Source organism: Microtus oregoni, unplaced genomic scaffold, assembly GCF_018167655.1.
Source record: "Microtus oregoni isolate MIOR12 unplaced genomic scaffold, Mior012 000020F_ref0000438, whole genome shotgun sequence".
NCBI lineage: Eukaryota > Metazoa > Chordata > Mammalia > Rodentia > Cricetidae > Microtus > Microtus oregoni.
Window position 1 is genome coordinate 14,988,194 of NW_024543079.1, and position 65,289 is coordinate 15,053,482.

Sequence of the window (65,289 nt, forward strand, 5' to 3'; positions counted from 1 at the left end):
TGGTTTTTCGAGACAGGGTTTCTCTGTGGCTTTGGAGCCTGTCCTGGAACTAGCTCTTGTAGACCAGGCTGGTCTCGAACTCCCAGAGATCCGCCTGCCTCTGCCTCCCGAGTGCTGGGATTAAAGGCGTGCGCCACCATCGCCCGGCTTTGAACTCACGTTAGTATGACCCCAAAATTAGCCGATAACATCTCTTTGCACTTCCTGAGGGTATGGGAGTGTCTGGATTGACACCACAGGTGAACTGCTCCCAGCCCCTCCCCCCCCCCATATTGAGAGTCAGCATGGAAGGGACCGGGCAGCTGACAGCTGGAAGGGGTGGTAGAAAGGCAAGGGTGGGCCAAGGTACCACCTTCAATGCATCTAATCAACTCTAACCAAATTGGTGTCGGCTTCGTTCTCAGCTGTAGTATTGATGCTTCTTGCTTTGGAGGCCAAATCAGCCCCTAATCAAATTGGATTCCTTATTTCTGGCCATAAAGAAACCCAGAGAGATCAATAAAAATAATAGCAGAGACATTCAGAGATGTGTATTGCCATTCCAGAAAAATAAAGGGAGTTTCTTCCAACACAGCTGGGAGTCCTCTAAGGGCACGCACATGAGCAAATGGAGACCACGGCTTTGCTTGTCCCCCAAACAGCCAGGGCTAGGGACAGGGAAAACCGGAGATGTACCAGATGTCTCCGTGGGGCCCGGCTTTCACCCAGGCCATCAAGCGTACGAAGCGATCACTAACGAGCTCTTGCAGAGAAATCTGAGGAAAACCAGGGCTTTGGGAGCTGGGAGGAGACCCTCGTGGACTTGAGGGAAATCCTGGAATCTTTGTCACCAATCCTTTGGTCATCTGTCTATGAGGTCTCTTCCCACAACTTCTTTTCTTTTAGTGGATTTAAGTTAGATCGGAAGTTGGGCACACACAGTGACAGTGTCCTTCCCAGGGACTGTTCCAGCACCCTCTCTAGGCACCAAGTGTTCCAAGTGTCCGACTCTTACATTGGATGAAATCCACCACTGACACAGGAAATGGCAAGTGAAGAGAAACTCGGGCAGAGCGTGCATCGGAAGTCAGCATCTCCGGTGAGAGCCAGGCGACCAGCTGCAGGCGGGATCTGACCTGCTCTGGACTGTAGGTGGACCCTCCAGAATGGATTTGAAAGTCAGAGCAGAGTGAGTTATGAGGCACCTGACCAGTCTCTGCCACTCGGGGCCCTGGGATCATGTTTTCTGTCCACCCTGCCTGCCAATCCACATCTTTCTGGGTTCCCCAATGTTTGTCCTCTGTCATAGACAGACCCATTTCCAGCCCCGTGGCCGTGATTGCCTAGTGCCTTAGCTAGTGCACCCCAATGCACCCTCCTGCGGTGTTCACCATTCTCCTTTCCCAGCTCTCATGGGCTCAGAGGAACAAATCTATCACTGCCAATTGCAGACGCCTAGAAGGGAGGACTCCACAACTCCACAAGGCTCCCTTCAAGATCCATTGTCCAGCAGCATTCAGCAGACTGTTCTACAGCTGGTTCAGATTCGGGCTTGGAATCAGATGGGCCCAGTTCTGAACCCTGATTCTGCTATCTTGGAGTAAAACAATAACTCTTACTACCTTGGTGTTTCCATGTCTAAAATGGGCATGTGACGTAGCTTACTTGTTCTATGAAGCCATATATTTTTAAATGTTTTACGTCACTTGTTTATTGGGGAGTTGAGTATCAGAGCAGGTATGTGGAGATAGCTTATACAGCTCATGCCTTCCTACCATGCGGACCCAGGGTCGATCAAACTCATATCCTCAGGTGTGCCTTTACTTTGCCCGCCAGGCCATCTCACTGACTCTGCCACACCACTTTTTTCTTTCTTGCTAGTAATAAAACGACGATGCCTATTGGTCTGTGGCAAGCCTGTTAAAATATGGCAATGGTATCTATACAGGAAGAAAAATAAGACTCAATAGCTAGGGCTAGTATCCCATCCACACCCTGCTGTGCAGGCTGGTCCCCGTGGGGGGTTGTTGTAATGGTGGTAGTGATGGTGTTTTGTTTGTTTTGTTTTTTGAGATAGGGTCTCTCTACATAGCCCTGGCTATCCTGGAGCTCACTATGTAGATTAGGCTGGCCTGAAACTCCCAGAGCCTCTTCCTGTGAAACGCCGCCACACTCAACAAGCCTATGGTATTTTGTAAAGATTAATTTCTTATTGTTTTAAGTTGCGTGTGTGTGTGTGTGTTTGTGTGTGTGTAAGAGCAGCTGCTCACAGAGGTCAGAGCATTGGATCTCCCTAGAAGCTACAGGTGGTTGTGAACTGTATGACATGGGTACTGGGACTGAACTGGGGTCCTCTGCAAGACTAGAATGTGCTCTTAGCTCTTCTTCACCCCGATTTATTATTTTATTTGTGTGTGTGTGCGTGCATGTGTGTGTGTGTGCTGGAGTAGGGTACCCACAGAAGTCAGAAGAGGGCATTGGATGTAGCAGGCTTTCTTTTGGGCCACCAAACACCTCCCAAATCATGACAATGGAGACTTCTTATATGAATGTTCAACCTTATCTTATGCTTGTGCCACTAGCTCTTAGAACTTAATCTGTTTCTCTTCATCTACATTTTGTATTGGATTTTTTTGTTTTTGTTTTTGTTTTTCGAGACAGGGTTTCTCTGTGGCTTTGGAGCCTGTCCTGGATGGATTTTTTTTTTTTAACCTTTCTTTTCTCTGTGTATCTTACTTCCACTGCTTCTTGTGTCTGTTCAACTGGTGCTACTTGGATTCTATCCCCAGGGGTGTCCCTCTCTTTCTCCCTCGTTCTCTCCTCCTCCTTTTCTTTTGAGCCTAGATTTCTCCTCCTACTTATTCTCTCTGCCCACCAGTCCTGCCTATCCCTCTCCTGTCTAGCTATTGGCTGTGCAGCTTTTCATTAGACCAATCAGGTGCCTTAGGCAGGCAAGGTGAAACAAATGCAACAGAAACAAATGTACACACCTTCACATAGTTAGATATTTCATAATTGGATCTCTTGGCGATGGAGTTTCAGCTGTGAACAGCCAGGTGTGGGTCTTGATAACTACAGAGGGTCGTGCTCCAGCCCTGGTGGCATGAACTTGAAAACCCAAGCTTAAAAGGCCAAAATGAAAAGATCCCTGGAACTCTCTGACCAGCCAGCCTGGCCAAATCAGCAAGTTATGGGCCAGTGAGAGACCCTGACTCAAAAAGCAAGATGAGTGTGTTATGGAGACGAAGACTTTTGGGGAAAGAACACAAGACTCGAGTCAGGTTATAATCAGCCAGATCTGTTAAAACTGCTAGCGGGCTGTTGGGCCGGCCACAGCCTCTAGCCCAGATCAGAGACGCGCCATGCAGAAGCAGTGCAGGAAGGACTTTAGTTCTTTTTTGTTTTTTTTGAGACAGGGTTTCTCTGTGTATCTTTGACTGTCCTGGAACTCACTCTATAGACCAGGCTAGCCTTAATGTCACAGAGATCCACCTGCCTCTGCCTCCCAAGTGCTGGGATGAAAGGCGTGCGCCACCACCGCCCGGCTACAGGAAAGGCTTTTAAAAGCAAAAACCATAAGAGTTGTCCTGCTCTGTCAGTATCAGAGGGTCAAGGTGACCTCTGACCTTGAAATAGTCCTTGAATGTCTGCATAAGCAGGTTACAAAATACCAAAATCAGCAACTAGTCATATCATAACAAACAGCAGCCACAGCTGTAGGTTCCTAGGTTGAGACCAAGGAGTCAGGGTTGCCAGGAACTTGAGTCAGAGACGGATGACTATCAGGTACCTAGATGGATGCCTAGCAGAAACTGGAGTTTCTTTAGCCATAACAAATGGTGTCTTGAGAAAGTACACCCATGGTTGACCTCTGACCTTCATATGTACAAACACCTACAAATATATTTAAAGAGTCGAGGCACCAAGATCTCAGCCCAGGTCTGTGTGAGGTCAGAGCCCACACTGTCTCTCACAATCTTGGAAAGCAAAAAGGACTCAGGGTTCTTTATGATCTGGGGCAAGCCAGTGCTTGCTGGCTGGTTCTGAGGGTCGGGGCCCGGCTGTGAAAATAGCATTGGAAAGGCGAAGCGACTTGTCTCCTTTCTCTGCTACTTCCTCAGTCTGCGAGCTGCGGGCCACAGCTCCAGCAGCAGGGCTGCCCAGAACTTCCCACTTAATTAAAAACTGGAATCAAGGAAAGGCAACTTTTTATTACACTCCCCTAATCGTGGAAAATAGTTTCGGCCATAAAAAAGGCATTCAGCTGGCTACTTCCCAGGCGTCGAAAATTAACAGCCACCACATTTTATTCTGAGGAATTAATGGAAAATTTTACATGGTGGTGTAAAACGCAGGGGACGCTATGAAGGACATGATTCTTCAATGTGGAGCTCAGCCTCTTGCTTGTGGCTGGGCTTGGTCTTAGGCTCCCAACTGCCAGGTGGGGTCGGGAGCCCGGAGGGAAGGACATCTTCCTTACACAGGTCTTACACTTTGGGAGCCCGGAGGGAAGGACATCTTCCTTACACAGGTCTTACACCTTTCCTCTAAGGAAGACGTCACTCTCAGCTTCGTGATGAGCCATGCGATACTGTACCAAATCCTTCGAGAGCCAGCGGAAGGCAAGAGACAGTTACCACCCCAGCCAGCCATCAGAGCCCCACTTTGAATCAATGCTAGAACCCCTCTGGGAAACAACACTGAACTACAGGGACCACGGGAGGCTTTGTAGCATATAGTATGGGGGCGGCGGGGCTGGATCGGCTGCTACATTCTTGTCCATGCTTTTCCCTCACAGACGTTGCTGAGCCAAAATTTTGAATGTTTAATTCTATTCTATTTTTTTATTTTCTATGTATTATTACTTGGGGGTCCGCAAATACCACAGCATGCACATGGAAGTCAGAGGACAACTCTGTGGTGTCATTTTCTCCTGCTGCCTTTGCCTGGATCCTGGAGAATTTGTGTCCCCACGTTTGCACAAGTATCCCCTGTGCCATCTCTCCAGCTCCAGATTCTCTGTATTTCCAAATAAGCATGGATAATTTTAACCAGGATGACCATGAACTTGTCAGAGGGCCTAAGCTGGACTGAAGTACCTATTCTTCCAGGGTTGCTGTCCACTGACAGCTCCTGTGTCCCCTTGCTCCACCTCTGCAGGGCTCCTGCCCCTGCTGCAGCCATGGTGCCTCCTCTCCAGACTGCCCGTGCGATTTCTGCAGCCCAGTCTTTCTCCAGACCACTGAGTCTGCAACTTCTAGACTGTTCCCTGATCCCTCTCCTCTCACTGGGCCTCCCACCAGCCACAGCTGCCCCTTCCCGCCCCCACCGGTCCATCGTTTTGTGAGGCAGTGTCCAGGCCTTTCTCCCTCTGGCACCTTGCTCAAGTGTGCCCCCTGCTGTCCAGGTCTGTCTTCTCCGCCTTATTTCTGCCGAGCTGTAACCCTCCGGGCCTATACTCAGTACTGAGATGCCACCTGAGGAAGACACCCCAGGTTGTCCTCTGCCTCCACACGCACATGGGCATCCACAAGAACACACACACACGTACACATACGCGCACACACGCACGTAATGAGCATCTAATTTGTGCTAGGGACTCACGGATAAGTTTGCACACCCTTATTGATGCCCCCTGATGCCTTATCCCAGTACGTGGTCCCGTCTTGACCACAACTCCCTGCTACCCACCCATATCTTCCTGTCCAGTCTCACAGGGCAGAGATCAGGCAAATGCCCCACATGGCACAAGAGACCTCCTTGCCCTCCTAGGCATCTCCATAAGCGGTCCCTCTGAAGATCACCCCGCATCCCCGAAAAGGGATGGATGGTAGATGGCTCCCTCCCAGGCTATCAAGATATGACTCAGTAATTCTCACTGTATCTTGCTGTTTTATGCTGATGGAGTCAAGGGAGGAAGTACAGCCGGGAGAGGGAGAGCAGGAGGTGTGGCTCTCTCTGCCTTCTGTAAGTTCTGCAGGGTCTGTCTGGCCCCAATTTAACTGTGCTCTTTAGAATCAGGATATGATGCATTTGCCTGGCCTCAGTCAGCGCTCCAGGCTTCGTCCCACTTTGTGACACACACACACACACATACACACACACTCACGTCAGACCAAAACGCTGGAAGCAGCTCTGGTGCCTAGCAGTGGGGAAAGTTTAGACCCCAAGGAGAGCAGGCGTGGTGACTCACATCTGTAATCCCAGCACTCGGGGAGTTAGAGGCAGGTGACCAGCCTGTTCTACATAGTGAGTCCCGGCCAGTCAGGGCTACATAGTAAAACCCTGTCCCCCTCCACCTCCACACACACAAAATGAACCTCACCCAAAAAAGAATTGGACCACATCTGACTGTTCAGTGTTATACCTCCAGTCCCTCAAGTGATGCCTACTGCATAATGGGTGCTCAGGAAACATTGTGGAAGGAAGGGTGGAGTGGGGGGCGGGAGTGAGGAGGGAGAGAGAAAAAAGAAAAAACTTTGAGTGGTTCTTCCAAAACAGCAGGAAGCAAACCAGTTTCCATTCAGCAGAGCTGGTGAAGATGCTCATGGTGGGGGAGGGGGGCAGGCTCATCCCCACACTTCCATCAAGTGACGTCAGAATTCAATTCCAGCCCGAGCGTTTCTCTTTTCTCATTTCTGTCCTCTGCCATCTTTTTAACACTCTCTGTTGAATTTCATGTTTTAGAGGCTGATTGAATTGTGGCTCCGGAGACTCGCGACAGTCACGTTAGGTACTTAAGGGTTCCAATCATACTGCCGCCACCCAACCTCCCGCCACCTGAGTGCTGATGAAACCATCTCTTATGAGAGCCGATTACAGCTTTACAGCCCAGAATGTCACAACTCGAAAACAGGAGGCTGTAAAAATCAGAATTCTCCACAACCAACCCAAGTCACAGGGAGAGCAGCCAAAGGCCTATTTAATAAGAGATGGCTGGTGAGAAAAATCCACATGCCGGTGAGGTTCCTAGCTGATATCACATGAGAGTCATGGGGTTGGTCCAAGGCTAGGGAAGGCGGTGAGGTCGCTCCAGCCTGAGGCAAACTGTCCAGTGTCTCAGACCAGCGAGCGCCGGGTCCTCCCTCCTCAGCAACCGAAGGGAGTGAGGTTCAAGGAGAAAGTGTGCACAGTGGTTAAGTGCCTTCTCCATGCCAGGCTTAATCTTACAAAATCTAGAAATAAGGTGTTTCCACCCTTTCTCAGGGTGAGTTTCCTTTGGGGCTTCAAAGGACGAAGAGGAGAAATGGGAACCGGAAAAGCCCGGAAAGATGTTATCTGAAAAGTGTCTGTAAAACCAAGAGACAATACAGAGAGTAAAGTAATTTGGCATCGCTGCAGCTTTAAATGCCAATGGGGATAGGGGATGATGAGGTTGGAGGTGACAGGACAGTCACAAAGAGTTTTAAGGACCTTTCACAAGCCAGAAGCCAGTGGGTACAAGAGTAAGCTGTCACAGAGTTCCCAGAGACAGACCACAGAGCCTGGAGAAAAATACTGCGAGCCAAGTAAACATGACTGGGTATCTGGCTAGTTCCCATGGAGGGAGAGAAGACGATGCTCAAAATCCAGTCTCCAGGGCTGATGGTGGGACCCATAGGAAGTGCAGCCATAAGACACCAGCCTAGCAAAGACTCCTAAAGTCTCAGACTTGAAAATCCGCCAAGACCGTGAGTGTGGGAGGCCGCAGTGGGTGGTCCCAGGACCCTCCCTACCACACACAGTTTGACCTGTACGAAAGCTTTGAGCTCTCTGGCTTGTCTTGGAAAGCACGGGCTGGAAAATCCCAGAGTAGCCGTCTCTGGCTGGTCACCTGGGGCAGGAGCCATGATCTGCACCTGTGCTCATCATCCCTGCAAGCAGAGGCTGCGAGTGAGGAGCCATGGCACATGCCAGGATTTCTATGGCTACACCTCAGTCGGCTTCTGGGAAACAAAGAGTGGCCTCAGAGAGACATGATCGCTTGCCTCACTCAAAACAGGACAGCATAGTTCTTTGCCAAGACAAGTCCTTGTAACAGGCAAAACAAGACCAAGACAGGATCCAAGTCAGGTCAGGCCCTTTTCTGACATTCAAGAGACCTGCTCCTGAGGACTCCTGGCCCAAACAAAGACAAGATGATGTCATAGTTTACTTTTGAATTGCTGAGACTGAACACCATGACCAAGGCAATTTATGAAAGGAATCATTTAATTTGGGGATCAAGGTATCAGAGGGTTAGAGTCCATGACTATCATGGTGGCGGGTGCGGGTGGGGCAGCAGGTATGCATAGTCCTAGAGCAGCTCGCATTGGCATGGAGCTGGAGAGTCACATGCTGATCCACAGTCACGAAGCAGAGAGAGCTAACTGGGAATGCCATAGGCTTTTCGAAGCTGCCCCCAGTGACAAACCTCCTCCAACAAGGCCACACATCCTAAGCCTTCCCAAATGGCTCTACCAACTGGGGACCAAACATTCCCATTCAACCCCTACAAACAAGGACACACAGGGAAGAGAGACGAAAGGACAATGACAGAGGAGATGATGGGGGTGTGTGAAGGAGCCCACTGCTGCTGGGAACTTAACTTGGGTAAGGTTGTTGGGGGTGTGACACGCAAACACACTCCATGCTGTACCTGAATCCACACAGAAGAGTCTACACATGTTACATGTACATCAACTAGGCATGCATGCAAGCCCTCATATGACTCTATTTATGCCCTTTCATACACAGAGGCACATGTACGCATAGACACAGGCATGTGACATGTACATAGACATATGTATGCACATATATACACATTAAAACATACATAAAGGCAAACATCCTATGTACACGTACTTTCATACACAGAGGTATGTGTGTACACTCAGAGGAAAAGAAATACGGGGGTGTGCAAACATACACAAACACACACAAGGACTTAGACATTAGGTACACATGACTGACAGATTGATACACACAGGTGCACACAGCCTATGGTCCCCACCTGCTGTGGGACAATGGTCTTTTATCCTGTCATTTGTATTAGCCAGGCAGGAAGTATAAGCGGGGCAGGGCGACCAGGTAGGAAGTAGAGACAAGGCAATAAGAATTCGGGGAAGAGGGAAGTTTTTATCCGCAGTCGTCACCCAGACACAGAGCAAGCAAGATGTGATTCCCTTGCCAAAAAAGGTACCAAGCCATGTAGCTAACAGAGACAAGAATAATGGGCTAATATAAGTTATAAGAGTTAATAAGGGGGGCTGGAGAGATGGCTCAGAGGTTAAGAGCACTGGCTGCTCTTCCAGAGGTCCTGAGTTCAATTCCCAGCAACCACGTGGTGGCTCACAACCATCTGTAATGATATCTGGTGCCCAATTCTGGCCTGCAGAGATACATGTTGACAGAACACTGCATACATAATAAATAAATAAATATTTTTAAAAAAGAGTTAAGAAGAAGCCTGAGCTACTAGGCCAATCAGTTTCTAGTTAATGCAGGCCTCTGTGTGCTTTTTCGGACTGCAGGACCCCGTGGGACAGAAACCTCTGTCAACACCCACTTCTAAGGATCCCTGCTCAGACCTCATGAAACCCTGCCAGTAACAATCCAACAACTTGTAACTAAATAAAAATGATAAATCGCCCCTCCAGATGGCTCCACACACACACACCCACTCCTTGTGCTAAAGGGATGGCACTCTCTGTGCCAATAAATCCTCCTGTTTGGAAACACTTGCCTTCTTAATTGGCCCGTTTAAGAGTAAAATATGTTTTGGGATAGAGCTTTGCCAGAGAGGGCACTGGGCGCAGGGCTGCTGCAGAACACATCCCTTCCTTACACATTCTCAAGGATCAGCAGAGAGGGTGTCACGATGCCACAGCAGCCCTCGAGGGGTCCTCTGAACCCACATTTGTAATAACCTTGGGTGGATGAAGGGTGCAACCCCAGAACAATGTCCCCACCAGACCCTGTGACTGTGACATTCCTGGATAAGGGTTCTCTGCAGGTGGATTTGAGGGTTTTAAGATGTCGTCATTCAGAATGTCACCTCTGATGTCAATGACAAGCATCTTTACAAGAGACAAGAGAAGAGAGTGTTGGCGCTGATGTCAGTACACAGCAGAGCTGGAAATAGGGCCAGGGAGGGCCAAGGGCTGCCCCACATCCCTAGGAAGGGCTCTCCCCACAACCTACGTCACCATCACCTCAACTTCAGACTACATAAGGCTTCTTGAACCACAAAGGAATTCATCTTTACGTTTAAAGCCAGGTTGAACTGCCCAGCACAGGCACCCCCAGGTGTACCCATGGGACTCGTCTGTTTCTACTGTCAGATGGACCCCAGATAGGAGTCACCTTCCCCTCACATACGCACCCCCACCAGGTAGATGGGCACTGGCATCTGTCCTCTGCTGACTTGGCTGGGAAGTAAGGTCAGGAAAGCTCTGGCTCGGGCCTGCCTGCATCTGCCCTGCTGCCCAGGAAAGACAGGGCTGCTCTCCACTGTAATACACACCAGGCCAGAGTGTCAGCTCGGGGACTGGTTCTGTTTCCACTATTGTGTGAGGGCTGCTCTGTGGCATGCCGCCCACCGTCCTCAGGGCAGGTGAGTGGGAAGTCTGGACCCCATACTGGAAATCTTGACCCGATCGTTCGTCCTCGCGACTCTCTTTCTTCATCTTAACGATGAAACATGATAACGGCCCCTAAGGGCCAAGTGAGAATGCCCTCCACATCACGCTGGGCACCCAGGTCGTGCCTAACACACGCTGGCTGCTGTGAAAGCGAGTTTAGAGGTGGATGAAGGGGGTTGCACAGGACAACCACAGCGTGACAGCAGGCTGACAGATGAAACTGAGTCCCGGACTCCCCACAGGACACCAAATCCTCTGCGTGACTCAGCCTGGCCACTGTCCCCAGAGCCCAGGGTGGCCAAGAGCGATCTGCACACAAGTACACGCATACACGGGGGTAAGGGAATAGCTACGAACACACCATCTGGATTTACAGTGTGGTAGCTGAAGTGAGAATCTTCCTTACAGGGACATAAACCAGATCATTAACACAGCCAGGAGTGGGGGCTAAGGTCAAATGTGTTGGTGACAGTAACATCACCCAGCCTTTCACAGCTCTAGAGGCACTGTGTGGAATCCAGAGACCGAGCTGCAGGCCCCTGCCTCTTCAGTGACTGCAGCAGGCTAAACAGATACTGTTTCAGGTCGTGGAGATGCTATTTGTCTAAATGACCCTGTCATCCAAACCTCCTGTCCAGCTCCAGCTGTCCTTGATAATTAGTTCTGTTCTGCAGTACAGGGTGCTCACAGAGCATGGGAGTATCGTGGCCCTTGCTCTCACAGAACTCGTGGTCTGGAGGGAGAAACAGGTATTGAAGAAGAAAATGTAAAGTTTCTACAGTGATGAGCAAGCCATGTCAGGACATAAAAGTGGAGAGTTCGCAAAATACGGAGTAGAAGAGTCAAGAGCGAAGTTGAAAGGCCAAGCCCTGGCTAGTGTGTGTGTGTGTGTGTGTGTGTGTGTGTGTGCCCACGCTCCTGTGTGAACACGTGTACATGTGTGTGGAGGTTAGAGGTCAACTTTGGGAGTTATCCTCAAGAGCCTTCCCTGGGGAATTTTTGTTTGTTTTTGTTTTTTGAGACAAGGTTTCTCAGAGTCACAGCTCTGGCTGTCCTGGAACTCACTCCGTAGACCAGGCTAGCCTTGAACTCACAGAGATCTGCCTCCTGATTGCTGGGATTAAAGGTGATCCCACCAGGCCTGAACTTCTGTCTCGATGCTTGCTAGGCAAGCACTTTACTAAATTACACCTCAGTCCTTCTCTGTGTGCATTTGTTGGGGACTGCAGGCCACAAGACCCTGAATTTCTTGTAAACAACTTGTTTTCCTCTGCTCTGAGCAGCCTGCAGCTGCTCTGAGCTCGAGACCCTGATGGCAGGGGAGTGGGTTCTGATGAGTCTGCAGCTGAAAGATCCCGAGAGCTGGGGCGTGGCCAGAGCCTATATAAGCTGCCCCCCCCCCCCCAGCACAATAAAGCGGGCCTTCTTGGCATTCTTGTCTCAAGGATGTCCCCGTGGCCCCTCCCGTCTGTCTCTGTCTGTGTCTTTAGGTTTTTAAAATTTTCAGCCTAGTTCCAGTAGTACCTAGCGTGTAGAGCGCAGAATTGAAACCGGTGTAATTTTATATGCATTTTTTCGGTGCTTTTTCTTTCCTTTTCCTGTTTGTTTGATTTGCTTCGTATTTTTGAGGCATCATCTCATGTAACCCAAGCTGGCCTCGAACTTGCTATGCATCCAAGGCTGATATTGAACTCCTGACCTTCCTGGCAAAGCATGAACCATCACCCAGCTCGTTCTGGCTTTTTAGGCAGCATCTCACACCGTTATGTAGCCCAAGTTGGCAGAACTTTTTAGGTAGCCCCAGCAGCCCCTCCCGTAGGCTTCCAAGGACCCCTGCAAAGTGGGCCAGGGAAAGTAAGTCCTGTGAGCACCATTGCTACTGTTGCAATGGCCTGCCCGTCCCTCTGAAGTTCTTACCCGCTAGCCTCTGGTAGGAGAGCACATGACATACCCTTCCCTCTACTGTTGGGGACATCTCTGAGACAGCAGGCAACGGTGAGGGTGTGAGGGTGAGATTAGAAAAGGGATGGCGAGGGGTGCAAGGAAGCCCTAGTGATACACACCCTCCTCCCACTGGCCCTCCCACCCAGTGATCTGTGGTCAGCGCGGTGGAGGTGTGTGTGTGTGTGTGTGGGTGGGTGGGGAGCCCAGTACTGCTTCACTGTCTGGGTGATGGCGCCACCTGCAGGCCGCCTGGAGCGCTGCTGCTGTCAAGTCCGACGCTCCTCGGAGTAGCTGGCTTCCCTGATGGTCCACGTGACACCGCTGTGTCCCAGCGACTCCCAAAAAGTCTGCAGAAACAATAGTTTGGAAATGTTCCTTGGAAGTGCTCAGTGCACATCTCCCCTCTCCCCAAGTATGACCGGAGTTAACCCTGAACAAAGCCTTGGGGAAGGAGGGAGTGTGAGTGTGTGTGTGTGTGTGTGTGTGTGTGTGTGTGTGTGTAGGGGGAGTGGGGAGGAAGATTTAGAGCTGTTTCCTGTGAGAAGCTACTCCTCTCTGGGGTCGCCTAAGACCATCAGAGAACACAGATATTTACAATTCATAACAGTAGCAAAATTACAGTTAGGAAGTAACAACGAAATAATTTTACAGGTGGGGGTCACCACAACATGAAGAACTGTATTAAAGGGTCTCAGCAATAGGAAGGTTGAGAACCAATGTTTTAGAAGGGCAGTGATGACAGTGGAGGGAGGTAGAAGGCAGAGGTTAGACCCAATCCTTTCACTCCTTTGGAGAATAGGAAGAAAGCGCTCCAAGTCTTTATTATGTATATTTCTTATGTGTCTGCTTTTAAAATCTTCAGGCGGTTACATGTATATTGCTATACAATCTAGCAGAGTGGTGTATATAGAATTTATAAATACAGAATATGGTATATATTCAAAAACAATCTTTTGATGCAGGTTCAGAGGCCAGATGAATTAAACCATACCTGGAACTTACTGAACACTGTAAAAAGTTGGGTGTGTAGCGTGTAGCTCAGTAGTAGAGTGATTTGCCTAGCATGGGCAAGACCATGGGTCCAGAGCCCAGGAAAACACACACACACACAGTCAGTAAGCTGCCATAGACTGTTTCTTAAAAAAGATCTTGGTGTCATTTTCTGCCCTCCGTCCTCCTGCAGAGCTAGCCATGTCCCTGTCAGAGATCACATCTAGTTCCTACCTCCTGGACCTGAGTGGGTTCACCAGCCAGCGTTTCCAAGGCTGGGTCACAGTGTGCTGCTCCCTCAGAGCCCACCAAGTCCCAGCTAGCACGGGCTACCACTCACAGCCTTAGACTGAAGGAGATGCAGCCTCTGCTGAGAGCTTCCCAAGGGAGATCCTGGCTACTGTGGATCAGGTAGATCACATCTGTCTGGCCCTGCTGCATTCTGATCCACATATTTTGAGTATAATAATGACTGTTTTCACAGCTAAAGTTTCAGGCTTGGTGGGTAAGTAAGCATGAAAACCTAGAGTTGAATCCCCAGAACCCACATGAAAAGGTCGGCTGGCTACTACAGCGAGATGGGAAGTAGAGACAGGAGAATCCCCTGAAGCTCATGAGTCAGCTAGCCTGGTGTATGCGACAGGGACCAACAAAGACTCTCTCTCAAACAGCAGGGGAGGCAAGGATCGACACACAAAGTCATCTTGATCTCCAAACATGAATCACGAACCACACAAACACACACACGCACACACATGCACACACACACATACACACACACATATGCACACACACACACACATACATGTACACACTTCAGGGTGACTTTTTCTGTGCGGCAATAAAGAAGCAAAACAGCGTCATTAAATACTTTGGTGGTTTGTTCACTCTTTCTATGAAGGAGCCAAGTGTCCCCAGAGGGCCATCTAAGCTGAAAAAGGAGAGGAAGAAACAAACATTAGTGTCTGGGGAGAAAAGAAAAAGGTCTCAGGTTCAGGGAGGGCCCAGCCCTAGAGTCCCAATGTTATCAGCCGCTAGGGAAGGCACTGGAGCCTAACTACTGCCTGGCTCTGATCCCGCTGCTCCATTTCATGTCTCTCTAGATGATTCTGGCTTCTCTTGCTTATAACGTTTTTGGCTCTCAGTAGCAAGCAGAAATGAGCAGCAGCCCTCATTTCTTGGTCTCTGAACACCAGGATTTGGTCACATTCATGGTTGGCACCTTCTGAGACAGTTATATGCCTTTGTCAAGTTGCCCCTGCCTCACCATAGTGACAGGGAAGGGCATTGCTGTGGGATAATGCTCTTGTACACTGTAAAGATTTGTCACTCATATTGGTTTAATAAAATGCTGATTGGCCTGTAGCCAGGCAGGAAGTATAGGTGGGGTGACCAGACTAGGAGAATTCTGGGAAGAGGAAAGGCAGAGACAGTTGTCAGCCAGATGCAAAGGAAACAAGATAAGAATGCCTTACTGAGAAGAGATACCAAAGCATGTGGCTAAACATAGACAAGAATTATGGGAGAATTTAAGTTGGTAAGAGCTAGTTAGTAATAAGCCTGAGCAATAGGCCAAAACAGTTTGTAACTAATATAAGCTTCTGTGTGTTTATTTGGGAATGAAGAGCTGTGGGACCAGGCAGCACAGAAACTTGCATCTACAGGGTATGAGGTTGGTTCTATGTTTCTTTGCTTGATGCCCTGTAACCTTAGGCAAATCTCCTTAACACTTCTGTGCCCGGGCTTGCCCATCTGTAAAACAGACAAATAGTTCTGATATGGTCCGTGGGGGTTGAATGAAATGAAGGCCCTGTGGAGCTGCTGTTTCTACTGAAAACTGAAGCCTTTGAGCCTGTGGTACTCTGAGCCAGAGAACGTACCTCTGAGAAAGGGACCAACAAGGCCAGGATGCAACTTGGCAGGAAGGAAGGAAGGAAGGAAGGAAGGAAGCTATTTTTGTTAGTTGGACCCAGAAGACATATTGAATGAGGCCTGGATGGGCATAAGGGTGCTGAGACCATGTCGTAGTGCTGGCTGAGGCTTGAAACACCCTGGTACCTCAGTTTCCTCATGTATAATTTTTTAAAAAATATTTATTTATTTATTATGTATACAATATTCTGTCTGTGTGTATGCCTGCAGGCCAGAAGAGGGCACCAGACCCCATTACAGATGGTTGTGAGCCACCATGTGGTTCCTGGGAATTGAACTCAGGACCTTTGGAAGAGCAGGCAATGCTCTTAACCTCTGAGCCATCTCTCCAGCCCCCCTCATGTATAATTAATTTAACAAATATTTACTGCAAGTTTATTGACTCTGTCATTGCTCAGAAGCAGGGCAACCCAGGCTTCTGCTAATATGCCAGGGTGGGGCTTCCTCTCTTCCCTTTCCCTGCCCACAAATCCTCCCCACTCCTCCACTCTGTCTGAAGGTGCTCCTTGGCACCAGTGCTCCTGAGGTGGGTGGGTTCTCTCAGTGTGTTCACTTGCAATGATCTTTCTCAACTTCCTAATATTAAGTTGGGGGGCATCATCCCAACCCTCTAACACCCCTGTATCCAAGAAGTCTGGGATGATTGGAAGCCCCTGGCCTGGGAGTTGCCTCGGTCTAGACTCCAACTCCCAGCCAGCCAAGTGCTGACACCTCCCCAGGGGAGGGTCAGGACCACTCCCACGGCTATTTCCGCTCACACTGGAAAAAGGAACACATGGTTTCCAGTTTGCATGTTTTTCTTCCTACCATGCTGTCTCGGTCCACCAGAGAGTGCTGCATTTATTAAACACAGGCATTTTAATTTGGTCAATTCTGGTTTGAGTGGAGTTCTTTGCACCAGCAGAGTGGCTTCTATTAAGATTAAACGAAACACCTAGCAAACCAGGTTTATAAGAGAATGCAGAGAGACATTCAACAAACATTTGTATGTGTGGTGGTGATGCACACCTTTGATCCCAGTACTTGAGACAGAGGCAGGAAGATCTCTGAGTTCAAGGCCAGCCTGGCCTACAGAGCAAGTTCCCAGAACAGCCAGGGCTACACAGAGAAACCTTGTCTCGAAAAAATAAAACAAAAATAACAACAAAAATGTATTTGTAGGGTTGGACTTGTAGTGGACAAAGTGCTGAGTTTTGATCTCAGCACAAACGCGCACCCACACACCCACACTCACACCCACACACCCACACTCACACACCCCCCAGAGGGAGGGGCAAGGGAGAGAAGAGGGCTGTGCCCAGGAGTGGGAGGCCAAGGCCAAGGGCATACTAGAACTCCCATTCCAGGAATTCTGGGTAACCGTGGCTAGGATCTCTGAACATGGAGCCAGGTCACGGAGTAGCCACAAATGCTTTTCTGAGGATTTAAGCCTGCTGACTCTAAGTGTAGGCCCCGAGAGTTACCAAAAACTTTGCTGAAGTGAAGTCTCAGATCCCCACCCTGTTCTGGGACTTTTTTGTTTTTGACAGGGTCTCACTCTGCAGCCCTGGCTGGTCTGGAACCCTGTAGACAAGGGTGGCCTGGCTTCCAACTGACATCCTCCACCTATGCCTCATAAGATTAAATGCTCAGCTATTCTGAGGCTTTTTAGGAAGAGAATCTGGAGGTGACTTTGGGATTTGTGAGTGTCTGATTCCATCTGCTTTTACAGGCTGGGAAGACAGTAGTGGCTGCAGACGACCCAGGTTTGATTCCCAGCACTCACCTGTAGCCCAAAACCTTCTGTAACTCCAGTTCCAGGGACTCTGACACCCTCCTTTGCCGTCTCAGGCACTTGGCACACATGATGTATAGACATACATGTAAGCAACACACACACACACACACACACACACACACACACACACACACACATATGTATGGACCTTTAAAACATTTTAAGTCCATACTAGCTGTGTGGCTGACTTTTGCTGTCTCCGTGGGAGACCCTGCTGCTACCACCTGCTTGGCAACCAGCCGCTTCTTCCTGGTAACAGAAGCCCAGTTTTGTCTACATAGACCAGGCAGGCTGGCTTTGAACTCAGAAATCCACCCGTCTCTGCCTTCCAGGGCTGAGATAAGACATGAGCCACTCCGCGTCAGCTTGTCTAGGTTTTGAAGGGGCAGACAGTAAGATACTTGGGGACCAGAAAGTCCATCTCCAGCCTTAGGGGGGAATCCTAGTGGTCTCTGTTGTATACATCACATCTCCCAGACTCCCTTGCAGTAGGAACCAGCCATGTAATAGGCATGACCCAGGAGTCATAGAAATAGTCTGTGTGTAATCTTATGGGATTTGATAACATAGGAAGACGTGAAAGCCAGGTCAGATGCTGATCCTCCATTGTTTGCCCTGTGAGTGGGGTGTGACCCGGGGCAGCTCATGGACCGGAGGTAGCAGTCTAAGGAAACAGCCCACGTACGTAGGCAGAGCAGGAGGCAAAGCATTTGTGTTGTTTCTTTTTAGACAGGGTCAGTCTCTCTATGCAGCCCTGCCTATCCTGGAACTACCTATATAGATCAGGCTGGCCTTGAACTCATAGAGATCCTTCATGCCTGTACTCTGAGTATACCACACCTGGCTGTTTTGGTTCTGAGACAGTCTCACTACCACATATAATAAGTTAGCCTTGAACTTGTGATCCTTCCAACTTCAGCCTCCCTGGTACTGGAATTAGCTGTGTATCATCACACCGCATAGAGCTTTGCTCTTGAGAATGTGGTTGAGCCTCAGCTTCAAACCCAGAACTCCAACACTTGCCACTGAGACTTCCCGTCCTGAGAGCAGCCCGCAAACACCTGTTGAGCATATACTCCTAGGGCCTGCACACAGTAAGTAGGTGCTCAAAAAATACTTGAATAAACTTAGAATAAGTGAGTGCCATGTCTGTATGTTGTAAGTCAAATGTTGCTTGTATCCAAAGAATTCAGCATGGTCATGTCTCACCAGGCCTGAGAACTTCCTAAGGACAGAAAAGTGTTTGGGCATTGGCGAGCCCTGTGCCCCACAGATCTAGGCACAAGATACATGTTTTGTAGAAATGAGCCGAGACACTGCCCAGGACTGGTCTCTGTGCCTGTCAGAGCTGAGGGGATCTGGAAGCTCTACTCAGTCCTAGGGAGAGAAGTCCAAGGCAGTTGGTAAGACTCAAGACAGGCCACGCTGGCATTCCCACACCAAAGGATGCCTAGGAGCCAACTACTGTTGGCAAACAGAGGGGCCCTGGCGGGCGCTACCATTAAGTCTTCATGAGGCACACATAACTTGTGACATTAGCCAAACCTAATCCCTCCCAATTCTTAACCCAGTCATCAAGTCCCAATTCTGAGTGTGGCAACCATGGGAGGGGGGCAACGGAGAACATGAGATCTAGGGAACTGTGGGATTTGATGAGAACAGCCCACGTCAGCTCATATGTTTGAATGCTTGGCCCCTAGTTGGTGGAACTGTCTGAGGAAAGCTTAGGGAGTGTGGCCTTGGAGGAGGTGAGCCATTGGGGGTGGGTCCTGAGGTTTTAAAAGCCCATGCCAGGCCCAGTCTCTCTCTGCCTCCAACTTGTGGATAAGATGTAAGCTCTCAGCTACTGCTCCAGCACAGTGCCTGCCTGCTGCCACGCTCCCCGCCATGATGGCCGTGGACGCACCCTATGAAACTGTAAGCAAGCCCCCAGTCAAATGGTTAAAAGTCGCCATGTGTGTCTTCACAGCAAATAGATTAGTGTGTAAGACAGGGACATAAGCAGCTTGTTCTGCGCACACTGGGGGCGTGACAATATCCCACTGTGGACTCGGATTGGTTTTCATCTCAGGGAGTTGAGAAGCTAGGGAAGTGGAGGTGACTTCAATCCTAGAGCACACGCAGGAGGGACAACTGTGGAGATCTGCTTGGCTGGAGGAGAGGGTCTCTAAAGAGGGTACAAGAATAAAGAAACGGGCAGAGTGGAAGGAGTACTTGTACCCTCAGTCACCACCCGATAGATACACTTCCCTACTATGGGAAGGCACCACCTGGCTGGGCACCATGGTTTCCACCAGGCAGAGGCTCCCACAGGCACTGCCCTAGGTGCTGGCAGGCAAAAAGGGAAGATTCTGGGGCTGCACAAGAACCAACTCACTGAGAGTGGACACAGAGGTCTCCAGGCTAACAGGGGCACCGCACAGCTCTCAGCGAGAGCTCAAGGTTTCTAGTAAGAAGAAAGCTGCTCTCTCTCTGCAAGCTCCTCATGCTTCCCGTGACCCCGGGGACCAGGGCTGGCGCGGGGAGGGGGGGGATTGACTGGACACGACAGCAAGTGTGAAAATTAAATCGAGATATTTAATAGACAGTGCAAACCATAATTTCATCTGAATATAAATGTATGCACATGTTTCCAATGAGTTATCTATCAATTATCACAAACAGCAATGAAGACCTTAGAGCTATGTTAGAAAACTGAATAGCTGGAATTTAATTCTGACAATCTTATTTGCTCAAGAGAGAATACATCCATTTCAGATCCGAGTCACAACTCCAAATGACCAGGGGATAGGAGTGACAAGGGCCAGGGTGGTAAACATGGGGGCCAGTACATGGGTGATACACAGAAACACAGCTCTTGGGGAAACCAAAACCAGATGTGCTATTACAGCTAAGGACAAGGAAAAGCCCATCTATGGCTTTAAAAACGACTTTTCTGCCAGTACCGTACACGTCTTACAGAGATGTGCGACAAGTCAGCTGACTTAAAGGACACGGGCTACATTTCCGGATCATTTCAACTGCAAGTGGCCGACCCTTTCCATGGAGGATTCAGCAGTGGAGTGTGGAGTTAGCGTAGTCCAGAAGCTCAATGTTGGATTTGCAAATACAGTTTATTTTACAGAAATTCAACAGCAGGCACCTCCCTCCCGCCCGCCCCTCCCCCCGCCCGCCCCTGGGCACAGACCATGCTATGCGAGAGTGAGCAGTGATGCGGCCTACTGCTTTGGGTGAGATCGAGCGATGGAGGTTGCCTGCACCGCGTCCTGCCTGCCCTTCGCACAGGCCACCAGAGTCTGTCTGGGCCCAGCCTATGCTGGACCAGTTACATGGATCCGGCCCAGTTCTCCAATTCCTTCATGTCGTCGTCTTCCTCCTCCTTCTTCTTGACTGTGTGGAGACAGAAAAGGTGGTTTCTGAAGGCTGACTGGGAGCTGGGGCTGTGCTCCACTGTGTAGGCACACAGCTCTGTCCTGCAGCTGGCTGAGGCCTACAGCATACTCCTCCTTCGTGCCCACAAGCTGCATCCAAATTCAGGAAACCAGGCACACCTTCTGCCCTAACTCCCCTCAGCCCTCGGCAGGGATAGCCACACCAGGAGGGGCTGTTTACATGAGGCTCCCCAGGGTTAGGGAGAGGGGCAAGATCATCCCTCCAAAGAGATTGCACTCCTGGTCAAATCGACTCCATTTGGAGTTGCTGGAGCCATGCTTTGCTAGGCTGCCTGATAGCCGCTGAGCTGACTAGCAGAGGAGCAGAGGGAGACAGTCACACCCTGTTCACACCCTGCTGGCAGGCCCTTGTCTCCACTCCAGGCAGGCAGTTTTGCCTTTCTAGGAGCTCTGTGTGGAGTACTCAGGAGAGTAAGAGGGAGAAAATGAAGGCAAGGAAATGATAGTTTACAAAGCAGGTCTCTAAACTAGCCAGAGCCGGTTCCTTCCTGAGAGTACATAGCACAGGGTCCTAGACGGAGCCAGACTTAAGTTCTCACGCCCCTCCCTGCACAGTGCCTAGAACTTTCCCTTATTTGGTGATAAGAAAAATCCCTCTAGAACAGAACAGAGGCTCTTAATTCCCACTCCCAACCCCACAAGGGACATGTAGCAATGTCTGGAGACATTGTAGTCATACAACTGTGTGCAGAGGAGAAGTCAGCGGTGCTAGCCTGGAACTCTCTGGCTACATAGCAGTGCTGAGGTTAGGAAATCCTGTTCCGCAAATGACACTGGCATCGTGGTCAGCACAACACATCCTCTCTGGCTTAGAACCCAAGCTGAAGTCAACTGACCATGAGATCATCCCCTTATGGTGCCGAGTGTGTCCCGACTGTGGGCATACTCACCGGGTTTGGATGGTAGGGCCACAGAGGGGACATTTGGTAGCGGGACTGTTTCGGGACCACTGATCTCCAGCAAATTCTTGTCTAGCTCCTCCTGTTCAAGTTTCTCCAACTCCTTCAAGAGTTCGTCCTGCAAAAGGAAGCATGGTGAGACCCTCTCTGCAGACATTCCTCCCCTTGATGCCCAGCGAACCTTCTGAAGAGGCCACTGGTGCAGGTATGCATCCGGAGTTTAGCCTCTCTCTCTCTCTCTCTTCTTTTTTTGCTTTTGTTTTTCGAGACAGGGTTTCTCTGTGGCTTTGGAGCCTGTACTGGAACTAGCTCTTGTAGACCAGGCTGGTCTCGAACTCACAGAGATCCGCCTACCTCTGCCTCCCAAGTGCTGGAATTGAAGGCGTGCGCCACCACTGTCCAGCTGCCTGTGGGCTTCTTGGGAGGAGGGACTGTATCCTTTCTTTCCTTTGCAGGGGGAAATAGGGAACCTGAACCCAAGACCATGCACATGCTAGGCAAGTGCTCTCCCACCGAGCTACATAACCAGACTTTTATCTTTTGAAATTTTGAGCCCCAAACTCCTGAGTTACTAGGTTACAAGTCTGCACCACCAACCCAGCACCATTCCTTTTTTGTTTTCTTTTGTTTTTGAGATTTACTTTAAGTGTATGGGTGTTTTCCCTGCATTTCTGTCTGTGTACCATGTGCACGCAGTGCCCCCAACAGAGAACATCAGGTCTCCTAGAACTGGAGTTATAGACAGTTGCTACCTACCAAGTGAGTGCACACAGCCTCTTCTGGCCTCCAGGGGAACAAGGCATGCAAGGGGTGCACAGATATACATGTAGGCAAAATACCCTTAAGCATAAAATCAAAATTATGTTTTCTTTTTCTTCTTTTTTGAGACAGGGTCTCACTGCCACTCTGGATGTCCTGGAACTCTCTACATAGACAGGTTAGCTTCTGCCTTTTAAGTTTTGGGATTAAAGGCATGTGCCACTATGCCAAGCATAAAAAAAAAAAAAAAAACCCAGGCGGTGGGAGCACATACCTTTAATCCCATCACTTGGGAGGCAGAGGCAGGCAGATCTCTATGAGTTCAAGGCCAACCTGGTCTAGAGAGTGAGTTCCAGGACAGCCAGGACTGTTACACTGAGAAATTCTGTCTCAAAAAAAAAAAAAACAACCACCCAAACAAACAAACAAAAAAACCCAGACTCCAGACTCTAAGGAGGTGCACACACCTGGCATTGACATACTATGTTGACATCTGAGCCTGAAGTTTGTCACCTGAGAGACTCATGTGATCTTCAAAAAACCACTTACCTCGTCAAACTCCTCCCCAAAGCCTACAGGTTTGGAAATAGCTGTGGAAATCTCCTCTGCAAGTTCCTGCTGGTCAGCAATGTCCTGCATCAACTCGTCCACCTCATCAATGTCCCTGAAATGAAACGACGGATTATCACATTAGCATAGACTGGTCTGAGCTTGCAACAGAAGCCCTGCTGCACAGCATCTGCTTCTCAGCACCCAGTGACCCTCCTCATGGCCTTCCTCCTCTTCCTCCATCCCAGCAAAGCTGAGAATCATAAGCTGGCGAGAACTCAGCCAGTTATGTGCGTGTTGTGCAAGGCTGGGGACTAGAGTTCTTGCCCCAGAACCCACATAAAGGTGGAAGGAAAGAACTGACTCCCCAAAAGTTATCTCTGACAATCACATCCACACAGGCGTGGGCACACACTCAGAATAAATGTGAAACTGGAAATCACAGAATCAAGCAGATGGAGTCCTCGACACCCCTTAGTCCAGCACGGAAGGAAAACAGGCTTAGCACCGGGTGAAGTATAGAACCCCCCACCCCAACCCCAGATATGTAAACAGATCTGAGAGCACAGGACTTTAACTCTTCTTCAAGCCCCAGAGCAAATCAAAGCAGGAGGAGGTAAAAATCACAGAGCACAAAACATAGTTTGGCTCTTCCCTACTCAAACATTTCTGAGGGCCCAAAGGAAAGCAAATGTGTGTGCTTTATACACTGCATGTCACATGGTTGTTCAGGATGGTCTGTGCACTACAGAACACACACTACCTACTATCTACCCACTGTGCTAACTGTCCAGGAGCACAGATGTAAAGGGAGACGGCCTTTGCCTCAACAGCACACCTCATGTATGTGAGGGCAATGCCCTACACCTCTTGTCTCTAGAGCAAACAGCAACAAACTTCTCCAGGCCACTAATAAACATTTTAATGTAGTTTATAGATTATTAAACACTCAACAGAACAGCTCCAGACAGTATGCAAATGAAGACCATGGCTGCTATATACAACGCAGGCCACAGGCAGCAAGCATTCTGCCAACCCAAGCTAGAACATGGAAAGGAATGACTGCTGATGGCAGCGCAGAGGGCAGCCATAGCCTGAGGGCAGGGAGAGGCAGAAAGGTCCCTCAAAGCCCTGGGAGGATGCAAATATGCTAGGGCCCAATCCCATGCCCACTCTGCACAGGCAACAGCCATCTCCTGGACAGTCTGATAAACGGTGGCAGCTGAGAAGACCTCCAAGGATTGTCCCAATTTGGAACTAAGCCTGTCACAACAACCTAGAACCAGGCAAAACAACAGCAATAAAACAGTTTCTCTTTCCATCCCTGAGCGCTTGTGGAAACAAAGACATCAAGACACAATTCACTCAGAATCCAAAGAGGGAGCCAACCACAATAAAGTCACAGCCTGAGTAGCACCCTCCCTCCAGATGTCCCTGCCCAGCAGTGGCACGCACATGTTGTTGTGGGCAGTCTTCATGGCCTTGGCAGCAAAGCTCATGTTCTTGAGCACCTCTGTGTTGGTGTTGGCATTCTCCAGGGCCTCCCGCTGGAACTCGATGGTGGACAGGGTGCCATCGATCTGTGTCAGCTGCTTCTCATACCTCTTCTTGCGCTTCAGAGCCTGCAGGGCCGCTGGAGGGAAGAAAGAAGCCTTGAGCGTGTCTGGCATGGCACGATGAGAGGACACTGAGCCCTTCTCCCAAATGCACTGCATGCACCCCAGCTGCTGCCTCCTCTGTAAGAGGGCTAACAGCATCCTCTCCCGGGAGCACATTCAGTTTTCTAAGAAAACACTAAAGTTTGCACACCTCACGATGCAGACAGGGAAGAAGCACGCGAACACAGTCTGGCAACCACATCTGCTGCGAAAATCAAAGTATGGACAGGCTCTCAGAGCAAGGATGCATTCTGGGGTCACACACAGACACAGGCTCGCAGACACAGGTGAGTGGCTCAGCTTCCCTGCTAGGTTCACTGCGAGGAGCAAATGGGCTAACAAACAGAGCAGCCTAGCACATTAGCAAAGCAGATAGCACACCGAAAAAAAACCCTGCTGGCTCTAATATTATAAAGCACCATTACGATACCATTTCACACCAACTAAATGACAAAAATAATAAATGACTGTAACAAGTACTAGACCAGTTTGGTTAAAACGCGATGTCACAAAAAGCCAACAGCTCTCAAACTGTTATGCTCTGAAACACAGTGGGAATGGAGCACAGCACAAAGATGCTTCTGGCTCTCTGAGCCAGGGATTTCTGTCTGGAAATTAACTGAATAAAACCAGAAAGAAAGCCCCATGCCTAGTGATGACTAGTGCAGCATTCTCTGTAACAGAAAACACATAAACACAACTGAAGACGGGGCTCCTGGCATGAACAAATTTGGAGCTTAACCATGTGGTCAAAATCAATGGCATTTGCTCTGTTAGCTTTCAGCCTGTGTGGAGAGAGATCATTTTGTCTGAAGGCCAATCAAGGCCAGCATTTCAAGAAGATGAATCTGTGGCAAAGCTAGGACCAAACTACATCTCCCTGCTCAAATGCAGGCTCCTTCCCCTTACAGTCTCAGAAAGGTAGAAGAGCAGCTGGGCTGGACTGGACTGGGCTGGTCAGGGAAGTGCACGCACGCTCCCTCATCCAGGAGGTGTGCATCAGTGCCATCCACGCAAGCCGCAGGTCACAATCACCACCTGGCTAAAACTAAAGTTATTATCCCCTACTGACATATTAGAACCACATTATCATTTTCTCTAATGAATTGTTCTGGTTAGCAGTAACCCCTTGTATGCCAAATCCTGAATTCCCTGATATCAACCTCTACTTCTGAAATCCCCCAAATCCCAGGCATGGTGGCCCACTACTTTAACCCCTTGCACTTGGGAGGCAGAGGCAGGCGGATCTCTACAAGTTCAAGGCCAGCCTGTTCCACAGAGAGTTCCAAACCAACTAGAGCGACACTATGAGGTCCTGTCTCAAAACCAATCAACCAAATAAATTCTAAATAATATATAAATATACTGGGTGATGATAGTGCATGCCTTTCAGAGGCAGACAGATCTCCAAGTTCAAGGCCAGCCAGGGCTATACAGAGTGACCCTGTCTCAAAAAACAAGAGAAAAGCCGGGCCGTGGTGGCGCACGCCTTTAATCCCAGCACTCGGGAGGCAGAGGCAGGCGGATCTCTGTGAGTTCGAGACCAGCCTGGAATACAGAGCTAGTTCCAGGTCAGGCTCCAAAACCACAGAGAAACCCTGTCTCGAAAAACCAAAAAAAAAAAAAAAAAAAAAAAAAAAAAGAGAGAGAAAAAAATGAATTACATATTTTGTTTTACATATATATACACACACATACATACACACAATATATATGTTAAAGTATATGTGTGTGTGTGTGTGTATGTACATAAACAAAAATAAAAGCCTCCAAGAACAAATGCCTTGGAAGTAAATGCCACTACACCAGGGAAGCAAGGACTCACGCTCCAGTAGACGAAAAGCCAGCTACTATCCATCGTGCAGACCAACACCTAACACATCGGACAGGTCTGCAGCCAGTTAACACATGCCAAGTTCATTCTCTGACTCCATGTGTCTTCATACACAAATGTTCCTGTCCTAGCAACTTAGGGCAGATATGTAAGGTATAGACGCATTTCTTATTTAATTACACTGTTCATTTACAATGAGCTTATCCGTGTAACTGAAGGAGCATATATTCTATGTAGGAGTCTTCAGATAAGGCACAGCTCTCCTTGCCTTTTTCTTGGTTCATACAATAGCATCTTTTGCAAGCCCCTCACTGTAAGGTAAGCATGCAGAAGCTAGGAGAAGGTCCCCAGAATATACCCTGTCTCCACAGTCACCCTCCTGCTGCTGGCTTATAAAGTTCATCCCAGAAAGCAGTGGATTTCCCAGGCTTGTGCCTGACAGGGACTACGAATTTTTTTTCCCCCTCCTACTTCATATCATATTTTTCTTTCTTTTTTTTATATTTATTTATTTATTTATTATGTATACAGTATTCTTTCTGCATGTATGCCTGAAGGCCAGAAGAGGGCACCAGATCTCATTTCAGATGGTTGTGAGCCACCATGTGGTTGCTGGGAATTGAACTCAGGACCTTTGGAAGAGCAGGCAATGCTCTTAACCACTGAGCCATCTCTCCAGCCCCATATTTTTCTTTTTTAATTTATTTTTATTTTATGTACATTGGTGTTTTGCCATTGGTGTCAGATTCCCTGGAACTGGAGTTATAGGCAGTTGTGAGCTGCCATGTGGGTGCTGGGAATTGAACCCAGGTCCTCTGAAAGAGCAGTCAGTGTTCCTAACCAATGACCAATCTCTTCAGTCCTGTAACCTGTATTATTCAACTACCTGACATATCCAAAAAGAAAGGGTACAGCTGGGGTGTGGGGAGAGGATGGCACACACCTTTAATCCCAGCATTTGGGGGGCAGAGGCAGGCAGACCTCTGTGTGTTTGAAGCCAGCCTGGTCTATAGAACAAGTTCCAGGACAGGCTTGAAAACTACACAGAGAAACCTTGTCTCAAAACAAAAAACAAACAAACAACAACAACAACAAAAATCAAAACACAACAAACAAAAAGAAGCAGTACACTCTGAGAAACCCCTAAAATCTGCTTCACAAGAACAGTAACCCTGAAAGTGCTGTTTGGTCAGCACCTGGCCTCCAGGAAGGTACGTGTACACAACTATCACAGCCCTTCACTTCCTGTACCTTACAAACGCGGGGCCCTGTGCTGGAGGATAACTTAGGGGAAGCAGGTGCTCCCACGGGCCAAGTGATACACTCCTTTCTGAACACTTCCAAGTAAAACTCCCTTTCTTCCCACCTGGATGTCCACTGGGGGTGGGGAGTTTGAGGCAAGGCCTTTCTTACACTATAGCTCAGGCTGGCTTGGAAATCACTGTATAAGCCAGGCTGGCCCTGAACTCTGAGCAATCACCCTGCCTCAGCCTCCCAGGTGCTAGGATTATAGGTATGAGCCACCATACCCAGCTCTAACCACACATCCCACCAGACTTGTTTTCCTAAGTGGCCAAAGTCCACAGAGCCCAAACCCAGTATTTACATAAATAAATGCAAACTGGCCTGTAAGGACTTGCCAACCGTCCCAAATTCAGGATGGTTATATTAAAGAAACAGCTTCGAGGCTAAGAACAGCTAGCTGTTCTTCAAAGAGGAAGAATCCAAAGAAACCCAGCTTCAGTCACAGAACTCTGTGTCATTTGTAAACACACTGGCTTGCACAGCAGAAATTTAACCCTGCTAACTGAAGTTTAAGAGGTTGTTTTTAGATGAGAAAAAGTCTGTGAAATCTCCATATTTAATTACGCCTTTGCCAGTTCCAAGAGAGTAATTACAGCAGCAATTACAGAATCTAATAACCAGCTTTATTGGCTCTGAAAGCTGAAGCAAAAGCAACTGCAACCATGTTGAAATAAACATTGGTCTCCAGACATTTGCTTCATTAGACCTCCTAACAGCTATTTAAAAGGCAGCATGCAGGAGACACCCCAAGAAGCAGAGCAGCTAGTAGGGAAGACGTTCACCCAGGACTGGAAACCCCTTCTGCATGGCCTCTGCAGTGACAGCAGTGTCAGTGAATTTGTCAGTTCAGGACAACGAGGGAGGGCTTCCTTTTCAGGACAAGGTCAACTAGATTCTCCTGGAAGAAGGGAGGTCTAAGTGCTGTGTGTGCCCCACATTCTGTACAGGTGGAAACAGCCCAAAGCATCTCAGCGGATTTGAAGAAAGCATGACTGCACACTCCCTGAGCACAGGGAGCCTCCGCATGGAAGAGGAGGTCTCAGGAAGCAGATCTCCCATAAGTGGATGACAGCGCCTGCAGTCCTTCCAAAAGCTACGCCACACCACTGAAAGCACCATCACAAGTGAGGACAGTCAGCATAAACCACACAGCAAGCACCAGCACACTCCAGAGGATATTTTCCCCCAAAAGACAACATATGCCTCCAACATTCATGAGTATGAAGAACCCTCGTGCTTGGGCAGGCACGACAGGAGCGCAGTAGGTGCTAACAGCCAGAAGAGGGTGCTGGATCCCTGGGAGCCAGGGTGAAGGTGGTCTGAGCCACCCATTCTAAGTTCTGGAACTGAGCTCTAGGTGCTCTGCAAGAGCAACACTCTCAGCTGTGGAACCATCGCTCCAGCCCCTGTCATTTCTTTCCTAAACTCTGCCTTTGCAAATCTTGTTTGAGATTTGTGCTGATCCATGGAAGAACTGAAAAATGACACAATTTGCTCTCCTAAATCCTCAGAAGAAAAAGAGGTGGCTCACATTTGTAATTCCAGGGCAACAGAATGAGACCCTGTCCTAAGAAAACAAAACAGAAGGGAAAAAAGGAGAGGGGGGGAGGGGGAGAGAGAGAGCGAGCGCACCACATCAAGGGTATTTTCTCTGAGTAGGTGCTGTGATCCTGCCTACAGAACCAGAAGGCTGGGGCAGGGTGGAGTTTCATTTTCCTGCCCTGTCTGAAGACAGCAGGACCAGCTTGGGCTTTAGAGTAAACACAAAATTCCTCAGAAACCAGGACCAATGAGTGAGACGGATCAGCAGGCAGGGGCACTTGCCAGCAAGCATGATGTTCTTCTAAGTTAAATCCCCAGGATCCACAGGGCAAAAGGATGATATCGTTTCTTACACACACACACACACACACACACACACACACACACACACACACAATCTAAAATAAATGTGATAACATTTTTTTTAAGTTCTCAGACACAAAAACGTACCTTTAAAGTCCAGACAGGTTGCTTTGTTTTAGGATCACCTGTAGACCAGCCAGCCTCATTCTGCAACAGCCTTGGAATGATACCCCAACATCACTGTGTTTTTTCCCACACAGCTGGGGAATTCAGGCCAGAAGCACAGACACATTTTTCCAAGCAGCCTCATTCTCGTGATGTATCTCCCTGCTCCCTAATTTGCTCTCTGTGGCCTGAAGCCAATGCACTCCATTTAGCAATGGTAAAATGAGTACTTGTGTATGACCAGGAAATGGGAGTCCGAAACCCTGCTGACTTCATCAGCAGACACACAGGGAGTACACAGGCCGTGCAGTACTCTCTGAAGAGGAAGATTCTAGAGAAAAAGAAGCCTCTTATCTTGTAACACAAAGAAGAAAGAAATATGCCCACAATAACAACCTCGCAGAATGCTGAGCCACCCAGAGGCACAGCGACAGCACATAGCGTGTTCTAGACACAACTGGGAGAGACACCTGCATGGTCCAGCAAACTTGGATCTGCTGGGCTACACGCTGTTAACAGCGGTTTAGGAAGTCTAGGGGCTAGCTACTAAGTCGAGCTCTACCGTTATCGCCCTGAGCCGATTTCCTAGTCTCACTAATCCACTGTGACAACAGCAATCTCAAGAGGTTCTTGTGCTGGTCAGAATGAGGCATGCATGTGATGGGCCAAGCAGAGTCTGACACAATAAATGCTCAGGAAATGTCTGTCACTGGAATGTGGCACTGCAAAACTTCCCAAGTCTATTTTCATAGGAAAATATAATCACCAGTGGCAAGATTAAAACACAAAACAAAATAGTGTACATGTATACACACGGATATATACAAGTCAACATCTGCAAAACACAGTGCAGGGCCAGGCAGTGGTGGTAAACGCCTTTGATCCTAGCACTTGGGAAGCAGAGGCAGGTGATCTCTGAGTTTGAGGCCAGCCTAGTCCTTTAGAGTGAGTTCCAGGACAGTCAGGACTAAATAGAGAATCCCTATCTAGCAAAAAAGAAAACAAAACAAAACAGCTTGGGAAAAACAAGCATTTTCTGATCCCGGGAACCACTTAAAAAGCCGGGTCGGTTATCTGTAATCCAGTACTAGGAAGTGAAGATAAGTGGGTGGGTCTCTGGGGCTAAGGCTAGCCAGAGGCATGAATCCAGTCTCAAGAAGGAAAACAGATTCATAAAAACAAATGCTAGTATAACAACACACTTGCAATCCCAGCTTTTGAAAGGTAGAGATAGGAGGACCAGAAGTTCAAGATCACCCTCAACTACACTGTAAGCTTAACACCAGCCTGGGTAATATGAGACCCTGTCTCAAAAAATAAAATTAAATTTAAAAACAAACAAAAGGTCTTGATAGGTAAACTTATATTTTATTTATATACTTTACCCCCAAGTCCACATCTGGGGCTTCCTCTGCAAATGCTGACTATCTGACAACACAGATCCCACTCCGCAGCCCGGCACCAACCTGCTGGAGCTAAGTAGCAGACATCATCCCTTTGACAGATCTACCTACCTATTTCTCTCTCATTGTCTTGAGAGGGAGCCTCACTACTGTGGCGCAGGCTGGCCTTGAGTTCTTGATCCTCCTCGCCTCGCAGCCTTATCCACACGGGGATTACACAGCTTTCGAGGAGGCAAGGTCACCACAGAGCCTACTACAGCCTGTCTGTTACGGACAGCGCTGGCATCCAGCTCACCTCTGGAGGAAGCCAAAAAGAATTATGGCAGGGGAGGCTACATCCAACTGAACAAGCTCAACACCTTGCTTGAAGTCACAGCATTAAAGACAACAGACAAGAACCTAGGTGTGGTGTTCTGAACGGGCAGCACTCTCTCCACTTTCTGAGAGACACTTGGGTCCTGACAGCACCTGCAATATACACCTTGTGGTTCTCTATATGAAATCTAGTTCCAACTAGATCATCATCAGATTATGTCACAAGTAAGACTCTCACATCTCACGGCCTCGGCCTCCCCAGGAAAAGCAAGGGAATAGGGAACAGGTATTTTCCCTTGAGTCTTCCTCCAACTTAAACAATATAGGAGCTCACAGAATTTTGAGATTTCCAATAACAGACTAAAAAACAAAGGTAAAACTCTCCTGATGGATGTGTATCTCCTGAAATGTAATTAACGCCCACACATGCCACTTCCCGAGTCTATCACATAATCACATTTATTCTGTGTATCTTATTAGCAGCCTCTCTCTTCTTGACTGGTTTCACAACCTGTGTCAGAAAGATCAGAGACTCTTGCTGGCCTCTGAACTCAACTATTCCAGCTGGGCAGAGGAAGTCAGCACCCAGAATTAATGCTGGCCACATATGTCACTCGGGAAGAAGTGAGGTCAGAACCCTCCTGCCATCTCCTTACACTTCCAATATTACCTCCCTCTAACCGCCGCTGCTCAAGGGTGCTAGAGCCCAGCTCCCCTGCCCCCCCCTGCCCCCATGCTGGTAACTGAACCTAATACCGATACAGAAATACAAGTTTAGCACCAGGCTATATCTCCAACCCCAGTCATTTCTTCTTAAGTTTAAGAGGTCCTCAAGTAGCCAATGACTGATTACCCTGAACTCCAAGTCCAGCCATACATACACCCACTGTGGGGATTTTTGTTTTGTTTTTGTTTTGTTTTTTTTGAGACTGGGTTTCTATGTGTAGCCCTGGCTGTCCTGGAACTAGCTTTGTAAACCAGGCTAGTCTCAAACTCACTTTGACAACTGAGTAATATCCCACAGCCCCAGCCAGGACACTAAGACAATTAGAACTATTACAAACTGGGAGTACCTGTAATCCTAGCACTTGGAAGGCTGAAACAGGAAAATTGTTTCAAGTTTAAGCAGATTGGGCTAGATCACAAGAACCAGGCCTGCAACCATGGTTACACAGCAAGACCCTGTCTCAACAACCAAAAAAAAAAAAACAAAACAAAAAAAACAACCAACCAAACAACAACAACAAAAAACAGGTTTAACTATGCTCTATTTCCAAAATATTATGGTGACAGGAGGTATTTTTAACCAAACTGAGCTATTAGAGATTTAAATTAGAGAGGACTCACTGAGGATTCATACTGCAGGGGAGAGACTGGCAAACATGAACACACAACAGCACAAATAAACCAAAAGAAACAAACCTGGTATTAGGTAAAAAACTTTTCAAAAATTAATCAACTAAGTACAATGAACCCCTAAGACAGATAGACACAGACACACACCTCTATCTCAGAATACAACCAAAGTGCTCAGAAGAGAGATAAAAAGAAAACCCTCAAAGCGGCTAGAAGGTTAACCAGAGATTCCTCACAGAGAACAATACTAACAAGCTGCCCACTCTATAACCTCAGCACTGGAGGCTGAGGCCAGCCTCAGCTACAGAGCGAGACCCTGACTCGGTAACCACACAGGGGCTGCTAAGCTGGTAAATGTGCTTGTCCAGTAAACACGAAACCCTGGGTGCTGTGGGACAATGGTCTTTTATCCTGTCACTTGTATTTTAATAAAACGCTGATTGGCCAGCAGCCAGGCAGGAAGTATAGGTGGGGCAACCAGAACAGGAGAATTCTGGGAAGAGGAAAGGCTGAGTCTACAATCATCAAGACACATTGGAAGCAAGATAAGACTGCCTCATTGATAAAAGGTACCAAGCCACGTGGGTAACACAGATAAGAATTATAAGTTATAGAAGTTAATAAGAAGCCTGATCTAATAGGGCAAACAGTTTATAACTAATGTAGATCTCTGTGTGTTTCTTTGGGACTGATCAGCAGTGGGACAGGGCAGGACAGAAACCTTGGCCAATGCCTGGGTCCAACCATTAGACATAAACTATGTACAGTGGCACACGCCTGTGATCCCAGCATTCAGGATGTGGAGGCAAAAGGACCAGACGTTCAAGGTCAGGGCTGAGAGATAGCTCAGTGGGATACGGGAACTTGCCACCAAGCCTGGTAACCTGAGTTTGATGGAGTACACAGAGAGTCTTCTTCTACAAGTTGTTCTCTGATTTCCATGGAATATCTGCACACAAAAAAATGCAGATTGGGGAGGGGGGCGTTTGGTTTTTTTGTTTTGTTTTGTTGAGACAGGGTTTCTCTGTAGCTTTGGAACCTGTCCTGGAACTCACTCTATAGACCAGGCTGACCTCAAACTCACAGAGATCCGCCTGCCACTGCCTCCTGAGTGCTGGGATTAAAGGCGTGTGCTGCCTGGCTTGTAATAAATTTTTTTTAAAGAAAGAAATTCAAGATAATCCTCAACTATGTATAGGAGTTCAAGACCAGCTTGGGCTACAAGACGCCCTGTCCTGAGAAGATGCCAGTGGGACAACGATTTCAGTTATTGTAGCGCTGGAGCTCTACCACTGGGCTCTACCCACAGTTCATCGGGAACCTACAATGACGAGAACAACGCCTGGAAAACGTCCTCTCCTCTCCACATGTGCACTGTACCACATGGGCACCAGCACTCACAAGCATACAGTACACACATGTACATTTGCACGAACACACACTCATAATAATTTTAATAAAAAAAAAAACGGAAGTACCAGAACCAGCTGTGCATTGTGGGGCATGATTGTAACCCAGGCCTTAGGAAGCTAAGGTAGGAGGGTTTCTATCTCAGGCCAAACTCTTAAAATAAAAAAATAAAAAAAGAAAGGAAAAAGTCCCACAGCAAAATTTCTCAAAAACAAGAGTAAAATAAAGAGTTCATCAAAAACAAAAAAACAAAAAAATTTCCTCGTTACACAAACCCTCTGAGTCAGCACATGAAAAGAGAAAGGTATACAATGAAAAGCATCACAAAGGACAAATGCATAGGTAATCATGCCTTTAGTTATTTAAATATTGATGAATAATACAACAAGATAATAGAGTTTAAAGCCTACCACGTAATCCCAGCACTCAGGAGGCAGAGAAAGGCAGATCTCTCTGAGTTCTTGGCCAGCTTGGTCTACATAATGAGTTCCATGACAGCCAGGGCTGTATGAGAGACCTATCTCAAAAAAGCAACACATACCCCCACAAAGGTACATGGGAGAGATATGGTAGTGTGTAGTGGTGTCTACTGCCGCTCAACACCCCGGGGCCCACACCGGGAAAAGAAGGAACTGAGCCACAAGTTGTCCTCTGACCCCACACACACAATAGATAAAGAGAATGCATTGGGGGGGGGGGGTGGTTTCGAGTAAGGGTTTCCCTGTAGCTTTGGTGCCTGTCCTGGAACTAGCTCTGTAGACCAGGCTGGCCTCAAACTCACAGAGATCCACCTGCCTCTGCCTCCCAAATACTGGGATTAAAGGTGTAAGCCACCACCGCTCAGCTAGAATGCAATTTTTTTTTTTTTTTGGTTTTTTCGAGACAGGGTTTCTCTGTAGCTTTGGAGCCTGTCCTGGAACTCCCTATGTAGACCAGGCTGGCCTCGAACTCACAGAGATCCACCTGCCTCTGCCTCCCAAGTGCTGGGATTAAAGGCGTGCGCCACCACCGCCCGGCTAGAATGCAACTTTTAAAAAAAATTAAATTGAAACTGGGTGGTGGTGGTGCACACCTTTAATCCCAGTACTGAGGAGGCAGAGGCAGACAGATCTCTGTGAGTCTGAGGCCAGCCTGGTCTACAGAGCAAGTCTGTCAAAGAGCTGCTGGGGAACTTTATCCAGGGTTAATGGGAAGCTACCGAAAGATTCAAAACAGGACAGCAATGGAAACAGATTACAGGGCAGAGGGACTCAATGGGGAGGGGCTGGAGAGAAGGGATGGCTTAAACCTGAGACACACACGGAGGATGACTCCATGGGCCTGTATCTGAACACACAGCAGGGAGGAAAGGGGAGGGAACCTGGGGGCTAGATGGGGAGCCAGGGGAGTAGATGACTAACATTTCTCAGACCAGTGACTCAGAGAAGACAAGACAGGTCTTGAAGGGAAAAGCATCAGATCTTTCTGTAGGACTGTGGGCTTCTAAATATCAAAACAACACCTAACATTTAAATTCATATTTTCTAAATCCATTTAATGAAGATGTGACCCAGGTAGTTGTGGTAATTTTTTGTTTAGTTTAGTTCTGTTTGAACATAGCCTTACTATGAAGGCCAGGCTGGGCTGGGATTTGTGATCATCCTGCCCTCTGACCAGTAGGACTACAACACATAAACAAATAAACAAAACTAAGAGCACAGGATCTAAAGGTAACCATTCCTAACAGTTACCATTTCTGGGTATGTGTATCACAATGCACAGGCTTGTCGGTATCTCAGAGCCCTCCTCTAGGTCTATACCTGGGAATCTCGGGGGAAACAAAGAGTGGGTAGACATGCAAGATACTTCCCAAGTTGTTACCATTTATACAACTTTCTCAACAGAAAAAAATACAAGCAAAAAAGTGACAGCCAATGTCTTCCAGAGGGAATGGCAGTGCGCTGAGGGCTGCAACCTCTGCTCTGTGCTGTGTGGCCGGTCCTGACCAGAGAAGAAAGCATGATGCTCTCCTCCCCTACCAGTCAGGCCCTGGGCTAGACGCCCTTAGCCTGGGTGACCAGCCTAGGCTGAGACAGAAAGAAACTGCCTGCGCTTGATTTCCATTCCCAGGCTGGGATGCAGTTTCTTTTCCAACTGGCTTTTCTTCTTCTGCTTCCAATTGAATCCATGCCAACAAAAGCCCCCTTCTGCCTGAGCAAGCATGAGTGCCCTGGCAACTGAGGTGACAACAGAGAGCTGGGGGCTGGGGATATTTATGTGGAAGTGAGGAAAGAGGAATGTCAGCAGAAAACGCTCCCAGTGTGTGCAACTGTCAGAAGTGGAGCACGAGACCAAAGCAGACCGGCCTTCCCGAGTCAGTCGGCCACAGGTAGAGGGCTGCAAAGCCGTATCATTCCCCTGTCCAAACGGGAGCAGGGAAACAGGGCAAAGAGCCTCAGAGTCCCGGAACCCTGATGCATGTCTCCCTTTGCTCTGCATGCAGCTTAACTAGAATGCATCCCAATTTCTCAGGATCCCTGGGACACAGCAAGAGATCGGAGACAAACATTCTTGCACAGGAAGTTCAAGCCCTGGGCAGGGTACTTAGCAGATCCTGATAGGTAGCAGATGAACAAGTGGGCCTTGGGAGCAGAAGCCAGGGTCTGCTGCCTCCCCTGCAAGCCCTGCTCGGGCTGGGAAAGAACACCTGAACAGGGCAATAGGCCAGATTGGGAAACAGAAGAGATGAGATGGACAACTGTTTTTCTAAGGACGGTCCCTTTATGCCCAAGCCTTGGCAAACAGACTGCTTCCCTATCACAAGGTGAGGCAGGCTTGTTATCCAGACTTGACACGCTCTGGTTTGTAGTGATTGGCTTCTTGTGAACACATGACCCCAGGAGCCAATCAAAATCCTCTTGAGTGAGTTTTCTAACTCCGATGGGAGAGAAAACGAGGTAGGAGAAATTTCTCTTCCAGGAAGAAAACTATAAACCATACTGGCCAGCTGCCATGACTACGCTTGGAGGAGGGGGCCAAGAGAATGGAGGTGACTGGCAGAACGAGTCCAGACCCACCCTGCCCTTTCCCACAGGCCTGTGAGCCAATAAAGCCCTTTGCTGCAGCATAACTAATGCCAGCACCTCTAACTAAAGCACAGCAGGCCTGCTGCTCTGCTCCCAATCCCAGTTCTCCGGAGATGAAGCAAGAGACTCTCCTGATCAAGGCCACCCTCAGGGAGTTCCAAGTCTGCCTGATGTACTCAGCCCCCGTCTCAAAAGAAAATCAAAACAATTGCATGCAGCAAGTTATGAAGCCTAATTCCAGCTCAGTTCCTCTGACTCCAGACCCCTTCACTATCTGGTCCGTTTTGAGAAACAGCTCATCTTAATGGCAGGAAGGAACCAAAAATAAGAACAGGTTTACTAAGAGTAAACACAGGGGCTGGAGAGATAATAGCACTGACTGCTCTTCCAGAGGATCCAGGTTCAATCCCCGGCACCCACAAGACAGCTCACAGCTGTCTGTAACTTCAGTTCTAGAGGATCTGACACCCTCACACAAATATACATGCAGGCAAAATGCCAGTGCACATAAAAAAAATTAAAAGGAGTAAACACAGAGTAGTTTAACAGTGTAAGTGTACTTAATATCACAAGGCTGTACATTTACTAATCATTAAAACGGTAATTTTTGTGTTATATACATTTTACCACAATTAAAACACAGAACAGGACACTGGTGATGCAGCTCAGGTGACAGAGTATTTGCCCAGCATTTGCAAAGCCCTGGGTTCCATTCCCAGCATTGCAAAACTCAGTCATGGTGGCACACGTTTATAATCCTAGTCTAGAGGCAAGAGGATAAGAAGTTCACGTTGTTAGCTATATTCCAAGGCTGAGGCTGGAAAGCACCTGGCCAGCATCTGCAAAGCCCTGAGGTCAACCTCCAGCACCGAACCCAACAACAGGCTGGTCATGAGCCTATCGCCCATCTTCCCTTCACAGCAGACAAGATACGCCATGCACATGAGAGTAACAAAACTGGAGGACAAACTCCAAACTGCACGGAATTATGAGAAATTGAAATACTGGATGAAAATAATCTCTGCTCCCTTCAGCAAGACACAGCAGTGCTTGGTCATAGACTGGAAGCATAATAAGAACGCAGAGCAGAAAGCGGTCAGGAAGGGTTCCTGACTGAGAACAATCTTAGCAGCAGGAGGAGGCAAAGATGGGCGGGTCACCAGGGGTTCTAGGTCAGCCTGAGCTAGGTAAGACAAGAAAAGAGTGTGAGGATATAGTTCAGATGACAGAATGCTCGTTTAACACACATGGTGTACTGGGTTCTAGCTTCTGAATCCCATACATTAGGTGTTGTAACGCACATCTGTAATCCCAGCAATATGGGTACAATCTCAGAAAGTACAGAGGTGGGACAATCACAAGTTCAAGGACATCCCCAATTATATAGTAAATTCAAGTCAGCCTGAGTTGTTAAACATTGTCTCAAAAGCAAGAGGGAGGAGATGAGATAGCTCAGTAAATGAAGACTAATGACCTGAGTTCCATCTACAGGACCTCCTCAAAAGAAGACAGAACTGACTCCTAAGCTGTCTTCTGACCTTTACATTGTACTACTATGGCATGTGCCTGTGTACATATGTATACACATACATAAAATAAATATAATTGTAAAAGATTAAAGGCCAGGCAGTGGTGGCACACGCCTTTAATCCCAGCACTTGGGAGGCAGAGGCAGGCGGATCTCTGTGAGCTCCAGAACAGCCAGGACTATTACAGAGAAACTCTGTCTCAAACAAAGAACAAAACAAAAACAAAAGATTTAAAGGACAGACTAGAGATATTAAAAGGAGAGCGAGGTATTGGGGTAATTGCAGAGGGTGAAGCACTTGACACAGCATGAAGACAGGAGATCTGCACTCCTGTAAAAAGGCAGGTGAGGGTGCCAGTACACTCGTGGTCCCAGAGGAAAGTGGAAAAGGAACTCCCACAGCAAACTGACCAGCCAGGATTAGCCAAATGGTGTTTCCAGCTTCAGCGAAGACGTGCTGCCTCAAAATATAAGCTGGGAAGTGATCCAGGAGACAGTCGGTGTCAACCACAGACTTCCACATGGCCACGATGAAAACATGAACTCCACATACACGCACGTGCACACCAAAAAAGAAAAAAAAAAAAAAAGAAAGCAGGCTGCCTGCAAAAGAAAAACACCCCATCTCCCAAGATCAAAGTAGCCAATCAGAAGTAAAAAACGAGTGCTATGGGCTGATGTGTCTCCCCACTCACAGGCTGAAGCCCTAACCTCTGATGTGCCAGTATTTGGAGATGGGGCCTTTAAGAGGTAATTAGGGAGGCTGGAGAATTGGCTAGCTGTCAAGACTTCCCCTCCCCATGCCACTCCAGCTCTCCCTCGCCCCGCCCCACCACCACACACACACCAGGTATGGGCAATGGCCAAGGAAAGGCCATGTGAGGACAGAGAGGCCATTGACAGCCAAGAAGAAGACCATTGCCCAGAACCCTCATCCTGGACTTCTAATCTCAGAACTGTGGGAAAGCTACTTTTCTGCTAAGCTACCTGGTATACAGTATTCTGCTAAGGCAGTCAGAACTAATACTAGAAGGTGAACCATGAAAATCCTCCAGCCACTCACAATTTTTAATCTGGCATGGTATATCCATGGCTCCCTGGGCCTGCCCCTCAGATAACTTACAGTTAGTACCTTCCTTGCCTGCCCTACCTCCTAAACCCTTGGCTATTCCTGGTTCCAAACTCTGGGAGTAGAGGGGTACTCCTACCATACCATCCACCCCCCTTCTCGCTACCACCCTCTTCCATCCATGACTCAACATCCGGTTCTGGCCACAAGTGTTCATTCTCTTATCTGTAAAATGGGGATAAACTCAGATAACCCCTGGTCGTTTTTATTTCTAAGAGACAGGGACTTGTTAGAATCTATCTGAGCAATATTCAGCCAGACTGAGTCATGGCCTGTCTTCTTCCCTATCTACCGTCTACACGAGTGCATGATAAGGCTGCAGCATTCAGACATCCCAGGGTACTGAGACATCCCAGGGTGTTGCCTCTCCACACCGACTCCACCTTAGGAACCTTCATAAAAGTGGGTCACTAGGAACCTAATTTGGACATGCTCTTCCACATACCTTCCAGCAGTTAAAACTTCCACTGTACTTCAAGATGGAACGGAAAACTTGCTCTTGGGTCTGTTTTCACTTAAGAAAAAGAAAGTCTCATGTTTTAAACTATCCAACGGAAGAAAGCAGAGGTATTCAAGCCAAAACCATCTCAGATGTGTAGTCGTTCACCCTGCAGACTCAGAGAAGTCAGCTTTTGGGAGTCTGGGGCCAAAGAGGAAGAGGGACTGCTTGCTTCTGTGACTGTCTACCTCCCAGGGAGGAAGGCACAGCTGAGGCAGAACCTGCACCTCTCCATAGAGCATGAGAGTACAAAGAACCAGCCGGGAAGATGAAGAAATGGCTCAGCACTGACTCCTCCTGTGAATCCAAAGCACTACATGCACTTGGCACACTGTGTGTGTGTGTGTGTGTGTGTGTGTGTGTGTGTCACACACTTTAGACAGCTTAAAGAGAGAAGGGAGTTTACACAATTATATATTGGTAAAGACTAATTAAGCTATACTCTTCAGACTCATCTGTTTTACATACATTTCAAGTAGCACACACACACACACACAGAGTCAGAGCTGGAGAGATGGCTCAGCTGTTAAGAGCACTGGCTGATCTTCCAGAGGACCTGGGTTCAATTCCCAGCACCCACATGGCAGCTCACAACTGTCTGTAACTCCAGTTCCAGGGGAAGTGGACCTGGGACCCTCATACAGACATCCATGCAGGCAAAATACCAATGTACATGAAATAAAAATAAGCAAATCGTTTTAAAAAATTAAAGAAAGAACCCGTATACACTGCTATGCCAACTTTTCCTGAGGTCTCTAAATCCTCCCAAATCCTACGTGGGTTGAAAGGGGGAATTAGTGCGACCCTTACAGGAGGAACTGCTCAGAGTGAAAGCCAATGTCTTCTTAGTCTTGTCACCAGCAGAAATGCAGCAGTAGCAGCCCTGAGTTTGTCATCTCCACCCAGGCTGTGCCAGCAGGCCAAACCACCTACAGCCACTTAGAACTCCAAAGAAAACAAACCCCAGAATAGCAACTGTTCATTCCATCTCTTCCATGCTGGCTTTCTACATGGCAACGGTATTTTCGAAACCATCCTGGCGGGATTGGCAACACTGAGCCACGGTGCTAGTCTGTCTGTCAAAAAGCATCATGACAGAACTCATTGGAACAAGCACCACGAACGGACTCCATTCTTGTTTTGTCTGCAGTGAGTTGGGTCACTGTTTACAAGTCACCTAGCCTCTTTGGGCCTGGGACACCTCCTATGTGACAAAAATGAGCCCCTGAGTTCTCTGGCTTCCTAAAGTTTCTTAGGAGACAACAATGTACTGTGCAAGTCAATAAAAAGGAGCCACTAGGAGGGCACTACTGGGACTTGAGGTTTTAAAGGTTCTAATTTAGAAGCAGACGGTAAATGTTTTCCATATTAAGAGAGGCTTACACTGAACACTTGAGGCCTTTGGAGAAGTCTGTTGCTTTTCCTGATACCCCCAGCATCCCAGAAGAGATAGGGTGGGTCTCAAGCACCACCTGACAGTAGAGTATATTTAATTAAAAACACTCAAGGTAGGGCAACTCGTTATTAACAACTGGTCCCTTTCTCCATTATTCTTACATAGGAGACAAGTCCTCTATGCCTGACAACTTCACAGGTAGGTCACCAGAAAGTAAAATCCTGCCAAGGGATGTATCCCTAGGGTTTAATTGGTCACTGTTAAGTTTTTTGTTCAGTAAAACCTGAGGCTGCTCGAACAAAAAGAAATCTGTGTTTGATTCACCAAATGGCTAGCCTGTTATGGATCCCAAGAAAGCTTGGGAGTCAGGAGAAACGCCCTCCTGAATTTGTGCTGTTGCCGATTCAGGCTCAGGGGAGCAGCTGAAAGGCATTAGCCAGCCCCAGCCTCTCAACTAGGGAATCAAAACGGAAAAACCTCAGCACCTTCTACAAAACAGCCTGTGGCTGCCCGAGACTTTATAATGAGCAGGGTTATGCTGACCAAGCTGTCAGCCAACAGAATGAAGGCTGACATACTTCATCTTTTTACACAGCCAAACTGCTTGGAGCCACACGCGGCTCTCTGGAGGCCACAGTAATGTGGCCCTTGTTGACTCTGAGAATGGGAACGCTGTCTGTCTTCCTTCTACTGCTGAGAAAGCAAAGACCTAAAGTGAGAAGGTGCTTGCCCTAAAATACACAGTATTACAACTAGAACCTGAGTGCTCTGACCTCTGTGGGCGATGCAGGGATCACTCAGGCAGGAAAGCTAGGTGGCTAGGCACCCAGATATTTTGTTAGTGAGATAAAAGTCTGGCTTAATTGGAAATGTATGGTTGTAGAAACAGAGGTCATTGTCATCCAAGAGAACTAATTGCCTCTGCCTTGGATTAAAAAAAAAAAGGATACAAGGAAGATTAAATAATTTTTACAGGGCTAGAAAGATGACTTAATGGCTAAGAGCACTTGCTGTTCCGGCAGAGGACTCAGATTCAACTCCAGTACCCACAAAGCAACCCACAACCACCTGGAACACCAATTCCAAGAGATCCAACACTCTCTTCTGGCCTCTATGAGCACCAGGTATACACATAGTGCACATAGTTACATATATACAGACAGGCAAAAACACATATGCAAAATAAAATGTATAATTTTAAAAAGCATTTTTAAAGCCGGGTGGTGGTGGCGCACGCCTTTAATCCCAGCACTCAGGAGGCAGAGGCAGGCGGATCTCTGTGAGTTCGAGACCAGCCTGGTCTACAAGAGATAGTTCCAGGACAAGCTCCAAAACCACAGAGAAACCCTGTCTCGAAAAACCAAAAAAAAAAAAAAAAAAAAAGCATTTTTAATGATTTATTTATTTAATGTGCATTTGTGTTTTGCCTGCACGCATACATCTGTAGGAGAGTGTCATATTCCCTGGAACTGGAATTACAGATGGTTGTGAGCTGCCATATGCGCACTGGGAATTGAAACCAAGTCCTCTGAAGAGCAGCCAGTGCTCTTAACTGCTGAGGCATCTCTCCAGCAAATACCCCCCCCTTTGTTTGTTTGTTTGTTTTTGAGACTGGGTTTCTCTGTGTAGCCCTGGCTGTCCTGGAATTCACTCTGGAGACAAGACTAACCTTGAACTAAGAAATCCCTCTGCCTCTGCCTTCCAAGGGCTGGGATTAAAGGCATGCTCCACCACACACAGCTCCCCCACCCCACTTTGATACAGGGTCTCTCTATGTACCCTGACTGCCCTGGAACTTGCTATGTAGACCAGACTGGCATTGAATTCACAGAGATCTGCCTGCCTCTCTTTCCCAAGTGCTGGGATTAAAGGCACACACCTGGCTTATTTTTACTGTTTTTAATTGTGTGTACATGTACATTGGTAAAGCGCCAGAGGTTTTAGATTCCCCTGTAGGTGGAGTTACAGGAGGTTGTGAACTTCCAAAGTGGGTGTTGGGAACTGGCCTTGGATGATATTGAACAGCAAGTGCTCTCTCTAACCCTAGATATGAAATAATTCTAAAAATCAAAAGTTAATCAGGTGAACCAGCCAGGCAATCAGTGAGCCTGCCAGTTAAACGAGGGTGGGTCAAGGCGGTTTATACAGCGAGGACTGGCCTGCTAACTTCGGCGTGCTCAGAGTGTGTGCAAGGGGCTGGGGTGGGGAGTGCTATCCTTCCTCTGTTCAGCACAAGGAAAATCAGGGCAAAGTAACAAGAGCAAGAGTGGTGACAGCTAGGACTTCCCTTAAAGACAGCAAGCAGCTCCTCTACCCACCCTGTCCCAAAGCCCTTCAGAGTGCTGCAGTTTAGGTAGAAAGTCCTCCGTCTGAACCAACACAACTCAAGCTCTCTGACTCAGCTCCTAGGGCTTTCTGAGGCAGCCTGCAGCCTAACTCTCCTCACCCTCCCATCTTCCACAAAACACACGGCACATGCTAATCTCGGCACAGGCCTTCCACAATCTCTACCTGGAATGGTCCTACTCTTTAGTTTCTTCCGCACCCCACTCATCTACCAAGACCCAGCTCAGAAATACCCCCACACATGTGCACTCCTGCCACTGCCTGACTCTCCCAGTCTGAAGTCTTCCGTCTCTTGCCACAGTGACTGAATACCACTTGTTTGAGAGCTAGCTGGATGCCTCTATAGACTAACAACTGTGTCCCAGATGGCCCTCGCAGACAGCTTCACAGTGTGCTCAAAATGTTTGCAGAACTGGGTGGAACGTAGAAATAAACAGCCCACCCTGGGATGGCACCCAGGAGCCCCAACTCCTAGCTCTGGGGTGATTTGTGTGGCCCCAGTGGTTCATGTAACCCAAGCTTCAGCTTCTCATCTCTAAAATGGGAGGCACCGCCGGGCGGTGGTGGCGCACGCCTTTAATCCCAACACTCAGGAGGCAGAGACAGGCGGTTCTCTGTGAGTTCGAGGCCAGCCTGGTCTACAAGAGCTAGTTCCAGGACAGGAACCAAAAAAGCTATGAAGAAACCCTGTCTCGAAAAATTAAAAAAAAAAAAAAAAAAGGGAGACACCATTCAATGCATGGGGTTACTGAAAAGACTGAAAAAGTGACCAAATCTGTAAAGTATATGGCATTTTCCCTAGGAGCAACAAGCTGAACAGTAGGCAGACTGATAGCAATTGACTCCTAAGACATGAATGTCCAGACCATCTAACTCCAGAATTGTCAAGCAATAGTGACAATGAGCTACCTATCTGCAAATTCTAATGGGGAAAATGCTCCAGAGAGTCTAAAGCAATGGGTCCACGAGAGAAAAAAATTAAGAAATTAGCAATTTGAAATTGCTCACTCAGAGGCAGCAACAGGCGGTTCTCTGAGTTCAATGCAAGCCTGCTCTACAGAGCCAAGTTCCAAGTCAGCCAGGGCTACAAAAAGAAACCTTGTCTCAAAAAAGCAAACAAACAAAAAAGGAAGGAAAAAAAGGAAGAGAGAGAGTGTGTGATTAGTAATCATATTGATTTTAAAAGTTAGCCCTGGGTCTGGAGAGCTCCATGGCTAAGAGCACTTTCTTCTCTACCAGAGGACCCCAGTTCAGCTCCCAGCACCCATTTCAGATCACAGGTGCCTGTAACTCCTGCTCCAGGGCATCTGACTCCTCCCTCTCCTGGCCTCCAGAGGCACCCACACCTGTGGCAGGCAGGCAGCCAGCCAGACGCACACAGAGAAAACAACTTCTTTTTTAAATGTCAGCCATTCCAGTCATCATATCTAAGTCCTATGATCAGGCAGCCTATCTAAAGAGACGCTCCTCTATAGGCTGATCAGGAAGAGCAGCAGGGCCACAGAGAAACAGATCCTGTTTTCATGTTTGTAACTATTGGATCTCATTAGGATTACAAAGAATTCACATTTCTAGCTTATGAAGATAATCAAGAATCCATTCCTAGGGTTTTTTGTTCCTACTTCCTTTTACAGGAAGCAAAACAACTTATTAATTGATCTAATTGAACCAATGAAGCAAATTAATAATCAGAACAAACAATGCCTTAAAACAGATCCCAGTGTTAATTATTTTATTACTAAACAGAGATAAACATCAATCCATTCTTACATCCCCTCCAACACTGGTGCTCCTGATTCAGATAGCTTTTAAAAAGCACAGCACATAAACTGAGCAGTGGTGGAGCACACCTTTAATCCATGACAGCCAGAGCTGCATACACACACACACACACACACACACACACACCAAAGCACAGCATACACTTCCATGTTTTTCTTTCTAAAAACTTTTTTTTTTACTGGGGCTGGAGAGATGACTCAGTAATTGAGTGCACCTGTTGCAGAGGACCTGGGTTCAGCTCTCATACAATGGCTCACAATCATTGAAACTCCAGTTTTAGAGGATTTAATTCCCTCTTAGAGTTTCCATGAGCACTGCACAGACATACATGCAGGCAAAACACCCATACATATAAAAATAAGCCTTTAGTGTATGGATGTATGGATGTGTGTATGTATATATATATATATATACATATATATGTATATATATGTATATTTGTATAGGTATGTATATATATATATATAAATCTATTAATTCCAAGTAAATTCAAACACTTCAATGTTTCTTTCTGCCTAAAATTCTATCCGTCTCCATAATAACTATCCAATAAAACATAAATGTCAAGGATTCTCCCCTCACCTCTATTCTAGCTCCTGCCAATGCATTACCAAGTACTTCTGCTTTTTGGGGGGGGGGGTTGTTTGGGTTTTTTATTTTGTTTTTTTGAGACAGGATTTCTTTGTGTACCAGCTCTGCTCTGGCTGTCCTTGAACTAAGAGAACTGCCTGCTCCTGCCTCTCAAGTGCTGGACTAAAGGCATATGCCATCACGCACAGTGCCAAGTGTTTCTGAAGATGTTTCTAGAACAGATTTATCATTCTATACCCTGACTATCTGTTTATCACTTCAAGTAGATTGCAAACTCCTCCGGAGCAATGGCCTGACCACTGCCTGCAATCTGCCTAGCAACTACGACAGTATCAGCATACTTCTCCCACTAAAGCATGCTTCCTCATCACCACAAGAATGTAGCCAGTTCCCAGTGCCTTCTCTTTAAGATCATCACTTGAGCAGAACCTAGTGGTACAGATCTGTAATCCCAGGCCTTCTGGAGCTTGGGGCCACAACTTCAAGGTCAATCTAGACAGAAATAGTGAAACTCTCTTTGGGAAGAACTGATAAGGCTGGGGTTACAGTTTAGAGGGCTCTCCTAGCATGTGAGACCCTGAGTTTTAATACCTAGAACTGAAGAGGGGGAGAAAGAAAGAAAAAAAAAATACCTTCTGGGCTAGGCATGTACTCAGTTGGTGAACTGTTTCGTAGTGCACAAGCCCCAGGTTTACTCCGCATCACCCATAAATCAGGTGGATGTCATCCCAGCACCCCAGAAGCAGAGGCAGAAGGACCAGGAGTCCAAAAACAAACAAACAAACAGGTATTGTGGAATATTTGTTTAACTATGCAAAGATGCACTGCATTTGTTTAATTCTGTAAAGATGTGTTGTATTTGTTTATGTTGTGAATTTTTTTTTTTTTTTTTTGCTTTTTTGAGACAGGGTTTCTCTGTGGTTTTGGAGCCTGTCCTGGAACTAGCTCTTGTAGACCAGGTTGGTCTCGATCTCACAGAGATCCCCCTGCCTCTGCCTCCCAAGTGCGCCACCACCGCCCGGCTGAAATATTTTTTTTTAAAAGACTTATTTATTTATTATATATACAGTATTCTGCCTACATATATCCTATAGGCCAGTAGAGGGTATTAGATCTTATTACAGATGGTTGTGAGCCACCATGTGGTTGCTGGGAATTGAACTCAGGAACTCTGGAAGAGCAGTCAGTGCTCTTAACCTCTGAGCCACCTCTCCAGCCCCTGAAATATTTTTTAACTATATAAAGATGTGTTGTATTTGTTCATGTAGGGGAATATTTAACTATGTAAAGATGTATTGCATTTGGCCAACAGTGACAGAGTGATGGGGAATCTTTGCCAACCAATTATCTTTATTCACACCAATAATAATAGTGGGTATTAGAGTAAATACTTGTAAGCTATTATTTATGAATAATTTACATTAATTTTTTTGTATACTGATACAAGTTCAAATTATATTTGTTATTTCTGTTTACAATATTTGTACACCTATGTAAAGTTATTCTGTCAGATTGTATACATGCATGTTTCTACCTCTGTTTAGGACATTTTGTATACTGATACAACTTTTAGGATATATTTCATATTGCATTATATATTATTCTTACCTCTGATCAAGATACTTATACATTGTTTATATTTTGAGGTCACTGTCCTCATTTGCTGCACATTTGTTTACAGATTATTTAATAGTCTGACATGAAGTCTTAGTTTTAAGTTATACAAGTATTAAATATTATAGATCAATAGTTGTTCATGTTTGTTATACATACAGTCAGATTAATTAGGTCCTTTAGATACACAGAGATTGTATTTTGCCTAGATAGGTAATCTTCAACCACTTTAAGGATCTGTAGAACATGGCATTTAAATAACTTAGGGTTCTGTTAACATGAGACATGATTGCTCCTGACAGCACCAATCTACTCCCGAGACAATGTTGAGCACCGAAGACATTCTACTCAGAGTTTGTTTTCTTCTTGGCATAATTGGCCTTTGGGCAAGGAACTGCCCATACCTCGACTACTGACAAAGTATCTGGACTGGATAAGCAGGACACAAGAAAAACGACTGCCAAACTTCGCCAAAACAGGGTAAAACAGTTCTAAAAAATTTCCTGCCTCTGAAAACGGTCTGTCAGTTACGCTAGACCTTAGCCAAAGTTGTTTGCTTCAACATTGTAAATGAGACTTTGGGTGATTTCTCAGGTAGCCAACTGTCTCCGTCATATACTCCTCACTTTGGAAGCTGCTTGACTGCACTTCCTGCCTACTAAAGTAATATTGTTTCCCTTCTCAGGCCCTCGATGGGGTTGAAGATTAGATAGTTGTAGTTACCTTCCTCTCATGATTTAGCCAAGCCTATTTCCAATGCAGGACTTAGAGTCTTTGGAATAGAATGTCTATTAAAACATTTATCGAGCTGGAGAGATGGCTCAGTGGTTAAGAGCATTGCCTGCTCTTCCAAAGGTCCTGAGTTCAATTCCCGGCAACCACATGGTGGCTCACAACCATCTGGAATGAGGTCTGGTGCCCTCTTCTGGCCTGCAGACATACACACAGACAGAATATTATATACATAATAAATAAATAAATAAATAAATAAAAAAACATTTATCATGTGTTCCTTGATTAATATTGTTTATGTTGGTTGTAATTATATACATGATATCTGTTCCTATTGTATATAGTTTTGTATTGGTTTTAGATTGCTCTTGTTTAGACAAAAGGGGGAAGTGATGGGGAATCTTTGCCAACCAATTATCTTTAAGAGGTGGGACCAAGTTAGGGTGTGGCTTTACAGCTCACGACCCTGATGCCCCCTCTCTGTGTGATTCCCTCACAGCACAGCTGAGCTTGGACCTCATTCCTGTTTCATGAGTTTTCCCTTTATAATAAATAAAAATACAATTGTTTTATCTTTCAGCTAGCCTGGTTATTTCCCAAGTCAAACTAACTTCTACAAGGGAGGAGGTATAGGCAGGAATTCTGGGCAGGGAGAGTAAGTAGGAAGAGGAATTTAAGCTTAAGAAGAAAAAAAAAAAGATGCCAGGGAGATGCCTGGTGGGCCAGCCACCCAGAAGTGGAGAAAGCAAGGAACTAGGAATATAGAATAAAAGAAGAGTAAAAGCCCCGAGGCAAACTGTAGATGAGTAAAAATAGGTTAAATTAAGTTAAAAGAGCTACTGGGACAAGTCTGAGCTAAAGTCAAGCATTCATAATTAATAATAAGTCTCTGTGTCTTTATTTGGGATCTGGTGGGCAGCCCAAAGAAAAACCCAACTATCACAGGGATAAGAGTGTGGCTCAGTAGTGGGGTCCTTGGCTAACATAAGTTATGAGGTTTGGTCCTTCAGTACTTAAAAATAGACAGTCCTTGAAATTAAACACATGTCTACCTAAGAAGTAATTAGACCAAAAGACTTGGAGTGTCACTGGGCCATGGTGGTACATGCCTGTCACCCCCAATATTTGGGAGATGGAGGCAAAGTTCAAGGCCAGCTGAGTTACAAGAGTGCAGTCACAAATCTCCCCCAAGGTTATATTCTATCCAAACTGGCTTTAAAATCCCTCAAACTTTTCGGACACGGTGGTACAAATCAGAAATCCCAGCACTTAGATGGCTAAAACAGAAGAATCACCAATTTAAGGTCAGCCTATGCTACAAAGTATGACCCTGTCTCAAAAACAACAACAAAAAACTCCACAAGGCCAGCTAGATAGTTCATGGGTAAAGATGTTTGCCATGCAAGAACAGCTACTTCAGTTCTAATCCCTAGAACTCACAAAAAAAAAAAAAAAAAGCCAGATGTGGTAGCAAACATCTGTAATCCTGGACCACCCAGAGACAACACAGTAAGCAGAAGCTCACAAGCCTGCCACCCTGCAGTATGCAAGCACCCAGGGCAGCACAGAACAAGGGAGATCGAGCCTCAATGCAGAAGGAAAAATGACTCCCAAAAGTTGTCCTCTGACCTCTACACAAGCATCGTGGTAGATGTACGTGTGTGTGTACACCCGCACACATGCACATGCCTCAAACTTCAAGGAACATACAAATTACATAGGAATTCCATAACAGTTCTGCTTTAGGTAGTCAAGATGTGGCCTCTATGTCTGCAATTTTTTTTCTTTTTCAAGACAGGGTTTCTCTGTACAACAGTCCTAGCTGTCCTGGAACTCACTCTGTAGACCAGGCTGGCCTCAACTCACAGTGATCTGCCTGCCTCTGTCTCCTAAATGCTGGGATTAAATGCATGCACCTCCACCACCCTGTTGTGTATTCATTTCTAACAATCCCCCCAGATGTTATCACAGGTCATACCAAACACCAAGAATGTATAGCAAATACTGTACTCCATAAAAATAGGGAAACTTGGGCAAGATTCCAGAGTATCAAACCGGTTGGTGGTGGCACACACCTTTAATCTCAGCATTCGGGAGGCAGAGGCAGGCGGATCTCGTGTTCAAGACCAGCCTGGTCTATAAGAGCTAGTTCCAGGACAGGCTCCAAAGCTACAGAGAAACCCTGTCTCAAAAACCCATAAATAAATAAATGAATGAATGAATGAATGAATGAATAAATAAATAAAGATTCCAGAGTGCCAAGAGGCAGGGGCAAACTGTGAACTTAGGTCTTTTTGTTTTGTTTTATATATTTTATTTATTATGTATACAATATTTTGTCTGCGTGTATGCTTGCAGGCTAGAAGAGGGCACCAGACCTCATTACAGATGGTTGTGAGCCACCATGTGGTTGCTGGGAATTGACTCAGGACCTTTGGAAGAGTAGGCAATGCTCTTAACCACTGAGCCATCTCTCCAGCCCCCGAACTTAGGTCTTTTGACCGCAAACCTAGCACCTTTTCCACTAACTCATATCACTAATCTTTTGATCTAAACATCACAACCAACCAGATGTACAGCTTTCCTTTGCCCTATAAGGAAGAGGGAGGAGGTAAATCTGGAAATACCAGCTATGGGAGAATCAAGCCATTCAGGTACTCGTGTTAATTTCAATCATTTAACCTTCAGCTAAGACTCCTTAAAGGGCTGAAAGGGAGTTAGGGATTTAGTTCAATGATACAACATATGCTCAGCGTGCGCGCGAGCTGGCACACACACACGCGGGCGGGCACACACACACACAAATACAATTGTTTTTTGAGGAGAAGAAGATCTGGCTTGGTGATAGGGGAATTACCTGGCCCAAGAGCTTGTACTAAATCCCTAAGCAAATGGCAGGACCCTGAACGTTCTGAGCTATGTTGTTCAGACCCATGCTGGAATATTCTGAGTATTCAGCAGCACCCACCATTGAATGGTGAACATCCACAAAGGATAACAGAAGAAATAGAAACATCTGTCTGTATTAGAGAAGTGCAGACTTGGCGAGTTCACATCTGTCCTCTGCAGCAGGACGATGCCAAACCTGTCCGGTTTCCAGTCCACAGTTGTCTGGTATCAGATCCCAAGCTCTGACTTCAGCCCAGGCGGCTTCCCCACAGGGGACCATCCTAACTGATCCAACTTAAGAGACAGCTCTTAGCCTAGGTAGGAAAGTAATCTCACAGGCAGAGCTGTCTAGGACAGACTAAGCTATAACACAGGCCAGAGGTCCTAATGCAAATCCTGTCAGCTGGGGGCTGGGGCAGGTCAATGGGGGTTAATGGCTCTTGCAAAGGGAACCTGGGCCCAGGATAAAATGAAGCAGTTATGTCCAGGAAAGAGTCATCATCTCTCTGACGCTTCATCACTGTCACTTGTGTGCACTGTCCTTGCCGAGTTAGGAATACCCACAGGAGGGAGAAGGCAGAGTCCTTACCGAAGACTGAAGGGCTCATGACTGTGAGTGGAAAACCAAGGAAGGAAACATACCCCTCCATGTGCTAGCCCTGCTCAGTACTACATATGTGCTGGCTTGTCTCCTGCAGAGCCTGTAAAGGAAGTCACAGCATTCCTCTCACAAAGGGAGATGGGATTCAGGGTGAGTAAGCTTCTAGGCGCTGACGACAGGAAGGAAAGCTGCATGGAAACGGAACTGTCCACCTGTACCACTGCGTGGACCTCCTCCTAGAAGGAGCACAATAAAGGCCTGCTGACTTGAGCCCATTGCCTTAGATGCTGGCCAGCGCCATATCCAGTTAAGACTGCTTCTTGCTGTGCTCAGATTTTCCTTCCAAATATAATCATCCATCCATCCTCAATGACTAACGTATATGATCATCCACCCTCAATGACTAAACCTAAAGCACCTGTTGGTTTAGTCCAGGCTGGCCAGGAACTGGCTCTGTAGTCCAGACTGGCTTCAAACTCATGGAAATCCTGTTTCAGTCTGAGTGTGGGGATCAAAGACCTGCATGCACACACGGCACTAAAGTTGTTTTTGAACATTCTGTCTCGGTTCTACTCTTTTTTTTTTTTCGAGACAGGGTTTCTCTGTGGCTTTGGAGACTGTCCTGGAACTAGCTCTGTAGACCAGGTTGGTCTCGAACTCACTGAGATCCGCCTGCCTCTGCCTCCCGAGTGCTGGGATTAAAGGCGTGCGCCACCACCGCCCGGCCTACTTTAAAAAAAAAAAAAAAAAAAAGCAGAGTCTCACCAGGTGATGGTGGCTCATGCCAGGAAGGTGGATGGATCTCTGTGAGTTCGAGGCCAGCCTGGTCTACAGAGTGAGTTCCAGGACAGGACTCGGAGCTACAGAGAAACCCTGTTTGTAAGAAAAACAAAACAAATAAGTCTCACTCCACCCAAGTGCTGGGATCACAGGTGGAGACCATTATAGTTCTCTTTCTCTTGTAAAACAATCCCTGGTGGCACACACTTCTAGTACCAGCACTCAGGAGGCAGAGATAGACAAGGATGCCCCCCCACTCATATCTCTCTCTCTCTCTCTCTCTCTCTCTCTCTCTCTCTCTCTCACACACACACACACACACACTCTCTCTCTCTCTCTCTCTCTCTCTCACACACACACACACACACACACACACACACACACACTGGGGAAAATCACGCAGCCAGGGGAAGCTGGGAAGGGTGAAGTCTATCTGTAACTCCATCACTGCAGAAGTAGAAAGAGAAGAATCCTTGAGGCTGACAGGCCAGCCAGGCCAGGTCCAAGTGGAAGACCCAGTCTCATAAAACAAGACAGATAACTCCCGAGGAATGACACTCAAGGTTGACCTCTGGCCTCCACATATACAAATATTCACACACAAACATGCACACATGAGCATGTAATCTTCTTACAAAAAAAAGATATTTTCATTTGAATCAAAGACAGCAGTATGTTTGAACAGTCAAACACATAGGGCCTCTCTGATACTCCATCTGTCTTAAAAAATAAATAGGCCGGGTGATGGTGGCGCATGCCTTTAATCCCAGCACTCGGGAGGCAGAGGCAGGCGGATCTCTGTGAGTTCGAGACCAGCCTGGTCTACAGAGCTAGTTCCAGGACAGGCTCCAAAGCCACAGAGAAACCCTGTCTCGAAAAACCAAAATAAATAAATAAATAAGTAAGTAAATAAATAAATAAATAAATTGTAGTAATAAGGGTGGCGGGGCTGCGTCTCCAGCACCCCGGCTGCCTGGCTAGCTTATGCCCGAAATAACAGCACACAAACTGTATTCATTTAATCACTGCTTGGCCCATTTCTATCTAGGCTCTTCTAGGCTAATTCTCACATATTAATTTAGCCCATTTCTAATCATCTGTGTAGCGCCTGTAGGTGCGCTTACCGGGAAGATTCTAGCCTATGTCCATCCTGGGTCAGAGCTTCATTGCGTGCGTCTGCCTGGGAGCTGGAAGCATGGTGTCTCTCTGAGGCGTCTGCTCCCGAGAGGAGAGCTGTGGAGTCTGAGCTCACTTCCTCTTCCTCCCAGCGTTCTGTTCTGTTTACTCCTCCCACCTATCTTCTAACCAATGAGGGCCAAGCAGTTTCTTTTTATTTAACCAATGACCTTCCTCCATCAATAAATAAATAAATAAATAAAACTATGTCCTAAAACAAGAAGCTAAAATGTCATCAAGGGAAATTCCCACTGCTTAGTTCCTGGGTGAGTTTCAAGTTTTCCATCCAAGGGTCTCTGGGATAAGACAGACAGTTCAGCTGGCACACACTATTAAGATACTATGGTTTTCAGATGATATCAAGAACCAAAAGGCCACATTCACTATCCATGTAATTTAGTAAGACACCTTTCCATATGCTAATGAATTAGTGACTTTATTAAACATGAGGATGCTACCCTGATGTCAGCAATGAGCAGAACTTAATGAAGATGTGTTTCCCGTAAGATCCTGGCCTTTACATTGGTCCAACATTCTCAGCGGAACCTAACAGTCTATGGATTGACTTGCTTCCATGTATCTATACAAATGTACCAACACAGGATGTGACCACCATAATCTTACACAACTGTGTGACTAAAATAGGTCCTTCCGACAAGCTCCTTTCGTCTTGATTAAAATAAGGAGAGAAGATCTGAACTACCTAAGTAGATATGTCCTTAATTAGCCGCCATGCCAGAGAAAGATAGGAAACTGGGGCAATAAGTCGGCTCAACAGGTAAAAGGGCACTGGCCTAGAAACATGACTACCTGAGTTTACCCCAACCCCTACCCACATGGTGGAAGGAGAGAACCAACTCCATCAAACTGTCCTACACAAAGAGACACTAAAAAAATAAAGATGCGATGATACACACCTGTAACTCAGAATCCCTGCACTCAGGAGGCTGAGGCAAAGAGTCACAAGTTCAAGGGTAGCCTGGGCTATACACAGCAAGTCCCACCCCCTCATTGCCCACACTCCACTTAAAAAAATATTAAAACAAGGAGCTGGCAAGATGGCTCAGATGGTGCTAGCTATACAAGTCTGATGGCTGAGTTTGAACCACAAAAGTAGAGTCAGAGAACCAGTTCCTGAAGGTTGTCTGCTAACCACTCACGTCTGCTGTGCCCTGAGTACCCCCACATAATAATAATAGGATGATCATGGCAACAATAACAGTTTCATTCTAAAGTAAAGGGGCTGGAGAGAGAACTCATTATTTGCACTGCATCCCAGGCAGTGGCTCCACAGATAAGAACAAAATTTGGGTCACATGTTTTTTCCAATTCCTTTTCCCTTCCTTTGGTCATATATTCATTCTCATGTTCTCTGGTCCTAGTTCCCCTGCTCAGTGCTAAGAATACAGACCTGACCAGGACACAGACCCTGCCATCCAGGAGACCTAAATTTATCTTCACTTGTGAAATATTCCTACCTGGCTGAGGTGAGTATCACCTAAGATGTATGAAAGAACAGGATAGAAGGCACTTATCTGACAGTTACCACTGATCAGATTTATATGGTTTATAACAGAAACCAGCCTCAAGTTGAGGCCTACCAACAAGAATCTCCCAAACTTCCTGGACACCTGCATAGGTAGTACTTTGTTAGTTCCCCAAGAAAGATGATCATATGCCTCAGTCTCTCCTCTTGTTCCTTCCTGTTCTTCCCTTCTTTTACCAACACCCCCCTTTTGGTTTTTGTTATTGTGTTTATTTTTTTTTTCCAAGACAGGGTTTCTCTGTGTAGCCCTAGTTGTCCTGGAACTAGCTATGTACACCAGACTGGCTTCAAACTCACAGAGACCACCCTGCCTCTGCCTCCTAATCTTATACCTTACTCCTGCCTCAGTTCCTCCCTGGTCAGTTTACATACCTCTGTTTATGCTGCTGCTCAGAATGTCCTTTCAAAACCCAAATGGATAAGATCTTCTACTATAAAGAAGCACCAATGGCTTCTCTACATATCCAGGGCAAGGTCCAAAGGCTAGAAGCCACTCTCCAAGATTACATACAACGTATCCTGCAGTGACATTTTGTTTGTAACCTAACAAATAAAACTTGCCTGGAGATGAGAGTGCAGAGGTGAGCCACTAGTTAACCACAGAGGCCAGGAAGCAGTAGCACACACCTTTAATCCCAGTACTCAAGAGACAGAAGAAGACGATCAATCCAAGAGAAACAGAGCCAGGCGGTGGTGGCTCACACCTTTAATCCCAGCACCTGGGAGTCACACACCTTTTATCCCAGCACAAGGGAGGTGAAGACAGAAAGGGATATGGCTGGGCAGAGAGAGGAATATAAAGCAGGAGGAGACAGGAGCTCAGTGCGGTCTGAGGAGTCATAAAGACAGGATCGTCCCTTTGGTCTGAGCATTGGTAGAGGTAGGAACTAGTGGCTGGCCACTCTGCTTCTCTGATCTTTCAGCATCAACCCCTATATGTGACTCTGGGTTTTTATTATTAAGAACAATTCGAATTCATGCTACAGTGTCCTGTCTCAGACTCCTACTGGGAGGCATTCTTGCTGCTCCTCAACACACTAAACCCTTGGTGACCCACTTCATTCTCCTTCCTCCACAGAGCCTCCTCCCTTCGCTCCAGACAAGAAGCTCCCCCACCTCTCGTAACCTCAATCCTTTAAACATACTTCACCACTGACTTCTAGAATTACTCCTGGCCCTGCCCAGCCCCACATTTCCAATCCTGAATTCTCCCAGGAAGACAGGCTGTGTTTTCTCAGCTCTGCTGCTCAGAGTCCAAACGCAGTCCTGATTCAGTAAATAAATGGTACATATGTGGTGGTGGTAAAACCCACAGCAGCATCTGAGGAAGTGGGTTAGGTCCTAGGACAAGAACACACAACTATGAGACCTTAGGACAATAAAAAGAAGAGAAGCCTGTACCCTCACAGGCAAACTCAAAGAGACAGACACCACTTTGAAGAAAGTTATTTCGGCTGAGGTTGCTTTCTCTCTACAAGCATCTTGAGAGCCCATTCAGTCACCTCTACAACTGCAGAAACTAAGCTAGCCCTCAACCAGGAGCTCTGAGCTATTGATCTCTTACCATATGGCAGCTGCTGTGCTCTGCATCCTATGGGATGGGGAGGATGTACACGGACACTCTCCTCCACTCCACTGTACAGAGGCCAGCTTTCAAACATGCAGACTGGCAAAAACCAGGACTAATTACCGCCGGGGAAAGAGGACCCTGATTAAGGGAGAGTTGTCAGAGAAAAGAGCTGATTAAGGAGCACAGCCCTACTCTCCGTCTCCACAGCTACAACTGGTGTCCGGCCCACAGATGGACTGCACCCCCCCCCCCCAAGAGAGCAGCCAGATGCTTAACACTCTTACTAATGATTAGTACTTGCTTCAGAATAACACCCTTCAAAAGCTTTCCATCCACTCAGAATACAAACTCTGTCAGCCATTCAAGACCCACACCCTCCTTTTATTTACTCCAGTCTCCCCTCAATCACTACGTTCCAGAGACAGAGATCTTTCAATTTCTTAAATCTTGCCAACTTTCCAGCCATCCCTGTGCTGTCCTCCCAGCAGGGAAAAAGTCCCCCAAAGGTGGTTCCTTCAAAAAAACTCGGTTCCGCCGGGCGGTGGTGGTGCATGCCTTTAATCCCAGCACTTGGGAGGCAGAGGCAGGCGGATCTCTGGGAGTTCGAGACCAGCCTGGTCTACAAGAGCTAGTTCCAGGACAGGCTCCAAAACCACAGAGAAACCCTGTCTCGGAAAAAAACAAAACAAAACAAAACAAAAAACAAAAAACCAAACCTCAGTTCCAACTATAACCTTCTAAAGACCATCCTACCCAAACAGCACCCTTCCTGCTCACTGTGAACCAACTTTTTCTCGCTGAATGCTCACCACTGACATCTCCAAAAGGGTCACTTTCTTCCCTTAGTGTCTTGCCCAACCTAGCTATCTCTTTTAGAGACAGGGTCTCTCTGGGCAGCCAGGTTGGTCCTCTAACTGCTCCATAAACAAGGACGACCTTGACCCTCCTGCCTCTGCCTCCCAGGTGCTGGGTTACAGGCCTACAGGGACGGGCACAACCAGTCTCTCTCTCTAAAGTGGAGGCTCTTTGGTTTCCCTCTATGAATCTGACTGGATGCACTGGGTGCTCAGAAGTTCCAGAATGGTTGCTATCAGTGAGGAGCATCCTCAGGACAGACCATCAATCATATCATGAGAAAATATCAAGCAGATGTTCACAACGTTAGTTAAGACCCTGCCATGTGCTAGGTATTAGATATCCTTCCGGAAGGACAAACCCACTAGTTCCCAATCCCAGAACAAACTTCCCTGAGAACTTTTTAGGTTAAACACTTGCTGTATGACTCCTAAACCCCCTCTCACCTTTGGCCCACCTTCAAAGGAAGAACTGCCACGCTATGATTCATGCTCACACTGCTGTGACCAAAAAAAAAACAAGAGCATCTGCCTGGCGGTGGTGACGCATGCCTTTCTTTAACCAGTGCAGGTGGACCTCAGGGAGTTCGAGACTAGCCTGATCCACAAAGCGAGTGCTGTTACGCAGAGAAACCCTATCTTAAAACACACCCTCATACACACCCCAAGAAAAAAGCGGAATGTTTTGACATTCTTTATCGTCACTAAAGCGTTCTCACATTCATTTCCGTGAGAGAACCACAAGGCACTTTTCTAGACAGACTCACAACAGGAAGTAAATAGCAATCACAACAGGGCTGAACTGGGCCAATTGAGGCAGAGTTCGCCTTCTTTCTAATTCAGGAAGGGCAAGAAAGTAGTGGTGAGTCACAGAGGTCAGGCTTACAATACGGAAGCTCCGAAAAGGCAGGGGTGTGAGGAAAGCAAAAGAGAACCACTGGGATAGTGACATCTTGGGCCTCACAGAGGCCAGATCCTACCTAGTGGGTGCGGAAAATGAGGTCTCAAACTTGTCCAGTTTCACTCAACAAGTGAACAGAGTGGGTACCAGAGGGTCTCCTCACTCCCCAATCCTCTTTTCTCTCCATAAAGTCTCCAGACCAGACTCCAGGGCTCGGAGGAGGGCAGAGGTGTACCGAGACACATAAATGATAGGGTGCGGAAACGAAATAAGCCAGGGTGGGAGTGGACGCAGTGGCTGGTAAGGTGGGTGAGGCCGGAGAGAGAAGAACACAGTTAAGACAGTGGAACAGACTGAGCACGGAGTTAACGTGCTGTGAGATCTGGGTCAGGAAAGGCCTGATACGGTAGGGAAGAGTTTGAAAGGAGCCCGATGGAGGAAGAGAGCCGGCTCAAGGAGACACAGGAGTCTGGTGGAAAGGGGTCCCTGGCCGGGAGAGGTACCATAAGCAGTCTAGCCGAAGAGTTCCAGGGTTGAAGGAGACCCCCCCACCCCGAAACGAGTCAGACAAAGTGGAGTCCGGGCCTGGGGAGCCTTAGGAGAGGAAGTGGAGAGTCTGATGGGGTCGGGGCAGCCTCACCGCGCTTGTTTTTGGTGCCGTGCTTCTTGGCAGCCGTCAGCTCCTGTTCGATCTTCTTCTCTAGGAACTCCTGTTTCTTGCTAAGCATCTCCTCCGTGTCCCGAAGCCGCTGGATGGCCTCCTGGGGGGACGGGCCGCCCTTGCTCCCCCTACCCCCTCCAGCCCCGAACAGCTTCCCCAAGACCGACATGGTTGCTGCTCGCCGCGCCGGCCTCCGGCGCCTGCTCCGGCTCGACTCAGCTCCGGCGCCCGCTCCCGGCCCCGCCGCTCCCCGCAGCCGCAGGCCTCGCCTTCACCTCCGCCCCGCAGCTGGGCCCGGCCGCGCAACCTCCCACAAGCCCCCACGCCCGGGCCGGGCCGGCCGTCAGGGCAACGCGCCGCTGACTACAGCTCCCAGAACATCACGCGCCCGCAGCCCCTCGAGTCTAAGGGAGCACCGTGCGCTGCATGCCGGGAGTCCGAGTCTTCCGGCTCGTGGCGTACGACGGCGCACCTTTTTAGTCTCGCCGAGGTCAAAGGGCAAGGTGGCATGCTGGGAAACGTAGTCTTCTTGGCATGTGTTCCGTAGAGGCGGAAGAACAGGGAGAGAAACAGCTTTTTTTTTGTTTGTTTGTTTTTTGTTTTTCGAGACAGGGTTTCTCTGTGGTTTTGGAGCCTGTGCTGGAACTAGCTCTTGTAGACCAGGCTGGTCTCGAACTCCCAGAGATCCGCCTGCCTCTGCCTCCCGAGTGCTGGGATTAAAGGCTTGCGCCACCACCGCCTGGCTGAGAAACAGCTATTACAAAGAGAGAGTTTCGTAGTGTTGCGCCGTGGTAGAGGCCTGGGCTTCATTCCCAGCCCCCAAAGCACATGATCACATCTGATTCTCATAAGCAGTTTATGGCAAATAATGCTGTTGCTCTTTTGGAGTCAGGTTTTCATACGTAGCCTAAGCTGGCCTTGAACTCCTAACGTAGCAGAAGCTAGCCTTGAATCTTGATCTTGTCTCTACTCTTGGAGTTCTGGAATTAAAGGTCTGTGCCTGCTATTCCTATTTTATAGGTAAGTGAATGAAGATCTGGAAACTGACAACTAACTTACTTTACCAGCCCAGTTAGTTCTTTATTTGGGTGGGCGGTCTTTCTACCCTTCATTCACCTCACAGGCTTTCCAAAACCTATGACCCTAGCCACCTTGGCAGTGGATTCAACTCCAAAACTTCAAGTCAGCCTTGAATACTCGCTTGGAGCAGGTACTTCTTCCTTTCCACAACTGTAAATATGAAATTGTCACAGGTGTTATGGGAATAGTAAACCGGCGCTGTTCCCCGGGGCAGCCAGATCCAGCCCAGAGTCCATCAGAAGAGGCTGGTGAGTGAAGAAAGAAACCTCAGAGAATGTGGGAGCGTCTTTTTCTTAACTGTCTCAGATAGAAAGGTCTTAGCTTCGCCAGTGGCATGGCTTCCCTCTGAACCCTGAGCTGCCTAGCGGCTGGTCCCAGGGCTGCCATAGAAACTCTGTCTCAGAAAACTATAGCAAAATAGAACAAACAAATGTTAAAACGAGCCAGGCGGTGGTAGCGGCGCACATCCTTAATCCTAGCACTCGGGAAGCAGAGGCAAACAGATCTCTATGAGTTCCAGGACAGCCAGGGCTACACAGAAAAATCCCTGTCTTAAAACAAAAACAAAAAAGTGTTGAAGCTACGTGGAAACAAAAAGCACAACATGTGTTACCTTGAATGAAAGAAGCTAGGCCCCAAACTCTCTCAAGTGCTGGAATTAGAGACACGAAACACCATGCCATGTGGAATATCTTTTTTTCCCCCTTTTCCAGTGCTAGGGATTGAGCCCAGGGCCTTTCCTGTGCTGAGAAAGAACTTTCCCACTGATCTAAATCCTCCGTTCCTACAAATCTTTTTCTTTTATACCTAAAATAATGCTGCTTACATCTTCAATCCCTGCACTCGGGAGGCAGAGACAGGTGGATCTCTGTGAGTTTGAGGCCAGCCTGGTCTACATACCCAGTTCTAGGTCATATGGGGCTAAATAGTGAAATCTGTGCAGATTCAGCAATGGGGATAAGACAGACCCAAGCTGAGGGGAGTGAGGAGATGTGAGCTGGAGGGGGCCACTTCTTGAGACAGTGGTGGGTTCAGCGAGTCTGTGTAAGCCAAGTGACAACACAAGGGACTATAGAGCTCACCTCACCGTAGTGTATCCTTCAAGGTCACAGGGACTATAGGCCCTACCACCTGGAAGCAGTTACCAAAGATGACAGCTCCTGCCCTTCAGCCTCTGGTAACAGTTTGATACTCTCTGGATCGTGTGTCTCAGGGAGGAGCCATGCAGGAAGAAGGCCACAAAGGAATGATTGTGAAGTACAGTAACTCAGCTCTAGAGTCCAACAACCAAGAAAGGCCAGCACTTGGACTTTGGGGACCATCTTGAGGTTATAGAAACTCTTCCAGCAAACATAGGAAATCATTCCCTATAATTACTAGAAGATTGGTCTGCCCTTTTAATAAACTCTCCCTTTTTAATGAAGACCTATGGATTCAAACAGAGTTCTTAAGCAGCCTGCTTGAGTCCACTCCGGTCCTGTGGATGTATTCTATGCTGTCATTCTCAAGTTCAATAAATGTATATATACTCTCAGAAAAAAAAAGTTCTTTGAGAGGAAGAGAATATTCTGGATTATCCAGTTGGACATGGTGTAATTACATGAAGAAGGACCGGAATACAAGATGCTCCTCCTGGCTTTGAAAGTAAGGAAAGGTGTCTCAAAAAATAAAAGTAAAAATAAACAAAATAGAGTTAAAATAAAGCCACACAAAGATGGAAAATAAACAGAATTTTGATACTGTGTGCTATTATGCTCTCTTTGAATTGTTTTGTTGGACTCTAGCGTCCAAACACCGAGAAGCAGTCGCCCCCAGAGACCACCTCACACACCACAGCCGATGAAAAAGCATGAGGATTTTATTTATTCTGTCATGACAGGGTCCCCCAGCATTCGGGAAGCCGAGGGACCTCGAATAGCTGGTACAGTCTATTTTTAAAGGGGCCACAGAAGCAAGGGGGGGTTGTTCTTTGACTATTCTGATTGGCTTATTCGAAAGGGCTATTACCAATAATTGACTGGACACCTGTTGCCAGATCAGGGGACCGAACCAAAACATACGTATATGGGTAATTGTTCAGGAACTGAGTATGTGCGAGTGTAGCTGTTAGGTCCTTGGTTCCCAGGGGAGGAGGGGAAGCACTATGGCAGAGGCTGAGAGGATTCAGAATTGTCAAAAATGGTTTCAGGATTGTCTTAAAGTCTTACATTCCCTCCTCTTATTTGGTCAAATATCTCAATCTTGAGATATTAGTAAATTTGAAGGACCAATTGGATCTGTATACAGAAATTAACAAACCAGTGTTATAGACCCATCATAGATCAATAAACTGTCAGATGAGACTATTTTCTCATATTAGGGAGGTCCTGCTGACAAGCATAGCCAACAAGATTGTGTCAAGCTGGGACCAGTACTGTTTAGCAAAGAAAAGACTCCCACTATCAGATTAAACAGTCGCTGGCCTGTATTAGAGCTTGCCAGCAGTGAAGTAGGGGTTGTAGAAGGGTTCTGAGCATTAGGAGTGGGGCCTAGGGCCCTGGCAAGGGGGGCTACCTCAGCAGAAGCTAGCTGGCCCTGGTCAGGTAATACCGGGTTGGGCCCTAGTACTATCGTCATTGGAGGTGTTACAACAATTCACAGGGTGAACAGAATCCCTATGTCTTTTTTTTTTTTTTGGATCATATAACCATAAACCCCAAGTATTGCCTGTTAACCAGTTAGCTCTTTTTTTTTCTTTCAGTGAAAGTGATTGTGATTTTGGATTTTTTTTCTGGTGTGGTACGGGTGAAAGAGACTAAGTCCTTTTTGTTAACCCTCAACCAGGAGACATTGACATTGGTTTTACATTCTCAGGCAGCACAATAAAATATTTTAGGCCCCCCCCATATTACTTTTCCCCCCGGACAAATATGTCATTCAGAATATTTGTATACAGGATAAAAGTTTCTTGGGGTTTGCTCAGTATAAAACATATAGGTCAAAAGTTAGCTGGAGGAACCAGGTATCCAGGGGATGAACTCCAGTGGCTAGCCTTAAGGCTTGTCCAGTCTCAAAGTTAGTCAGGGTCCAGGTTAAGTCCTGAGGTACAAACATCAGGGCAAAGATCAGCAAGCCTGGCAGAATCAGGCCTCCTTGAGAGGATTTTGGGTACGCAGAAGCTTTTATTTGGATGGTCCTGGGTCGTCCTGTGGAGGTGTAGGCTTGACGTGAGATACATGGATCCAGGCTGTAATACCATCCACTTTGAGGGCAGTAGGTGTAGGGTCCCTTTTAGCAAGGTTTAAGGTTTTGGGACCGGTGTCTCCGAATCGCCAACCTGGAACAGGTGTGAGATTTCCGGGTGCCCGGGCTGGTGTTGGGAGGTGCCGGCAGAGAAGCAGGGAGAGTAGCTTAGTCCAGCGGGCAGCAGCAGGGATAGCTAGGGCCCCTTTAGGGAGGGTATAGTTTGGCCGGCAGCAGCAGGCTCTGGTCAGATAAATACCATTTTATATCCCAAGTCTTTTCCGACACCCATGGATACAGTCCTGCTTCTCGCCCCTGGGAGACAAGTGGGGGAGATGTCTGAACCCCCGTGTCCAAATATTTCCTCCAGGGGAAAATCTTTTGCCAGCCTCCAGGGGCAGCTGTGGGGGATATGTATCTCGGATATCCCAGGAGGCTAGCTCTGCCACTAGTTGACAGAAATCAGGGGTGAGGGCAGGGGTATCAAAGCAAGGGCTTGAGAAGGCGTGGATTGCAGGTATGAGCGGGCAGCTGCTGTTCTGGCTGTGGGGTGCTGCAGCTTTTTTCCTGTCCCTCCGGATATACCCCAGGCGTCAATTCTGGAACGAATGCGAGATTTCCAGGTGTCAGGGTGGCCAGGGCTCTCTATGCCTGGGCTCGGAGATCTGGAAAGCCTTCAACCGCGCCTGTAGATGGGGTTTGTGAGCAAATGGGTCATGAGGGGCCTTAGGAAACTAAGAGGGGGGTCCCCCATATTGGATCTCATAGGGGGTTAGTCCAAGCTGAGATGGGGTGTTTCGCATACAGAACAGGGCTAGGGGAAGGAGCTGTACACAGTCTCTAGTGCCAGATTCCAAAGGCTAATTTGGTAAGGGTCTTTATTTATCCTTTTTACCTGTCCTGAACTCTGGGGTCTGTATGTACAATGCAATTTTTCCCAATCTTACCTATGTTCTGACTTTTCTGAGCAACAAGGCAGTTTTACCATCAACCTTGATTACCTTGAGCAGGCCAAACCTCGAGAAGATTTCTTCTTTGATCTTCTTAGTCCTGGTAAGAAAAAGCTTCTCTGCCTTCCGGCCGATGTCCCTTTAAGTAGGCTGCTCAGCTCATTTATCATTGCTGCCCTGTCTTCTTCAGCAAATCCTACCGGC

The 65,289-nt window shown here is 47.3% G+C and overlaps 1 protein-coding gene across 1 annotated transcript; it reads right to left on the minus strand.

The window, feature by feature from the left end:
- Positions 1–20,388: 20,388 nt before the first annotated feature.
- Positions 20,389–60,181, minus strand: Chmp4b (charged multivesicular body protein 4B). The gene is made up of 5 exons (XM_041670989.1): positions 59,813–60,181; positions 24,338–24,515; positions 22,883–22,997; positions 21,566–21,692; positions 20,389–20,613 (listed from the first exon to the last, which is right to left on the minus strand). The coding sequence occupies exons 1-5, from the start codon at positions 60,000–60,002 to the stop codon at positions 20,549–20,551; spliced, it is 675 nt and encodes a 224-aa protein (XP_041526923.1). The 5' UTR covers positions 60,003–60,181; the 3' UTR covers positions 20,389–20,548.
- Between the last annotated feature and the right edge of the window lie 5,108 nt (positions 60,182–65,289).

Excerpts from the sequence above, each read along its gene's own strand:
- Chmp4b (XM_041670989.1), bottom strand. The coding sequence starts at position 60,002 with ATGTCGGTCTTGGGGAAGCTGTTCGGGGCTGGAGGGGGTAGGGGGAGC. Across the intron at positions 22,998-24,337 it reads AAGACTGCCCACAACAACAT|GGACATTGATGAGGTGGACG; the intron begins GTGCGTGCCACT and ends GTTTCATTTCAG. Across the intron at positions 21,693-22,882 it reads TTGGGGAGGAGTTTGACGAG|GACGAACTCTTGAAGGAGTT; the intron begins GTAAGTGGTTTT and ends TTCCTTTTGCAG.